This window comes from Elephas maximus, chromosome 3 (assembly GCF_024166365.1).
Source record: "Elephas maximus indicus isolate mEleMax1 chromosome 3, mEleMax1 primary haplotype, whole genome shotgun sequence".
Taxonomy (NCBI): domain Eukaryota; kingdom Metazoa; phylum Chordata; class Mammalia; order Proboscidea; family Elephantidae; genus Elephas; species Elephas maximus.
Genome location: NC_064821.1, coordinates 32,626,128 through 32,686,949, shown reverse-complemented (window position 1 = coordinate 32,686,949; position 60,822 = coordinate 32,626,128). Strand labels below are relative to the sequence as shown.

The window sequence follows — 60,822 nt, the reverse complement described above, 5'->3', positions numbered from 1 at the left end:
CTGTTAACCTAAGACTGGAACCATTCCCAAAACCAACTTTTCAGACAGGGATTGGGCTGGACTATAAGACAGAAAATGATGCTGGTAAGGAGTGAGTTTCTTGGTTCAAATAGACACATGACACTATGTGGGCAGCTCCTGTCTGGAGGGGAGATGAGAAGGCAGAGGGCGACAGAAGCTGGCTCAATGGACACGGAAATACAGGGTGGAGAGAAGGAGTGTGCTATCTCATTAGGGGAAGAACTAGGAATACGTAGCAAGGTGTATATAAATTTTTGTTTGAGAGGCTGACTTGATTTGTAAACTTTCACTTAAAGCACAATAAAAAAAAAAAAAAACTCTCTTTATGCACCTTTGTCCTTTTTTTATAGTTGCATAGTGTTCCATTGTGTGGATACGCCATGGTTTATTTTGTTCCCAGAAGACAGGCATCTCAGCTGTTCTTTTGTTTGCTCTTAGGCTAACACTGAAGTGAAGAGTCTTATACAAATGTCATTTCATACATATGCAAGTATAACTGTAGCTATCAAAACCAAACCCATTGCCATGGAGTTGATTCCAACTCCTAGTGACCCTATAGGACAGAGTAGAACTGCCCCATAGGGTTTCCAAGGCTGAAATCTTTACAGAAGCAGACTGTCACATCTTTCTCCCATGGAGCAGCTGGTGGGTTCCAATGGCTGACCTTTCAGTCAGCAGCCGAGCACTTAACCACTGTGCCACCAGGGCTCCTTACCTATAGATAAAAGTAGTTCAAAGACTACGTGCATTTATAATTTTTACAGACATTGCCAAATTTCCCCCTGGGGATTAGGACAGCTCCCACTCCCTTCAGCAGGGCATAAGAGTCCCGTTTCCCATCAGCCTCCCAACAGAGTGCTATCAAACTGGATTTTTGCCGACAGGTGAAAAATGGTACCTCCAGGTAGAGATAGTTTGCATTTCCCTTACCACGAGCAAGGTGGACTATATTTCCATGTGTTTAAGAGATATTTATAGTTTTCTAATTACTCTCTGGTCACCTCCCTTGCCTGTTGTTCTTTGGGGTTGTTGATCTTTTTCTTCTTGATTTCTAGGAGTTCTTTATATATTAAGGAGATCTGCTTTGATTGCGAAATGAGTTGTAAATATTCCCTCCCCACCCCCCAGTTTGTCATTTCTTGAGACTTCTTTAATAATGACCAATAACATTTATTAAGGACTTAATACATGCCTGGTTCTGTGCTAAGTGCTTTATACATTTAAATCTCAATGACATGATTTTTCACATGAGGTACACTACAGCATACATCTCTGAAAAATAAAGACATTTTCCTACATAATCACAACAGTGTTGTTTGGTGTGAACACACCTAATAAAATATACAGTAATTTCTCAATATCATCTAATACCACGTGCACATTCAAATTTCCGAGTCTCCAAAATGTCTTTTTAGAGTTGCTCTAAAGCAGTGCTGTCCAGTAGAACTCTCCCATGTTGGCAACATCTACATCTGTGCTGTCTAATATGGTAGTCACCAGCCATGGCCTCCTTGGAAGAAAGGATGGCGAGGCAAGACTTCATCTCACTTACTTTGGACATGTTATCAGGAGGGACCAATCCTTGGAGACTAGTGAAGTAAAGGGTCAGCAAAAAACCCTCAACAAGATGGACCGACACAGTGGCTACAGCAACAGGCTGAGCATAGCAATGATTGTGAGGATGGCACAGGGCCAGGCAATATTTTGTTCTGTTGGACATGGGGTTGCTATGAATTGGAGCCAACTCTACAGCACCTAATAACAGCAACAAAGCCACAAGTGGCTGTTGAGCACTTGAAAGATGGCTAGTGCAACTGATGAACTGAATCGTTAATTTTTTTTTTTAATTTAATAGCCACATGCGGCTACCAGCTATCATATTGGACAGAGCAGGTATAGAACCTGGCTCCCTGACTTAAAGATCTCTTACCTGTCCTGTCTCCATTCCTCAACTCTCACCTGGCCCTCAGCCTAGTGCAATCTGACATCACCCCCCCAGGTGCCACAGTGGGAGGTCACCAAAAAGGAACCCAGGTCTCACCCAGCCCTGCCTCTCACCAAACTCTCATATCTTCATGGGTCCATGCAAAGCTTTCTCTGGTTTAATTCTACCCTACCTCCACCTCAGGTCCCCAACCTCTTGTCCTTCCCCAACCACAGCCAGCCACTTCAGTGTGTTTGCTACGTATTCTTAAACACATATTATTGACAAATAGTTTGTATCGTTTTGTACAAATCTGCTGTAATTGGCACAATGGCATCGAGTGCTTGTTGTTGTGTGCTGTCCTGTTGATTTTGACTCATAGCGACCCATAGGACAGAGTAGAACTGCCAGATGGGTTTTCTAGGCTGTAATCTTTACAGAAGCAAATTGCCAGTTTTCTTTTTTTTCTTTTTCTTTTTTTTCCTCACAGAGCAGCTGGTGGGTTTGAACTTTCAACCTTTTGGTTAGTAGCTGAGTACTCAACCATTGTACCATCAGGGCTCTTCATCAAGTACTGGATCTCCGTATTCTTTTAGCTCAGTGCTTTTTGTGTTGTTTGTTTTTGGTTTTTAAGAGCCGAAGCACTTATTAACTTATTTCGTTCCGCCTCCTCCCAACAAAAAGTTGTCTTTCCACTGGGGGAAAAAGTGGCTTGACACATGTGAATATACATGTGTCCCAAACGTTGTCTCTAAAACCCAAGTACCTAGAGGATCACCCATTAGTTTCTTGTTTTCATCTTTATTTTTAAATCTCAGCTTACCCTCCTCCCCCTTTTCCTTTCCAACTCTTTATTTAGGATGATGATGCAATTCCTCCAGGAATAGGTTTTCAAGATGGTCTTAACCCGTTCCAAGTCTGGTTGCAATACATTTCCAAAAACATGTTTGGGTGGGTGTCCCTGCCACTAGGCTCCATTTGATCTATGGACATCTCTGCAGAGTGTTTATACAGAAAACGTGTGTGTGTGTGTGTGTGTGTGTGTGTGTGTTTGAGCCTATCTTGTACATAGTTTGAAAAGTTTGTTTGAAGAACCAGCCTGGTAATAATTAACTACACCTCAGGTATAACAAGCAGAAATCAGGAAAATCACCAGCTTTTATGAGGACGTCCCAAGGTAACACAGGTGCATCTTGTTTGTATTTAAATGTATCAAGTGTCAGATTCTTATTTCTTTACTCATAGGCACATTAGTGGGTGGTTTTTAATTTCTCTCCCCTCCTCCCTCGCTAGCAAAGCTCTGTGGGGGGACCTCTTGCCCTTAGCACTTAAATCAGGAGGCTGCATTATTTTAAAATAGGATAGTGACTGGGTCTGACTCCATCCTGCTATGTTTTTAAGAGCTACTCTGTTGCTCTTACCATTTACTTAGTATCCTGTGACACATAGCCTTCTTACTCCACCAATTGAGCACCCTGAGAGATGGGCACCTAAGTTGCTTCCAAATTCCTGCCTCTCTGACCACCTCAGTGAACATCCTCATCTGGTGCAAAACCTTCAGTGGCATATAAAAATCTGGAGTGGGACTGCCAGGTCATAGGGTGTATTAGTTCACCTGATTTCACAGGGACCAAATAAAGTGGCTTAAACAAGAGGGGTTGTTGACTTCTCTCTGCTGGCAGACAGCTGAGGGGCCCAGGTTCCTTCCATCACTTGCTTCGCCTTCTTCTAAGGCAGAGGTTCTCAACCCAGGTGATTTTCCCCTCCCCTGGGACATTGGCGATGTCTGGAGATATTTTTCACTGTCATACTTGGGGAGGGGTGCTACTGGCATTTAATGGATACAGGTCAGAGATGCTGCTTAACACCCTACAATAACCAGACAGCCCCCATGGCAAGGAGTGATCCAACCCCAAATGTCAATGGTGCTGGGTTGAGGAAATCCTGCCTGCCCTAGAATAGTCCCCATTCCCCGCCCCCGTCCACTTTTTTTCCCATGACTAACTTGTTGAAGAGATGAACCCTGGTGGCGCAAATGGTTAAGTGCTCAGCTCGGCTGTTAACTAAAAGGTTGGTGGTTTGAACCACCCAGCAGCCCCTCAGGATAAAAGACCTGGCAATTGTAATAAAAGGCATTTATACAAAGCCAAGAGCCAACATCATCCTAAATGGAGAGAGTCTGAAAGCATTCCCCTTGAGAACGGGAACCAGACAAGGATGCCCTTTATCACCACTCTTATTCAACATTGTGCTGGAGGTCCTAGCCAGAGCAATTAGGCTAGATAGAGAAATAAAGGACATCCAAATTGATAAGGAAGAAGTAAAAGTACCTCTATTTGCAGATGACATGATCTTATACACAGAAAACCCTAAAGAACCCTCAAGAAAACTACTGAAATTAACAGAAGAGTTCAGCAGAGTACCAGCATACAAGATAAACATACAAAAATCAGTTGGACTCCTCTACACCAACGAAAAGAACGCTGAAGAAGAAATCAATACCATTTACAGTTGCCCCCAAGAAGACAAAATAGTTAGGAATAAATCTTACCAGAGATGTAAAAGACCTATACAAAGAAAACTACAAGACACTACTGCAAAAAACCAAAAGAGACCTACATAAGTGGAAAAACATACCTTGCTCATGGATAAGAAGTCTTAACATTGTAAAAATATCTATTCTATCAAAAGCAATCCGTAGATACAATGCAATTCCGATCCAAATTCCAACAACATTTTTTAATGAGATGGAGAAACAAATCACCAACTTCTTATGGAAGGGAAAGAGGCCCCGGATAAGTAAAGCATTACTGAAAAAGAAGAACAAAGTGGGAGGCCTCACACTACCTGATTTTAGAAACTATTATACTGCCACAGTAGTCAAAACAGCCTGGTACTGGTACAAAAAGATACCTAGACCAAAGGAACAAAATTGAGAATCCAGACATAAATCCAACCACAAATGAGCAGCTCATATTTGACAAAGGCCCAAAGTCATTTAAATGGGGAAAAGACAGTCTCTTTAACAAGTGGTGCTAGCATAACTGGACATCCATCTGCAAAAAAAATGAAACAAGACCCATACCTCACGCCATGCACAAAAACTAACTCAAAATGGATCAATGACTGAAATACAAAATCTAAAACGATAAAGGTCATGGAAGAAAAAATAGGGACAATGTTAGGAGCCCTAATACATGGCACAAACAGTATACAAAACATTACTAATGATGCAGAAGAGAAACTAGATAACTGGGAGCTCCTAAAAATCAAACGCCTATGCTCATCCAAAGACTTCACCAAAAGAGTAAAAAGATTACCTACAGGCTGGGAAAAAGTTTTCAGCTATGACATTTCTGATCAGCACCTGATCTCTAAAGTCTACATGATACTGCAAAAACTCAACAACAAAAAGACAAATAACCCAACTGAAAAATGGGCAAAGGATATGAACAAGCACTTCACTAAAGAAGACATTCAGGTAGCTAACATACACATGAGGAAATTCTCACGATCATTAGTCATTAGAGAAATGCAAATCAAAACTACAACGAGATTCCATCTCACTCCAAGAAGGCTGGCAATAATCCAAAAAACACAAAATAATAAATGTTGGAGAGGTTGTAGAGAGACTGGAACACGTATACACTGCTAGTGGGAATGTAAAATGGTACAACCACTTTGGGAATCGATTTGGGGCTTCCTTAAAAAGCTAGAAATAGAACTACCATACAATCCAGCAATTTCACTCCCTGGAATATATCCTAGAGAAATAAGAGCCTTTACACGAACAGATAATATGCATAGCCATGTTCATTGCAGCACTGTTTACAACAGCAAAAAGAGGGAAGCAATGAAAGTGCCCATCAATGGATGAATGGATAAATAAATTATGGTATATTCATTTTTTTTTTCACACAATGGAATACTACGCATCGATAAAAAACAATGATGAATCCGTGAAACATTTCACAACATGGAGGAATCTGGAAAGTATTATGCTGAGTGAAATTAGTCATTTGCAACAGGACAAATATTGTATGAGACCACTATTATAAGAACTCAAGAAATAGTTTAAACATAGAAGAAAATATTCTTTGACAGTTACCAGAGTGGGGAGGGAAGGAGGGAGAGGGGTATTCACTAGTTAGATAGTAAATAAGAACTATTTTAGGTGAAGGGAAAGACAACACACAAGAGAGGTCAGCACAAGTGAAATAAATCAAAAACAAAGAAGTTTTCTGAATAAACCGAATGCTTCAAAGGCCAGCGTAGCAGGGCGTGGGTTTGGAGACTATGGTCTCAGGGGACATCAAGGCCAACTGGCATAATAAAATCTGTTAAGAAAACATTCCGCATCCCACTTTGGAGGGTGGCTAGCAAGCGGCCATCTAAGATGCATCAATTGGTTTCAACCCACCTGGAGCAAAGGAGAATGAGGAACACCAAAGACACAAGGTAATTATGAGCCCAAGAGGCAGAAAGGCCCACATAAATCAGAGACTACATCAGCCTGAAACCAGAAGAACTAGATGGTGCCTGGCTATAACCGATGACTGTCCTGACAGGGAACACAACAGAGAACCCCTGAGGGACCAGGAGAGCAGTGGAATGCAGACCTCAAATTCTTGTAAAAAAGACCAGACTTAATGGTCTGAGACTAGAAGGACCCTGGAGGTCATGGTCCCCAGACCTTCTAGTTAGCCCAAGACTGGAACCATTCCCAAAGCCAAATCTTCAGACAGAGATTGGACTGGACTATAAGATAGAAAATGATACTGGTAAGGAGTGAGCTTCTTGGCTCATGTAGACACATGAGACTACATGGGCAGCTCCTGTCTGGAAAAGAGATGAGAAGGCAGAGGGGGATGGCAGCTGGCTGAATGGACACAGAAATACAGGGTGGAGAGAAGGAGTGTGCAATCTCATTAGGGGGAAAGCAACTAGGAGTATACAGCAAAATATATATAAATTTTTGTGTGAGAGACTGACTTGATTTGTAAACTTTCACTTAAAGCACAATAAAAATAATAATAATAATAAAAGACCTGGCAATTGGCTTCTATAAACATTAAAAAAAAAAAAAGAAAAACAAGAACAAAAACAAAAAACAACACCGCCATTGAATCGACTCCAACTCATAGTGACCATATAGAACAGGGCAGAACTGTTCCATAGGGTTTCCAAAGCTGTGGTCTTTATGGAAGCAGACTGCCATATCTTTCTCCTTCTAGGAAACCCTATGGGGCAGTTCTACTCTGTCCTATGGGGAATCAACTTGATGTCACCTAACAACTTGTTGATAAGACCAGGACAATTGTCCTGTAGTACATCCCACCTTCTGGATTTGTCTGTTGCTTCCTGATGGTGTCATTTTAACTTGTTAGATCTAGAGACTTGATTAGAGTCAGGTTTAGCATTTTGGCAAGATTGTATCCTGGGGAAGCTCTGAACTTCCTTTTGTATCACAGCAGCAGCCCACCACGCCCACTTGTCTCTCTGCTGTGATGCTGACCTTTATCACTGTTAACGCCTCCGTGGAAGTCTGAAATGAAGTCTGCTCCCTATGCCAAGTGAGCCCTCTGGGAGGTCACACTCTGGGTTCCCTGTCATCCTCTCACCTAATGGGTTTATAGCACCCATTGATGATCCTTGTCTAAATCAATTATTTCATTGGCTTTTGCAAAATGATGATTTTCTAATTCCTTCCTTCCGTATTTATCAGCTGGCATTCTTCTTGGGCCACTGGGTGACTGTGACACACAACTACCACTGGGAAGGCAAGACCACACTTAATTCCTTCTTTTAATTACCAGTGTTCCAAGGCAGGAGCTGGTTGAAAGCCACTTCCAACAGTATAATAAATGTGTATTTTTAACTTTTAAATTGAGGTATAACATACATAGAGCGGACAGATCTTGAGTGAATGGCTTAGTGAATTTTTACATCTGCAGATTCGGGTAACTACCACCCAGACCAAAATGTAAAACATTCCTAGCTCTCTTCTCCCTTTTCTGCCAGTAAGGTTTATAATGAATATGTTTGATTGAGGAAATGATCTCCAGGCTTGGCTGTGCCCATCTTGAGGTTCAGGGACTTCTGCGAGGTGGGGAAAAGGATGGGAGGTAGAAATACGGCTTCTAGGTTTGGCCCCCGACAATGAAGACCCCATTGCTGGCACTGGACAAAGCTTCAAGGACTGAACTGAGATCCATTTGTGGGAGCCACCTCCCCTGAGGGCTCATTACTTCTTGTGGGGGCTTTTCATGAGTTGGGGCTCAGCTGGCATTTCCAGGCAGACTGGCTATTGCTGCTTCCCCTCTCCCAGGCAGGGTCACACCCCAGGGCAGCAGAACACATGGGGAAGTCCCAGGAAGGGAGGCTTGCTGCCCAGGCTCTGCTGCTTCCAGCTGGGTGCTAATGGGCAGATACTTTCCCCCTGAGCCCCCCATTTGCTCACCTGTCAAATGGGAGGACTGTTCCCCCTTGCTGGGTTGTTGTGAGGATTTCTGTGGAATTACCTGGCTTCTGCTGCCTCTCCTCCTGACCAGTTTCCTTTCACTCATTCTGCCCCAAGCCTCTGCCCCTGTGGTTCCCTCCACTTCAGCTTTGTGGGGCTTGTTCCTCTCATCGCTTGGGGTCAGTTCGTTTGTCTCCTCAGATAAAGCATTCTAAAGCATCTCTCTCACTTCTCCCCACACCCTGTTATGTGCTCGCATAGCCCTTAGGAAACTCTTATTTATTAATTACCCTGTTTATTGTCTCCTCTACTGGAACACAAAGTCAAGAGACTTGTCTGCTTTCTTCACGTTTACAGCTTAGGGTTCAGAGAGATGGAGACTCTTTCTCAATGTCACACAGCAGAGTGGGATTAGAATCCGGGACTCTCAGCTGTTCCCTCTGCCTGGCAAACAGCAAAGGAGCCTTTGAGTTCTCTTTCCTCACTCCTCTGTTTGGGCCAGAACTAGGGTTCAAAATTTAAGGGGGCACCAAAACACTCAGCCATCAAGATATTTTACTGCAATATTTTTAAGAAAGCAAAATTAATACAAAATAAAAATACAAGATGAACAAAATATCAAAAAACTTAAAAGGCAAAATGCTAACCTGTACCTGTGCGACTCACCTCACTCGTCTGACCCTAACCCCAATCCTGGTGGATCCTGTCTTTATCTTAAAATTTGATATATTGTTCATTGCGGTTTTCTTTTTTTTTAAACTTTAACAAATATTATGTTGAAATATTACTTATATTGATGACTGAGTTTTTGCACCCGAGACTCACTTTCGTCCCAGCCTTGCTTCTGTCTCTTCTCCTCCTCCCGGCCCGGCAGTCACTCAGGAGAAACTGAGGCACGGAGAGGGGTACACGTTGGCAGTGGCGCGGAGGCCTGTCGGGCGGCCCAAACCCCTCCGGGAGGGGCCCGGCCCTGACCTTTGCTTATCGCTCGCAGTCGCAGCCGCTAATTAAGTCCCCCGCCCGCGAGAGACCTTTCCTAGGCAGCCTGTGCCGCCTGCGGGGCCAAGATAGCCTCGGTCGCCTGGGCAGCGGTGACCTTTCCCGGCCAGGTGAGGCTGGGAGGGCGGTGGGAGAGTGCGCGGTGGCCGTGCTTTTGGCCTGGGGTGGGGAGCTCGGCCTCTCGGGCTTGGACCAGGAATCGAACCCGCTTCAATTCCCCGCTGCCACCCAGCCATCTCCGTAGGGGTGTGGGGGCAGGGGAAGCACATCGGTGACGTCACCAAACCCCGAGCCCGGCCTCCACCGCTGACATCACAGACGAGGAGCGCTGCGTCACCGCATTCTTCCCGTGACGCCAGCGCGCGAGGCCAGGAACTGGCCCACCTGGGGAGGAAGACGTTTGGAGAGATTTTTCCTTTCTCGCCTTTTTTTTTTTTTGGTAAGGCTTTTAAAGTACACACGGACGAACTACCACTCCCGGCTGGTCTTGCGTGTCGCGCATGCGCACCAGTTCCAGCCAGAGCGCGGCAAAGCTTTGAGGTTGATTGACACCCCTTTAGTCCAACCAGAAGGCAGGTTTTTATCACCACACCCCAATCCCGACCTCTCAGATCCCACCCCTTTATTCTTAGCCCGCTGCTTCCTTGCAGGAGTGACGGGCTCCGCTGCCTTTGAGGGTTCAGTTTCCTTTGATAGACATCCATATCGATGCATCAGAGAGCCAGCAATTCGAGAGGGTGTTGAAAAGCGTGGCTACGGGCCAATAGCTTCGCGGCAGGGCCTGGAGCCGTCCAATCACCTCTCCCAGCGTCGCCAATCACCCAGAGCCCCGCCCCAGCGCGTGACGTAAGTAGGGTGGGTAGCAACAGTTGCCCCGGTGAGGGAAACGGAGGCGCCATAGCCACGGTAGTCGTGGCGACCAAGCAACCCGGCAACGCGAGTCAACAACAACAACCGCCCGGCCGACCCCCACCCCCACCCCCTCGGCCCGGTCCGGGGACCCCGGCACATTCCGTCCCCCTCCCAACATCGCCTCCGAGACCTCCGGAAAGCCCTGCCGCGAACAGAAGTGGGGAGAAGCTGAGGTAACCGGGCGGACCCGGGTTGGCGGGTCGGGCCGAGCCTTGGGGCCCGGGAGGCGGGTGTCGCTGTAATCACAGCCCGGGGGGAAGGGGCGGGCGGTCAAAATGGCGGCGGCGAGTGTCGGGGCCGTGGGGGAGGGGGCTGGGGCCCGGCTCGGCGACACCACCCTCCCCGGGGCCCCGCAGCCCGGCCCCCGCGAGGGGCGGGCATTCGCAGGCCGGCCACGAGTGGAGGTCTGGCGGCCAGGGCGGGGGGCTTTTATGTGTCGGGAGGTGCGAAGGGGCGGGCCTGGGAGGCTGGGCCAATCGGAGTGAGGGAGGGGCGAGGCGGGCCCAAGGTGGGTGGGCGGGACCAGGCGGGAAGGTGTGGGCAGGGCCGGACGGATCCCGGGGGAGTGGGGTGAGGCAGCCGCCTCCTGGTCTTCCCACAGCGGTTCGAGGCCGAAGCGGTCCGTGCGGTGTACACTTAAGGGCCCTCAGTCGTTCGTTCCCAGGACTCCAAGCTTAGACAAGTGCCTGCCACATCTGAGGCCTCGGTTTCCCAAACTGTAAAATGGGGAGAATTATTGCCATTCTTTGCACTTTCTGCATTTCAGGGACTCTCAACTCTTTCCAGAACTTTCTGTAGGGCCCATCTTTGAACCTTTTACCTCATATCAACTGTTTCTGGACGTGGTTTGATTTCAATACTGCTGTCCACTGCTAAACCTTCCTTTCTCTCTGAAGGGGAGACAGTTTCATGGAGAAGCTGTGGGCCAGGACACAGACTCGGCTTTAGCTTTGAGAATTTGGTTTGCGGAAGGTGAAGCCCGTGGTAGGGAGGAGTGCTTTTTAGTGACTGAGTTAGAGGAACAGAAACTTGGTTGCTTCCCTATGGGCTGCTCTCAGACCTGGTGTCTTCTGGTGCAGAGAAGTTGATTCCTACAATTCTGCCTATCAAGATCCCTTCTGCTGGGGATGGGGAGCGAATGTGGTCTGAGAAAGTTTCTTAGATTCGTTAAGCCGCTTCTCTTGGCAAGAGACATGTTTTTGTGTCAACCAAGTCAGCGCCAGCTGGGTCACATGTCATCGAGGAGGTACCAGCCTCCAGGGCCACGTGGGCAGGAGCGGACACCGAGGTCAGAGGGAAGGGGAAGAGCTCCACGTTGGTTAGAGGAGAATCTGATCCACAGCTTTGCAGGGCGACAAGATCTGCCAGCTCGGGGAAGAATTTTTTTTTCTGAAGTCCCCAGACGGGCCAAGTGTCCTTTGCTTTTTCTCCGTCTTGCTTTGGAGCTTGGCAAACTGTACAAACTACAGCCGTTTTCTTTTTAAATCAATCCATAAACTCAAAAAGGATCGTTCCAGGTTTCCCCAAGGCTGTCTCCCAAAAACTTGAGATTCGGCCAGGGGCCTCCCTTCTACAGGGACTTTTGCTAGGCCAGGCTCCTTCTGAGAGGAGTCAGGGCCCCTTGAGAGTTAGGAAAGTAGTGATTCATTTTCATAAACATCTAGAAATGCCAGAGTTACTAGAAAGGTCACCTGTACCTGTTAGAAAGGCTCACTTTGAGTACAAGGTGATGTTATTGACTAACTGGTTTTGTTGACTGTTCCCATGGCATTTACAGGTGAAGGGCCTGAGCCCAGAGGGGTCACTTGACCAGGGCAGGAAGCAATGGCTTGGTTCAGTTGCACCAGAAACGATCAACTACATCCTAGCTGTGTGTGCTTGGGCAAGTTTCTTAGCTTCTCTGGGCTTCTGTTCCCTCTTGTCTAAGATGTGGGCAGTAATCACTGGTAATCATTTTAATCTCATCATACGTGTTGAGCATCAAATACACGATAATTCTCAAACTGTGTTAGCTACTGCTGTTATTATGATGGTGCTTCCAGCTCAGCCCTTGGGATGATACTATTCATGCTTATTTTTATCATTTTGGATCTGATGAGAGCCTCATAGCTTTAAAGGTTGACTCTCTCGATGGCTGTGTGGGCTGATGACAGGGATCACAGGAAGCTGGATATGAGGACTCTGGTTTCTAGTGGGAAAGTGTCACTTCCCTTGCTCCTGGATAGCCTTTCTCTGGCTTTAGGAAAGTAGCCAGAAAGAAAAATTCTCCTTGGGCCTGGGCCCAGACTCAGTCCTAAATCTTCCAGGAGACAGCTGGATGAGCCGGGTGTGTGGGCATCATGGGAAGGGTGGGGGCCTGGGAAAGGTGTCTTTGGAGCTGAGGTCCTCACCCTCCACCCCTGCAACATGTCTGTGCACATCAGTGCCAGGGATGGTGTGGCCAGGCAGACCCTCCCAGGGACTCTGCCTTCAGATGCAGTACACAGTGCCTGGTCCTCCTGGGCAAAGGCCCTGACAGCAGAGCAGATGAGGGGCTTTTCGCTATGGGCTCCTGGCCATTTGAGACCAGGAAGTCTCGCTGTCCCTGCAGTCTAAGACTGCTGCTGCCAGGGGCAGGAGCTTCTTTACAAGACCTCACCAAGTGGTAGATTCAAACAGGCTTTTGACATTTGCCGCAGTATGGTCTTGGTGCTTCCACACCCATTTGACAGCAATAGTTGAGCCCCTACAGTGTGCCTATCAGTGTCGTAAGAGCAGGAGGTGGAGTGATGGGTATGGCAGGCCAGGTGTACACTCCTGGGGAGCTTACCTTTCCAGTTGTGGAGGGGAGAGGAGCTATAAGCAAATCAACACATAAACAGTAAATACAGTGCCAGGAAGAAAATAAAAGGGTATGTGTTAGAGGGTGCCTGGGGGGAGGAGAAGGTGACATCTGAGTGAAGAAGAGGAGCTGACAATGGAGGATGGGGCAGGGCAGTGGAGGAAAAGCATGCCAGGCAGGGGAAGGGCTTGTGCAAAGGCCCCGAGGCAGAAGGAAGCCTGACTGAAGACTGCAACATCCAGCTTGGGGAAGAGAAGGACAAGAGGAGCCAGATCCTGCAGGGCCCTATAGGTTATGGGAAGGGATCTGGATTTTTATTATTCTCTGTGATGGGCAGGCTTGGAGGCTTCTGAGCAGAGGAGTGATAAGATAGAACTGATGTTCTCAAAGGATCCTGTAGACTATAGGGGCAAGAGTGAAGCCAGGAGCCTGTGTGCAAGAGAGATGATAGCGGCTCAGACTAGGGCGGCATTGATAATGATGGAGAGAATGCCAGCTTTGGGATGTATTTTAGAGGAAAGATTGACAGGTCTTATAAACAGAAACCCTGATGGCATAGTGGTTAAGAGCTATGGCTGCTAACCAGAAGGTCGGTAGTTTGAATCCCCCAGGTGTTCCTTGGAAACCCTTTGGGGCAGTTCTACTGTGTTCCGTAGGGTTGCTATGAGTCAGAATTAACTCGACAGCAGTGGGTTTGGTTTTTGGGTTTTATAAACTAATTGTATGTAGAGAGTGAGGGAAACTCACATTGTTTCATTTAATTTCCCATATTCCCCTGTAAGTTCATTATTGAAAACATTTTACAGATGAGGAAAGCTAATTTTCTTTCCATTTTCTTGGGAGGGCCTTGCCCGAGATATGAACCATTTAGTTATAGAATCTGGTATCCAGAACAGGGGTTGGTAAACCAAATCTGGCCCACTGCCTCTCTTTTGTATGACCCGTGAGCTAAGAATGGTTTTCATGTTTTTTAATGGCTGGAAAAAGTTGAAAGAATAATAACCTATGGCACAAATAATATTTCATGACACATGAAAATTATATGAAATTAAAACTCAGTGTCTAGGCAATAAGTTTTATTGGGACACAGCCAGGTTCATTTGTTTACATATTGTCCATGGCTGCTTTTTTGTTTTTGGTGAAAATTTACACAGCAGATTAGGTTCCTGTTCAACACTTCCTACTCAAATTGTTCAGTGGCATCAGCTACATTCTTCACGGTGCATGAAGATTCTCATTATTTCCGTTCTGGTTGTTCCATTTCCAGTAATCTAGTTTCCCTGCCCCCTTACGTTCTCATCTTTGTTTTTAAAGTAACTGTGGACTGTTTCATATAGATGGTTTTATTAAGAAGCACAGTACTCATGAGTGATACTCTTTATTTTATAAGCCAATCTGTTATTTAGCTAAAAGGTAATCTCAGGAGTTAGTATTGTTCAAGGTTTAAAGAGTATCTCAGGGCAATAGTTTCAGACTCAACCCGTCCAGTAAGTCTGGATTTTTTTAAAGAATTTCAGGTTCTGTTCAACAGTTTTCTCCTATTCTATCAGGATCCATCTGTTGTGGCCCTGATCAGAATGTTCAACAGTGGTAGCCAAGCTCCTTAGTTCTTCTGGTCTCAGCGTAGAAGAGGCTGTGGTTTGTGTGTAGATTTTTAGGCCTATAGACTTCTCAGAATCTTGGGCTTCCTTCTTTCTCTTTTGCTCCAGATGAATAAAAAAAAAAAATTTTTTTTTTTTTTTTTATTCATAGAGACCAATAATTGTATCTTAGATGGCTGCTCACAAGCTTTTAAAACCTCAGACACTACTCGCCAAACTAAGATATAGAACCTAAGCTTTAGGAGCTGTTATGCCAATTGGCCAAGTTGTCCCATGAGACTGTGGTCCTAAGCCTTCAAATATAGAAAGCCAATCCTGCAAGATGTTTGGTTATGTCTAAGAAGTGTCTGTAACTGTGCCCCCTAATTGCTTTATTATGTATATGGTTTATGACTGCTTTTGCACCATAATGGCAGAGTTGAGGAAACCCTGGTGGCATAGTGGTTAAGTGCTACGGCTGCTAACCAAAATGTCGGCAGTTCGAATCTACCAGGTGCTCTTTGGAAACTCTATGAGCAGGAAGTTCTACTCTGTCCTGTAGGGCCACTGTGAGTCGGAATCGACTTGACGGCAACGGGTTTGGGTTTTGTTTTGTTTTTTGGGTTTGGCAGAGTTGAGTACTTGTGACAGAGACCATCTGGGCCACAAAGCCAAAAATATTACTATAGTAAATATTTACGAAAGAAGTTTGCTAATCCCTGATCTAAAGTCTATTCAAACATTCTGTAAAAAAAACTCTTGGCTTTGAAGATAGGTGCAGCACTAGAGCTTTTTGTGGGAAACTCATTGCTGAGGAACAGGTTTGTTCAGCGATTCCATGTTTCATGTGCTATGCTCCATAAAGAAAAGGGTCTAATGCTGGAATAACATGGGCAACTCCTCATGCTATCTAGATATATATGGTTTTTTCCTCTCTAGGGAACATGCCTGCATAGCTCTGTTTAACCTAGTATTCCACAAATGAAAAAAGGGGGTTCCTTGACCAAATAATTGTGGGAAACTTGGCATTCCATTATCTACTTTCCTGGATAGTGACAATGACAGTGCTGAGCAGGCCTCCAATAAAGAAGTCAGACTGTTTATCTAACTCTCACTTCCCCTTTTTGAGCTCAGCCCTTTTGCCTTCATCATCGCCTCCTCACATCCCCTGCCCCATGAGTGGAAGGGATCAGGCCTGCAGGCTTGCTCGCCATGAAGGAGAAATTACCAGTGAGCGTGGAGCTTTTAAAGCCCTTTCCTTGGTTTGAAAGTTAAAAGATAGCACCAGGGTTCCTGTCAGGTGGGTCTGGTCCCAGGCAGACAGATGCTGACTGGCCTATATATAGCGATGCGAAGCCAGAGCCCCCAGCAGGGCCAGCTCTCCTAGATTAAGAAAGTCTAGGCCAGGGTTTCTCAAAGAATGCTCCCAGGGCCACCTGTCTTGGGAATTACCTGGGGTGGTGGTGGTTGTTAGGTGCCATTGAGTCGGTTCCAACTCATAGCAACCCTATGCACAACAGAATGAAACACTGCCTGGTCCTGTGCCATCCTCACAGTCGTTGATTGTGGATCCAAGTAAAATGAAATCCTCGACAACTTCAGTCTTTTCTCTGTTTATCATGATGTTGCTTATTGGTCTGGTTGTTAGGATTTTTGTTTTATGTTGAGGTGTAATCCATACTGAAGGCTGTGGTCTTTGATATTCATCCGAAAGTGCTTCAAGTCCTCTTCACTTTCAGCAAGCGAGGTTGTATCGTCTGCATAACGCAGGTTGTTAATGAGTTTTCTTCCAATCCTGATGCCCTGTTCTTCTTCAGACAGTCCAGCTTCTCAGATTATTCGCTCCGCATACAGACTGAATAAGGAAACCCTGGTGGCATAGTGGTTAAAAGTTATGGCTGCTGACCAAGAGGTCAGCAATTTAAATCCACCAGGCACTCCTTGGAAACTCTATGGGCAGTTCTACTCTGTCCTATAGGGTCGTTATGAGTTGGAATCGACTTGACAGCAACAGGGTTTTGGAATTACCTGGGCTGGTAGCTAAAGAAGCAGATTCTGGGACCATCCCAGATTTTCTGGGCAGTGGGGGCCAGAAATCTATATTTTAACTAGCTCTCCAGGTGATACTAATCAGTGCAAAAGTTTTCAGGTGATCCCCACTCAGTGTGTCCTTCTAAGACTTTGAGGGGCATGTCTGTCCACTTCCACCTCGGTCCTCACCTGGCATGCGTATTTGTGGAATAGATAATAATAATAGCAACTTCCACTGTCAGTACTTTTTGGGTGCTGAGCTGGTCTGTGGGCATGATCTTATTGGATCTTTACAGCAGCTCTGTGACTCACGTATCTCATCATCCCCAGGTAACAGATGGGGAAACTGAGGCCCAGAGGAGGGTTGGTAATATCCCAGGTTTGAGAGTTAAAAGATAGCACCAGGGTTCCCATTGGGTGGGTCTGGCCCTAGGCAGATGGGTGCTGACTGGCTACAGTGACGTGAAGCACGAGCCCCTGGCAGGGAGGCACTGAGGCCAGCTGCCCTTCTGCCCTGCTGGGTGGGAAAGCCTGGACCATTGCCCAGCCTGCCTATCCGCCTCTGCCTCTAACGTCAGCATGGCGGCCTTGAGGGAGGCCACATCTGACCTCAGCCTGGCCTGTGAGTTGGCTCCGAGGCTCTGCCAGCTCTGCCTGCACCAGCCAGTGAAGTCCCTGCCCGCCACAAGCACAGCTGAGCACACCTAAATGACAGACAGAGCCCTGCTTCCATTTGTACTCAGCAGCCTGGGCTCTGGCTGCTTGGCAGGGAAGCAGGGAGGCAGGGCCAGGTGGCTTTGCCATCTTTCCTGGTGCCTTGTTAAAGGGCCCAGGGCAGCGAGGGGAGCCAGAGCCATTTACTAATCACTGTAATGTGCCAGGCACCCAGTCAGGCATTGCCCACACAGTCAGACTGAATTCCTCCACAAGCCTGCATTGTAGGGCCTGCTGGCTTCCATTTTACAGACAGAGCAGTAGAGGCCCAGGGAGGAGAATCCCTCGGCTGCAGCTGCACAGCTAGGAGGTAGCCAAGTTCAGTATGTGCCTTCAGCCCTGTTCAGGCCGTGTTTCTCCCCTGGCTTGCCCCCCACCCCCCGCCCCACAACTTGAGTTTGATGTTCAGGGGAGGGAGGGGAGGAGGCATGAAGAACACAGGAACCACTGCACTGCCCAGCCTTCCTCTGGCCAGCTCCCCACTCTGCTGCCCTGACCTGGGCCTTGGGCAGGTGGTGTAACCTCTCTGGGTGGGGCTCAGGTATCCCCATCTGAAAAATAGGGGAGATGCTGTGAGAAATAAACCAAGATTATGCCTCAGGTTGGGGGTCAGAACGCGTATCTGGGGGCGAGGGACCTGGATTCAAACGCCTCTCTTACCACTTGCTGTGTGGCTCTGGGCAGGTCACCCTGAGCCTCACTGTGCACGTCTGTACAGTGGGTGTGACGGTGCCTCCATCACAGGTCAGTGAGCCTTCTTCCTCTTGTCAGTCCCATTCTGGGTCACCTTGCAACTAGGGGGCTGCCTGCTGGCGTGCCATGGTGCTCAGGTGCTGGAGGTCTGTGTGGAAGAGCCCTAAGTTTCAGCTGCCAGCCAGGCCCTGAGCACTGCAGAGGTCACAGCTGGCTGCAGGCGGGGCTCTCAAACTCAAACTCCTCCAGGGACCAGGCAAGGGCCATGAAGGTGCGGGTGCTGGAACCTCTCTTACCCATTCCTCCATTTGTTCTGCCATTCCTCAACACCTGCAGGGGGTCCTAAAACCATCTGCCCACCCCTCCACAAGGCTAGGGCTCAGCAGGAGCAAGGTCATGTCAGCCCAGCACCTGGCAGAGGGACCACCACCCTTTAGCAGCCTCAGCTGCTAGCCAGGCTGGCCCCATGGTGAGGCTAGCAGAAGCTGTTCCCAGCCCAGTGGTTTCCTAGCCTCTCAGAAGGGCCCTCTCCTCCTGTGAGCTCTCATCTGGCATCACAATCCACACCTGCCCTGGGAAGAAGGCCAAGAAACACCTGAGGCCACAGCAGCTCAGGGGGACCTTCTGGACTCAAGTACCTTCTGTGTCTGACTGGGAATGACCTCAGCCCCTCCAAGCCCAGGTGGTGTAGTGTGTAAGGAGCTGGCCGAGGTGCGTGGGGAGACAGCTTTCCTGTGAATCAGCAATCCAGCACCTAGTCAAGTGCCCAGGGCTAACACCGAGGCAGCCATTTCCTGCAGTGTGGCCTGGGCCAAGCCCCTTACACTCTCTGAGCCTCCACTCCTCATCTGGCAGACTAAGCCCAGACAAGGGTTGGTGCGAGGTTTAAGATCAAAGAAAGTATGTAAAGCGCTTGGCTCAGTGCCCAGCTGGCTGGAGCTCTTAGGAGACACCAGCTCGCCCTGGAGAGAGGTCCTGGGCCCGGGGAATGAGTGAAGGGGCGGCCCTGGCATTCATGAGCATGTCCCAGTGAGAGCAGGACCAGTTGTCTCTGAGCAAAGGCACAGAGCCACTAGCTGGGCCCAGGATTCTGTGGCATAGGAGGAAAACTTGACCAGAGGTGGATATGGGGGTCCCCTAGGTCCAATGACTGGGCCTGGGGTGAGGTGGAGGAAGTGCAGTGTGGGCGTGCAGCCTCACCCACAGCCTCTTCCCTGCAGGAATGGGTTGTATTCAGCCACCAGCCTCGGATTTAATTAAGTTAGTGATGAACCCAAACCCGACCTCTCTCCAGGGAGCTGGGCGCTGTCCCTGCTCTCCTCTGCCTGTAGATTAATTCTTGTTTTCCCTGCTTTTGTTTTTTTTTTCTCTCCTCCCCTTCTTCTTCCCAAGGAAGAAAAAAAAAAGCCTTATTTATTATCATTTTCCCCACTGTTGGCATGGCAACACAGGCGTACGTTACTGAGCTACAGGCAGCCCCGCAACCATCCCAGCCACCACAGGCCCCATCACAGGCCCAGCCCCAGCCGCCACCACCACCACCAGTGGCGCCCCAGCCACCCACCGCCACTGCTGCCACCCCCCAGCCCCAGTATGTCACCGAGCTACAGAGCCCCCAGCCCCAGGCACAGCCACCAGGCAGCCAGAAGCAGTATGTGACGGAGCTCCCAGCTGCCCCCACGCCCTCGCAGCCGGCCGGGACATCCACTCCAACCCCAGCATCCCAGCAGTACATCGTGGTCACCGTCTCTGGTAAGTGGACATGTGCTTAGAGCCTGGGGACTCTTTGAGCAACTCTGAGAGGAACTTCTGGGAGCCAGTGTCCTGGATTTGGGGGCCTACTGTCCTTGTCACCAGAACGACAGCTTTCAAACTTGCTAGGGTTCCTCAGGTGCCTCCCCCTTTGACTAAGCTGTCACTTGAAGGCAGGGTTGGACAGTGGACGAAAGTTTGCAGACATCTGCCCAAGTGGGAGACAGAGCAGTGTGAGCACAGCTACCTCAGTTTCCTCCTCTGTTAAGGGAGTCACAGTGGCTTCTTGCCATCAGCCAGGCCCAGAGTGGGCATTCCAGAAAGGTCACGGGGCTTTCTCTCCCTGGAGGCACTGCCACTCCTCTCAGGAGGAGCCACCCTGTTGTTTCTGGCAGATTCCAGGGGCTGAGTGGGCTCTCAGTATGTGAGTGTGTGGCTGAGGCTCCACTCTCTCACACAGCCACCCCTGTAGGCTTTGGAGAAAATGACCAGAAAGCTTAGATCCTGGTGCCCTCAGGACTGCCTCCCTCTCCTAGTTCCTACCTTGAGCATCTTTCTGAGGCCTGGTTCCTTCCAGGGCTGGAACAGGCTGAGTGCCGGGGAGCAGGGTTGGGATGGTGGGGGAAGGGAGGCTCAGGACCTGAACCACAAATTTTCAGTGTCTCTAATGTGCTCAGTGGAGGAGGGAGGGCCCCTTGGAACCTTGCCTTAAAGCTGGCCATGGTCCTTCTGGTGTGGAAAGGGCAAGTGGTGGGAGGCTGTGGATGGAGGCAGGTCAGGATCGGACTGGGGGACCATGGGACAATGGTCAGGCAAAAGACCGGCACTGTTGACCAGAGCAATGAGACCCCTGGCAGTACCTGTATGGGAGGTCAAGGTCCCCAGAGAGGACCAGGTAGGGGGCCCCTTGACTGACCGATGTGAGAGCCACACCTGGTATGCATCCAGGGCCCTGCCCAGGATGAAGTCAGGCAGTGGACATGACCACAGTTGCCAGGCCACAAACCACTGGCCAGTTCTCAGCATCACCTGCAATGCTGTGAAGAATCCTTGTCAGCCTCCTGCCACACGCTCCAAGAAAACCCCTTCCCTCTTGCCCTTCGCAAACTTCACACTCCCAGCTCCTGACCCTGCTGCCAAGTGTATGGAGGGAAAGGCACCATCGGGGAGAAGGACCCCATCTCTCCACTAGCCAGTCTCCGAGCTCTTGGAGTCTGTCTGCACCCACCAGCCCTATTCCTGTCCAAAGTCACCCATGCACACACCCCTGCAGCACCTGCTCCTGCGATCACTGCACATGCCCCTTCACGTGGGCCTTTTCTTTCAGGTCTCTCCTATCAGCCCATAAAGGTGAAATCGCTCCTCAAAACATTCATCTACTCCTGTGTGCTTCCTGACCCTACACAGAGGGTCACCCGGCACCGCCATTACACCTGGTCTGCTGGTCACTCTCAGTCTTTTCCTCATCTTCCTGGGTCTCTGGGTGGCCCCTGGCGCCACACTGTCCTGGTCTCCTCCTGCCTCCCTGGCTGCCCTTTCTCAGTCCCCATTGCTGCTTCCTCCACATCTCCCTGGGCTCGGTCCCGGGCTCCTCTCAGCTCTACTAACTCTGCCTCACGGTCACCTTGTCCAGCGTCACAGCCTTCACTGCTCTCTTCATGCTGACAAGGCCCACAGCCCAGGCCTGGGCCCTGAGCCCCCAGCATGTGTCCACTCAGGGTCACATGAACTTCTCATACTCTGCAGGGCCAAAAGAACTTGATTCTACCCCTCTTCCACCCCGCCCTCCTTTGAGACTTCCTCATCCTAGAAAATTCCAGCCCATACCCAGGTTGTTAGGAGATGTCAAGTCAGTTCCGACTCATAGTGACCACATGTGACAGAGTAGAACTGCCTGCTCCAGAGGGTCTCCTAGGCTGTAATCTTTATGGGATTATAGATCACCAGTTCTTTTTTCTCTAGCTGCATCTGGTGGGTTCGAACCACCGACCTTTCATTAGCAGCCAAGGGCTTAACCATTGTGCCACCAAACCCATTGCTATCGAGTTGATTTTGACTCAAAGCAACCCTATAGGACAAAGTAGAACTGCCCCATAGCGTTTCCAAGGAGCAGCTGGTGGAGTCAAACTGCCAACCTTTTGGTTAGTAGCTATAGCTCTCAACCACTGCGCCACTAGAGCTCCATTGTGCAACCAGGGCCTTAAATTCCTGTCTTCTGTAATGCCTTAGCCCATCCTTTACCTCCACCTCTAAATCCTCCAGGATACGCCTCCCTCACCCTCCATACCCCTAACCCAGCTCCCAGTTCACCCTTCAGCTGCCCCCACAGTAGTGGGAGGGAGCCTGTTCAAACTAGTAAACTAGGTCAGTCACATCCTAGCTCCACCTACTCTGCCTGCCTCACCTGCCCCTCATTCCACCAAGCACAGTCCTGCCTCCCAGCCTTCAGCCTTCAGGATGCTCCTGTCCCAATCTTCCCAGTGGCTTGCTCCTTCATGCCCTTCAGGTCTGCTCAGGTGTCCCTTCCCAGGTACCCCTCCCCCTCAACTGCTCATTCTCTGTCTCCTTGGCTTACCACCTGAGGTAGTGATGGTGGTGATGCCTGTCGCATGACCCAGGAGGACAGGGCTCTGTCTTGTTCCCACTGTACCCTCAGTGGTTGGAATGATCTGCCCATGGGAGCTGCTGAGTTTTTCTTTTCCCAACCCTCAGCCCCTGGACCACCCAGAGCAGACCAGAGCCCTGGCCTGTCTCCGCTGGAGGGCTCTCCTCTGCCCCTTCTCGTTGGCCCTGGTCCTCCTGGGTGTGAAATTTTGCTGCCTTGGGGTCTAGGGTCCCCAGAGCAAGAGTCTAGAGTGGGCAGACGACTCTAGGCCCCAGATATCCCAAGTCCGTCCTCTCCTCTTCCCCTCAGCTTCCCCGGCTCTTCTGGGCCTCCACGGGGTCAAGGCCGACTGAGGTCTTTGGGTCCAACAGACCTGGGTTGGAATTATCCCCCAGCCTCTGTCTCCTTGGCCAAGTGGAGACGAGAGCCCCTTCAGCAGTGGCTGCTGCTCACAAATGGGCTGTGGATACAGTCCACACAGGGTCAGGGTGGCTTAGTCATTTTTTGTAGTAATCCTGGGGAATTTCGTGTCCCCTTTGCTCCCGGTCCTGGCAGGAGCCAGCCTGTCTTCAGAAGGGTTACTGGGCTATAGAAATTCCCATGGAGAAAGAGGAGGTTATTTGGCCCCTGTAGTCTGCACTTGCTGTTTCGGTGACCCCTCTCCCTCCCCTTGCAGTGATTCCCCAGGTTCCTCCTTGATCCCTCCCAGGTTGTATCCCTTTTCACCTAAGGGCTGCCTTTGGGCCATGTGAGCTGGTCTCTTGTGAGTGGGATTGGTAACTGACACCAGTGAAGGCTGTGCCTTAGCTTCTCCAGAGCCAGGAGCTGTCGGGCTGCTCAGGCGGGGAGGAAGGAGGGAGGAAAGAAGAGGAAGAGGAGCAGGCCTGGAGCTGCAGGGCAGGCGGAAGCCAGCTGAGAGCAGCCCCAGAAGGCAGCTCATCCGGCCCTGGCGCCAACCCTCTGCTGGAAGGTACTTTGAAGGTGATATGAAGAAGCTCAAGTTACCCACCAGGAGCAAGACTCTAGATTTATAAAACCCTGTCATCAGAGGCTGCCAGAGCCTCAGGTGGCCAGCCTGCAGGAGGATGAAGCCCCCCAAGGGGCTCGGACTGGCTGAAGAATGGGACCCAGACCAGCCTCCTTCCCTGCTTTCTGTTCATCTGGGGTTCTTGGGAATCCTTGTGTCCTAGAGAGGGAGATGAAAAGTGTTAGTCAGCATCCCCAAGTGCAGATGGGGAGACCAGCTGGGGCAGAGAAGGCCCAGAGGCCCCTTAGAGAGCCCCTGAGATAACTCGTCCCCAGGAGCAAAGGTGCAGGAGAAGGCACGGTCACCCTGGCCATCTGCAGGAGGTGCCTGGGGCCCCCCTGCCTGAGCCTCCCAGTCCTCCCTCCCTCCCTCTGAGGAGCTTGAGGCCTTTAAGGATGTGAGCAGATCTAGATGGGGAGGGGGGCAGGGCGGCAGGGACAGCCCACTCGGCAGAGATGCTTGTCAGATTCAGGGACAGGAAACCAGCTGCCTCTTCCTGACTCATGACTTCAGACAGCGGGGCCCTGTGCATGTCCCAAAGTGCAGAACCTCAGACAGATAGATGCAGCCGTTTGTAGACTCCATGCCCCGCCCCAGCCCCAGCCACATGCAGCCACACACGGGCAGGAAGCTCCACGAGCAAAGCGTTGATGGAGTCTTACCGGCCTTCTGTCCTTGTGGTGCACCCCACTGTGCCCTCCTGGCCTGGCAGGTGGGGTTTCTAGCCTTGAGGGCCACCCCAGAGGCAGGAGACTGGGACGAGACTGCTTCCCGCAGCCTCCTGTGCCTCAGACAGCTGATAGCAGGCAGTTTCCAGCCCCCACCTGCTGAGGGTCCCACTCCAGGACCAGCCTCAACATTTTAGTCATAGCTCTCTTGGCCCAGGAGGTGGCAGGAGCCAGCCCCCACCTTGCTGCCCATGTCAAACCAAAACACTCCATGGGGCCTTCTCTCTCAGGCATCACCCCCTGGGTTGGGCCTGGCTCCCTGTGCCTCATGGACATCCAGGTGTGCAGACCCTTCATGTGACACAGCTTTATTGGGCTTCTTCTGGAGGGGCCAACTCAGTGAGGGCCTCCTCCCTCGTGGCTCAGGGAAACCTAAAGGGAATGCAAGGGGAAGATTCCAGCAAAGTGGAGACTGCAGTGGCTGCCCAAATGACTGCCCACATGTGGCAATAGGGAGACTGCCCCCCATCTGCCTCCCCATGTACTCTGCACTGGGCTTGGCCCTTGAGTTCCTTGCACCCTCTGGGCTAGCCCTCCTGCCCTCGGCAGGCCCCTCTCCGTGTGCCCTGCTAATAGCTGAGGCCCCCTTTCCCCTGTCGATGCCTCTGGGCCTTGCACCGTCCCCATAGGCCCTGGGGCTCACTGTGCTTCTTGTGCCTGTGTACCTGTACCTGCCACACCACTGCCCTTGGGGCCTCAGCCTGGGCATGACCATTGACTCCCAAGTGCCACGTGGCCCTGTGTCCTGCCTGCCATTGCCCAGCTGGGTGGCCTTGGGCAGGTCACTTCTTCTCTCCTGGTTGCCTTATTTGAAACTGGGGAATGAAAGTTCTCACCCTCTGGCTGCCCAGAAAGACTGAAGCGTAGTGCCAGGTGCATTAGAAGCACTGTTTAGGGTCAGCTTCTGTGACTCTATGGCCTCGCCAATCCTGCTAGGAGTCATGTAGCCCCTCACTGAGCCCACAGGAAGGGTGGGTGGGGCGCCCTGGATGGGACAGGAGGAAGGGCAGGCACGGGGGCTCCCCCCACCCCTACTCTGGCCTGTGGCACTGCCAAAGAGCAGGCCAGGCCACATGGGACAGGGAGATGGGTGGCATCCCAGCTGGGGGAGTAGCTCCTGGCTGTATCCTGGGGACACTTGCCCCCCTACCAACATCCCCCCTCCCTGTTAATCACTCAGCACAATGTGCGTGAAACTCGACCTGTGCTGCCGATAGCATCACAGGGACCCAGCCTCGCTCCCAGCTCCGCAGGCTGCCCAAGCCTGGAATGCCCCACTCAGCCGTGCCACCGGGAGGGGGTGTTTATTCCAAGAGGGCAGGCAGGACCTCTGGATCCACCAGGGGGATTAGCTCCCCAAGGTTGTGGGTATAAAGCTGCCCACGCACCCTGCTGTTCTCTCAGAGCCAGGCGAGGAGCACTGGGCAGGCTCCCCTGGGCAGGGCAGTGGACGGGTGGACAGAGATAGGCGGGTGGGCTGGTGGGGCAGGTAGGTGGGCTAGTGGGCACCATGTTCTATGACTGCCTCTTCTCGGCCACCTGTCAGCGTGAGTACCTGCCTCCCTAGCGCCAAGTCCTCCCGAAGACGGGGAGTCTGGCAGAGGACAGGGTGGATGGCAGGACACTGGGTGAGGCCTTGGGAGAGACCACTCCTCTGACCAGGGGTCATCGCGGGGAAGGTGGCCCCAGACTTTGGTCCTCCCATGCTGCCCAGATCCCGGGTTGGACGGGTCCTTTGCACAAAGCCTGTCCGTTGGCAAAAAGGGTCCAACCCTCAGGCCTCCCCTGTGTCCAGCTCCTCAGTTACCCTTTCTGGTCAGGCTTCAGGACGAGGAGGGGGTAGGGGCTGCTTTTAGATGCTAAGGCTCCTGGGTCCTTCTGGCTCCCACCGCGCCCTGCCATATGACCCCTTGTTGGGCTGCCCAGGGAGCAGGGAAGACTCCTGGAGAGTCCTGGCCTCCTCATGGGATCCTGCTTCAGCATGTCATCCCCTCCAGATGGGCTCAGGGCAGGGGAGGGGCAGCATGCCAAGCTGACTGGTGACCCCCCTTGCCCCCAACAGAAGGCGCCATGAGGGCCAGTGAGACCGTGTCAGAGGCCAGCCCAGGCTCCACGGCCAGCCAGACTGGAGTCCCCACTCAGGTGGTTCAGCAGGTGCAGGGCACCCAGCAGGTAGGACATAACCCCTTTCCCCAGAGCGGGTGGGAAGGCATGTGCGGAGGCAGCCAGGGTGAGGGTGCCCCCCTCCCCTCCAACCTTCCTGCCAGAGCCATCTGCTCACCTGCTCTCATCAAGATGGTCAGCGCATCTGTCCTCCCACCCACCTGGGCTGGGCCCCTGAGAGGCTGACCTGGCCTGCTCCTTATGCCTTGCCCCCACAGCGGCTGCTGGTCCAGACAAGCGTGCAGGCCAAGCCAGGCCATGTTTCACCCCTCCAGCTCACCAACATCCAAGTGCCCCAGCAGGTAAGTCCACCTCACCTGCTCCTGCCCTGAACACTCTCCCCTAAGTCTTCCCTCTCCAGCATCAAGGACTTAGGGCCCATCCAGGGGCCTCCCCCAGCTCTGGCTGGCCACCTCCCTGGGTAAGAGTCAGGGCCAGTAGGGAAGAGAGGAACCACATGAGTTATTTTAACAGAAAATTAAGTGTTGGTAAGAACTGGTAGTAAGGAAGGTGGTTTGCAGGTCCAGCTCCAGCATTTGAAAGCAGAAAACTGAAGAGCCCATAGCCAGCGTGGGAGGGGATGGGGGTCTGTCCCCTAGAGGCTGCAGACAGGGTGCCGAGGTTCACACCTGCGTCCCAAATGGTGAGCACAGAATTGGATTCAGTTCTACTGGGTTTGAAGTCTAAGAGCACATTTCGTGTGGCCTCGGAGCGAGGCTCCCTGGACACAGGCCCAGTCTGGCCACTTACCAGCTCCAGGAGCCCAGGCAGGCATCTCCCCTCTCTGCACCTCAGGATCACTCTCTGTCACGTGGGGCTGATGATGGTACCACATCAGGGAGTTTAGTAAACCTGTTAGTAAACTGTCCTTCTCTGCTCCAGGCTCTCCCCACACAGCGTCTGGTGGTCCAGAGCCCAGCCCAGGGCAGCAAGGGCGGCCAGGTCTCCCTGACGGTCCATAACACCCAGCAGGTGCACTCGCCTCCTGAGGTATGTATTGTAGCCCTGCCGCTACCTCCACCCTTCCTCTCTCCCCAGTCATCCATGTGTTCCCAAAGGTACTTGGGGCTCCCTGCTCCTGAGCCCAGTTGTTCTCAGAGTCCTCCTGCTTCCCCCCACCCAATACTCCAGCAGACACCCTGATTTACCCTGGGCAGGAGTAATTTACCTTCCTGGCTCTGAACAGAGCGGCCCTGGGGCTGGGTGGAAATGGGCCTCGTGGCTTCAGTGGCATCTCAGGGAGCAAAGTGGGCTCCTCGTCCTTCCCCAGGGCAGGTGAAGCCTCCTCCAAGCACCCTCAGACCCCAAGGTGGTTTCTGGGGACCCACAGAGACAAACAAGAATGTCGGAGGCAGGCGGGCCATGGCAGCCAGGAACACAGGTGTTGGCATCGGGAGCTCAGGGTTGGATCCCCACTTATCCAGTCACTCCTGTGGGACTTTGGGCAGGCCCTTTGACCCTTCCGAGCACGGAGTTTGCTAACTGTAAAGGAGAGCTGATGATACCAACCAGCCCGCCGGGTGGCCGGGAGAGCTATAGACTGGGCACAGCAGGCCTGGAGGTTAAGGCAGGGCTCTGTCACGTGTCCAGCTGGGGCAGCACCAAGCCCCCCCGCAACATACCACCGAGTGGCCCTGGGCACAGCCCTTCCCTCTGTGCCTCACTCCTCATTTGGGAGGTGGGGGTGTTTTGAGGTTCCTTAGAGCAGGCCTGGTGGGAGTCAGCACGATACCACATCTGATGCTGCTGTGGTCAGTACTGCAACCTTTGAGAATCAGCCCCAGGAGAGCCTCAGGCTTGGGCAGCACCTCCCACCACTCAGAGCTGCCCTCAGGGGCATCTGGGCTTCCTTCTCCTGCCCTCCCTTCCTCATTTCAGGGCTTCAGGGCCTTGGCCTTGAGCACCAGCCCCTGTGACCATGGAGGCAACAGGTGGCCATGAGCCAAGGCTGGAGTCCTAGCCACCCTCACTCAACCCCCAGCCTTGCCTGGGGTGACCAAGGCTGAGGCAGGGAGTGGGTATGGGACGCATGCCCATTATCAGCCCCGTGGTTAGGACATGCCCCTGTTGGCTGCTGTCCTCACCAAACAGCTCTTGGGGACAGCCCTCCTGAGAAGGGTTGCGTCAGGGCTGGGTGCCCCGAGTGGTCCCGAGCCGGCCCAGACTGTGCTGTGTCTCCTTCCCTTTCAGCGATCACCAGCGCAGGCCAACAGCTCCTCCAGCAAGACGGCCAGCGCCCCCACGGGCACGGTGCCACAGCAGCTGCAGGTCCACGGTGTCCAGCCGAGTGTCCCTGCCACCCAAGAGGTGCCAGGCCAAGGCGGGCAGGGCTGGGGCGGGGGGTCCCAGGCAAGTGGCCTCTGGGCACTACTGGCCTATTAAAGCTGAGAGACAGGGCCCAGCCCAGCTTGCCACTCATGCCTTTGCCTGGCGCCTCCCCCTTTCCAAACTGAAAGTCCTTCTCTAAGTAAAGGCTTCAGCCTGCTAGGGCTCCATGAGGGCGAAACGCAGTCCTTATGGTAGGTGCTTCACACAGAGTAGGTGCAGGGAGCAGCTTCGAGAAACCACCATGGCCTCTTTGGGCCTTGAAAGGCAGCCTCTCATTTGCCCTGAGGCCAAGTCCTGGCTCACCCCTAGGGGCTCAGAGCGGCACCCCAGCATCCAAATCCACCCCCAGCCTACCCATAGCAACCTCTTAAGAGGCCCCGCTCTGAGGGTAAGAGGCAAGGGCTGTCTGCCATCTGGGTGTTACCCCTCAAGGTGTGGGGGTCCCGATCCCTGAAAAAACCAATTAAAGCCATAGACCTCTTTCCCCAGAGGAAAGCAGAAATGCCACCACCCTGGAAGGATTCACAGGCTAGTCAGTCTGCTGCCCTGCACCAAAGCCCCTCTGGAACTCCAGACCTGGGTTCACCACTCCAGCTGTGTGGCTCTGGGTGCTCCCCCCCCGCTCCGGCTATGTGGGCAAATAACATACTGCAGGTGGGCGACGAGATAACCCAGGGCTACAGCCTGTAGGCGCAAGCCCCTCAGTCAGCCCCGGTTCCACCTTAGCTCTGCCACGCCTTGTCATCCTCTCGTTGCTAACCTGTTTCCTCACCTGTAAATGGGCGTTCCGGGGTGCTGGGCCTGGCACAGCGTAGGGCTGCTCTCTTCACTCAGCCAGCAGAAAAGGCTGGCTTCTCACAGGGTTGCTGTGAAGATGACAAGAGCTGTGTACCCAGGGGCTTGCTGCATTGCCTCGTCCTCAGAGTCTGCCTTGCCTCTCCCTTCCCAGAGGTCTGTGGTCCAGGCCACTCCGCAGACGCCCAAAGCAGGGCCCGTGCAGCAGCTGACTGTGCAGGGGCTTCAACCCGTCCATGTGGCTCAAGAGGTGTGTGTCTCCCCCACCTACCTGGGGGAGAAACTGGGGCCGGGGAGGGTGTAGGTCTGAGGGACCATAGGGAGGGGATGGAGCCCCTCTCCCCATCCACCTCAGCCACAGACCCTGTCCTGGACCCTTTTCACCCCTGACACCTGGCAGTTCAAGGCCCAGGTTTTGCTCTGAGAGATCTGGATTCCAATCCCACCTCTTTGTTGTGTGGCCTGGGGACAGTTCCTTCCCCTCTCTGAACCTGGGCGGGAATTTTCGGTTGGGCAGCTGTGTGAGGTCAGCAGCCTGGTGGGCGGCGAGGCCTGGGCCCCGCCCGCCGCGCCCCGGTGACCCCTCAGTGTCTCTGTTTGTCCTCCAGAGCTCAGGCAGTCAGTTTCCCGCTAGGAAGGCAGAGCAGCAGGAGCCCCGGCCCACGCCGCCGCCGGAGCCGCCGCCTCGGAGGCCGGGCGCGCTGGCCCCAGAGCCGCCGCCGCTCCTGCTCGAGTGCAGCGGCGAGGCCCCGCAGCTAGGCAGCCCCGAGCCGCCGCGGCTCCATTACCTGCCCGCCGCCGCGGTGCCCGCGGCCGAGCCCGGCGCGGAGCAGTGGGTGGAGCTGGTACGCGTGCTGCCCCCGCACCTGCTCCTGCCGCAGCAGAAAGTGGTCATCGAGCCACTGCCCGGGCTCCCGGCCCGAGCCAGCCCCGACCAGAGGGTCAGGATCCAGAGAGTCCCCCAGGTGCTAGTGTTCGGCACGGCCGCCACGGCCCTCAAAGTAGGTGGGGACAGATGGGCGGGGGCGACGGGCGGGCGGGGGCGGGATCCGCGGCTCCGGCCCGCGCCCGGCCCAGGCTGCCCCCCAGGCCCCCCCACCCGCAGGGTAGGCCCCCACTCAACCAGCCCATCTCTTGAGTTTCAAAGCCCAGGTCCCAGGCTCCACGCCTACAGCCTGGGTGGGGGTAGGGTGGGGTACTCAGGCCCCGCCCCTAAAGCCCTGTCAGAAGTTCTTTTTCTGCCCCACAAACAGGGACTCCAGCCCTGGCCCCAGGCTCTACCCCTAGTATCCTGTCCAGTCTCCAGGTCCCGCCCTTACAGATGTCCCCGGATGCAAACTCCCTCCCCACCCCAAGGCCCTGTCCATGGTCCCAGAGTCCTGCTTTAGCAATGGGCCGGGGCCCAGTGCTCGGCTCTGCTCCTGGGTCCAGCCTTCATGCCACGTAGGATGCTGTCTGGCTCCTCCGCTCACCTCGCCTCAGCCTCTTGAGGCTGTTGCCCACAGCCGTAGCAGGAGAATCCTGGCCACTCTCCTGATGCAACTCTTCCTGGTTCCCAGCTCTCTTTGGGCTCAGTCTCCGCCCTGGCCAAGGCCACAGCCCCAGGGCCTCTGTCCCCAACCCTGTATCCAGAGAGCCGAGGAGTGTAGCCTCCCAGCTGGGGAGTGGGGGTCCACCCCTCAGAAGTGGAGGGGAGAGGCCGGTCCCTGACCCTCTACCCCCTTCCCCCTGTCCAGGTGCAGCAGCTCCAGCAGGTGCCTGTCCCGCACGTGTACTCCAGCCAGGTGCAGTATGTGGAGGGTGGCGACGCCAGCTACACGGCCAGTGCCATGTGAGTGGGTGGGACACCAGGTGGGAAGGGGGTCCAGGACTGCTCAGGACCCTGCTGGGCTGTCTGCCTCCAAGGTGCTAGGTGACAGATGGGCAGGTGCTCCCCAGGGGTAGCCAGTGGCCTCCGGGAGGCAGAGGGGCCCTGGCAGGTCACCGAGGCACCAGCACAGCCTGGGCTCTACCTCAGATGAGCCTTGTTGTTAGCTAAAAATATACGTATATTTCTTTTAAATGCTGACAAAGTCGAACATTTCTAAGTGTTAGGGAATGTTAGGGAAGAAGAAATCTCCTTCACTCCTGTCCCCAGCTCGACCCCGCGGGGACGTTGCACCCAGTGTGTTTCCCCCCAGGGATATCCACAGCATAGAAAGCACCCTTTCTGCCAAAGTAGAAGCAGAGGCTGCTGCCATTTCTTCCCTGGACATGCAACTCGCAGCTCTCCCTCATTGTCCTCCTGTGTAATAGACACTGCCCTGTGCAAAAGCATGGAGAGCCAATTGGCCAGTCCTCACTCTGGTCGCTGCCGGTGGCACGGTATGGCATTTGTCCCAGGTGGAGGTCTCGAGCCCACACACTGCACCAGGGCAATTGGTGGGATCCCCAATGCCACCTCCCCTGTCCACCTGCGTAGTAGTAACTCCAGGACTCTAGTCATTGCTGCTGTCATTTTAGCTTCTAGAAGTTTAGTTTGGTTTTCTTTGCACCTGTCTGTTTTCATCCCATCTGCCCACCTTGAGGATGGACTGGGAGTAGGTTAGCTCATGGTATGATGAAGCCCTTTAGGTGTGATGCTTTGGCCGGATCTGAGGGTGGGACAGGCTTATGGTGTCCAGCACCTCACAGTTCTGCCACTGTTCTCAGTGCCACCAGCCTCAGAGCCGGCAAGTGGTGAAACAACACATTCCCCAGAATGCCCGAGCTGCAGGGGCCATAGAGGGCATTCCAGAAGAGCATCCCGGATGGTAGAGGCAGAGCAGGGCACTCCGAGTCCTGAGCCCAGGCCTTGGCTGACCCTGCTCGAAGTCCTCCCCAGTCATATCTGTCCTTCCTTGAATTCCTTCCTTCATGATTGTGGCACACATAATCCATACAGTTCATGGTTTCCATCAGATTCTGTGTGTGAAGTGCCTGGCAGCAAATCCTGCTGTTGACTCTGTCTTTGTCTCTCCCTCACAGTGGAGTGTTAACTTTTGTCGGCCTGAGTCCTCCGCCCTGGCCAAAGGACATGTCCAGAAACGCACACATTCATTTATTCACTTGCTCAGCAAATACCTCCTGAAGCAACATTTTTTGAGCGGTCACTGCATGCCTGGTGCTGGGCTGGACCTCACCATGTAGGGGCAAGCCGGACTTGGTCCTGACCGTAGTGGGGGGTGGAGCCGGTGCTGGGCCTGCTCATGGTGTCAGTTGGTACGGTGGGTGTGGCCTGGGCACTGTGATAAGAGCCCAGGCCCTGGCACCACCACAGCTGACCATACCTCCTACCACACCCCTCCTCCTTGTTGCCCACCCCCAGATGCCTGCCAGCCCAATCCTGCATCCTTCCAGTCCACTCCATGGTGCCTGAGCCAGGCCCCTGACTGGTCTCCCTATCTCTCTGCATTTTTTAATTTGGTTTTGTGATTTTAATCAATAATATATTGTTGTTATTAGGTGCTGTTGAGTCAGTTCTGACTGACAGTGAACCTGTGTACAACAGAATGAAACACTGCCCAGTCCTGTGCCGTCCTCACAGTCATTGCTGTGTTTGAGCCCGTTGTTGCAGACACTGTGTCAATCCATCTCGTTGAAAATCTTCCTCTTTTTCACTGACCCTCTGCTTTACCAAGCATGATGTCTTTCTCCAGAGACTGATCCTCCCTGATAACACATCCAAAGTATGTGAGACGAAGTCTCAGCATCCTTGCTTCCAAAGGAGTATTCTGGCTGTACTTCTTCCAAGACAGATTTGTTCATTCTTCTTGCAGTCCGAGGTATATTCAGTATTCTTTGCCACAACCATAATTCAAAGGCATCAATTCTTTTTCTGTCTTCCTTATTCATTGTCTAGCTTTCACATGCATATGGGGCCATTGAAAATATCATGGCTTGGGTCAGGCACACCTTAGTCCTCAAAGTGACATCTTTGCTTTTTAACACTTTAAAGAGGTTTTTTGCAGCAGATTTATCCAATGCAATATGCATTTGATTTCTTGACTGCTGCTTCCATGGGCATTGGTTGTGGATCCAAGTAAAAATGAAGCCCTTGACAACTTCAGTCTTTCTGCCGTTTATCATGATGTTGTTTCTTGTCTATTTGTGAGGATTTGTGTTTTCTTTATGTTGAGGTGTAACCCATACTGAAGGTTGTGATCTTTGATTTTCATCAGTAAGTGCTTCACGTCCTCTTCATATTGGAGGTTGTTAACGAGTCTCCCACCAATCCCGATGCCCCGTTCTTCTTCATATAGTCCAGCTTCTGAGATTATTTGCTCAGCATACAGATGGAATAAGTATGGTGAAAGGACGCAACCCTAATGCACACCTTTCCTGACTTTAAAGCACGCAGTATCCCCTTGTTCTGTTCAAACGACTATCCCTTTGTCCACGTATAGGTTTTGCATGAACACAATTAAGTGTTCTGGAATTCCCATTCTTCTCATTCTTAGCCATAATTTGTTATGATCCACATAGTTGAATGCCTTTGCATAGTCAATAAAACACAGGTAAACATCTTTCTGGTATCCCCTGCTTTCAGCCAAGATCCATCTGGTGTCAGCAATGATACCCTTCGTTCCACATCCTCTTCTGAATCTGACTTGAGTTTCTGGCAGTCCCCTAACGATGTACTGCTGCAATGGTTTTTGAATTATCTGCAGCAAAATTTAACTTGTGTGTTATATTAACGATATTGTTTGATAATTTCCACATTCTGTTGGATCACCTTTCTTTGCAATGGGCACAAATATGGATCTCTTCTAGTTGGTTGGCCAGGTAGCTGTCTTCCAAATTTCTTGGCATAAATGAGTGAGTACTTCCAGTGTTTTATTCATTTGTTGAAACATCACAATTGGTATTCCATCAATTCCTCGAGGCTTGTATTTTGCCAGTGCCTTCAGTGCAGCTTGGAACTTCTTCCTTCGATACCATCGGTTTTTGATCATATGCAACCACCTGAAATGGTTGAAAATCGACCAGTTCTTTTTGGCACGATGACTGTGTATTTCTTCCATCTTCTTTGGATGCTCCCTGTGTCACTCAATATTTTGCCCATCGTTGTTGTTGTCGTTAGGATCCGTCGAGTTGCTTCTGATTCATAGTGACCCCGTGTACAACAGAATGAGATACTGCCCAGCCTTGCACCATCTTCACAATTATTGCTGTGTTTGAGCCCATTATTGCAGCCCCTGTGTTAATTCCTCTCCTCGAGGATCTTCCTCTTTTTGCCGACCCTCTACTTTACCAAGCATGATATCTTTCTCCAGGGACTGGTCCCTCCTGATAACATGTCCAGGGTACATGAGATGAAGCTTTTTTGCCCATAGAATCCTTCAGTATTACAACTTGAAACTTGAGTTTTTCTTCAGTTCTTTCAGCTTGAGAGATGCCCTTCGTGTTCCTCCCTTTTTTTTTTTTTTTAGGTTATTTGCATCTTTAACTTTATTCCTTAATGCCAAATTATTTTCCCAAGTGAATATACCAATTTATATCACCACCAGCACTGCATAAGTGTTTCAGCTGCTCCATACCCACACTTACAGCTTTATCATTGGACTCTTTTTTTGTTGTTGTTGTTCTTCAGGTGAAAATTTTTTGGTTTTCTAACTCCAGGTCCTTCATTGTAATACTTTGTCTTCTCGAGCTACCTTTTGAAATCTTCTGTTTAGCTCTCTTATTTCATCACTTCTTACATTGGCTTTAACTTCTCTGTGTACAAGAGCAAGTTTCAGGGTGTCTTCTGACATCCGTTTTGGTCTTTTCCTTCTTCCCTGTCTTTTTAACGACCTTTTGCTTTCTTCATACATGATGATTTTGATGTCATCCCACAACTCATCGGGTCTTTGGTGATAGGTGTTCAATGCGTGGAATCTATTCTTGAGGTGGTCTCTAAACTCAGATGGGATGTTTTCAAGGTCATGCTTTGACTCTCATGGACTTGTCCTAATTTCCTTCAGCTTCAACTTGAACTTGCATATGAGTAATTGATGGTCTCATCTGCAGTCGGCCCCTGGCCTTGTTCTGACTGATGATATTGAGCTCCTCCATCGATATTGAGCTCCTCCATCGTCTCTTCCACAGATGTAGTCGATTTGATTCCTGTGTATTCCATCTGGTGAGGTCCTCATGTAGAGTTGTTGAACAAAGGTATTTACAATGACTAAGTTGTTGGTCTTGCAAAATTATATCATGTGATCTCTGGCATTGTTTCTATCATCAAGGCCATATTTTCCAACTATTACTCCTTCTTTATGTTTTTTTTTAAAAAAATACTTAAAAAAAAAAAATGAAACCAAACCCACTGCCGTTGAGTTGATTCCTACTCATATAGGGTTGCAAAATCAAAGCTGAGTCCCATGATATCTAGTGAGACACTGAGCATGGTATCCCTGCCAGTCACCTCTCCCCTGTGCCCTCTACCCCATGGAGGACAGGCATGCGGGTCAAGCTGTTGACTCCCCCCCCCGCCACGCCATCCACACCGTCACCACCTTTTTTTTTTAATTTAACAACATGTTCTAGAGCAGGACAGTTGGGCCTTCCTCGTTTTCTTTTACACCTGTGCAGAACCCACCATCATTTCTGTAAAGCCACTAGAGAGGGACCTGGGGTGTCCTGGTACCAGGAGCAGGGAGGGCTGTAGTGTCAGCCTTCAGGAGCGGGGTGGGAGCCAGGTCCATGGAAAGTGCCTCAGCACACTTGTAGTCATTGCCAGATGGCCCCTCAGGGTGGCCCCATATTTAAAATCAGAATCCTCTTCTCCCTAGCACCCCCGTTCCTGCCTCTTTAACCCCTCAGCGTGCACCCCCTGTGTTGTACCCACTATTCCTGTTTTGTACAGTGTCCAGTCTGTCTCCCCCACTAGGATGTCAGCTCCCCGAGGGCAGGGACTTCTCTCTTGTCCACTGTTGTGTCTGCGGAATTGAAATGTGTGGCCTATTGCAGCCTACCAGTCCCATCCATCTCAGTTTCCTCATGTCTCTGTGGGGACAGTGACTCCTGTGTCAGGTGGCAGCTCTGAGGATTGGATGGAAACTTGCCATCGAGCACATGGGAGGGGGCTGGTCCACTGGAGGGAAGTGTTGATTCTCTTGTTCTGTGCCTTTCTCGGGGCTGGCTGTCCTAGGGCTAAGGCTGGGCAGAAGCCCAGGGTCCTTGCTGTCCTGGGGCTGTGGCTGGGCAGAAGCCAGGGTCCCGGCAGTCTCCCCACGCAGAAGCTGGGTCTGTCCTTAGCCCTCATCCGCTGACTCTCCCTATGCTTCTTCCTCAGCCGCTCCAGTACCTACCCTTACCCTGAAACGCCGCTGTACACGCAGACAGCCAGCACCAGCTACTATGAGGCTGCCGGCACGGCTGCCCAAGTCAGCACACCTGCTACTTCCCAGGCGGTGCCTAGCAGTGGCTCCGTGCCCATGTACGTGTCTGGCAGCCAGGTCGTTGCCAGCTCCACCAGCAGCGGGGGCAGCGGCAGCAACAGCAGCGGCGCTGGCAGCGGCGGTGGTGGCGGGGGAGGTGGCGGTGGCAGTGGTGGCAGTGGCAGCAGCAGCAGCGGAGCTGGCACCTACGTGATCCAAGGCGGGTACATGCTGGGCAGTGCCAGCCAGTCCTATTCCCACACCACCCGTGCCTCACCAGCCACCGTAAGTGCCTGGCCCAATCCCCTGATAAGGCAGGCCCAGGGAACCCTGGGTGGCAGGGTGGGCAGTGGGCACAAGAATTTATGGTCACTGGCATCAGCAGCAGGAGACTGTCACAGGCGCCAAAGTGCTCACATGCCAATGGCTTGGGATTGAACCCACACTGTGTCGCCTGGGACAAGTTACTCAGCCTCTCTGGGCCTGACACTCTTAGAGGGGTGCCCATGGACGTGTCATCTCCTCCAATTGTAAGTGATGATGGAGGATAGATAGCGAGAGGAGAATGAGGCAGGGACTATGGGGCAGAGAGAACAGCCCAGAGGATAGCTCTGCGTCTGTAAGGCAAGTGCCACAACCTCCCTCTCCCCAGAGGTGGCCACCCCCAATGGTCCCCTCACCAGCTGTGTGATGGTGGAGTAGGTCAGGGCCTGGTGGACCTGGGGTGGTCCCTGCCCCTGCGGAGCTCAAAGTTGGAGCAGTGGCATTTCTATGTTTATAACTACTGCCCTATTGCATTGCGACCCAAGCACACCCACTTGGATACCCAGGCGGAGCACAGAAGATGGGACTTCCCTTAATGCCCACAGTCTACCTTCTGTTGTTTTTTTTCTTTGGGATGCTGATCGGGACCCACCCAAGTGATTTCATGACCCCCTAGTGGATCTGCACCCATAGATTGAAGCTGGCTGCGCCAGCACAGTGCTGTCCAGCAGAACGTTCTGCAGTGATGGGATGGTTCTTTGTCTTTGCTGCCCACTATGGTAGCCACTGGCTGGCCACATGTGGCTCTTGAGTGCTGGAAATGTGGCTGGTTCAACTGAGGAACTGAAAAAAATTTTTAAACTATTTATTTTGAAATATGTATAGGCTCATCATTTCATACCGTGCCCGTTGCCATCAAGTCAATTCCTGTGCATGGATTCATAGGAAGCTACAGACATAGGACAGAGAGGACCTGTGTACCCTTCACCCAGCTTCCCCCGCTGGTTGCATTTTATATAACTAGGGTAACTGTAGCACAACATGGAAACCAGGAAGCTCACTTCAGTACAGTGTGTGTGGTTCTGGGTCATTTTATTACATGTGTGGATTTTTGAAACCACCACCTCAATCAGGATACAGAGCTGTTCCTTTACCACAAAGATCTCTTTCCTGTTACTCTTTCAAGGTCACGTCCACCTTCCTCCCTCCCAGCATCCCTAACCCCTGGCAACCACAAATCTGTTCTTCATCTCTATGATTTTATCATTTCAAGAATGTTGTGTAAGTGGCATCATAAGTATAGCATGTGACCTTTAGAGATTGGCTTTTGTCACTAATCATAAATTAATGTAAATTTACATTCAAATTGCTGCAAGTGGCTAGTGGTGACTGTATCGGACAGTGCAGTTCTAGATCCATGAGCTTCAGGTGCTGAGGATGATAAGGATGTGATGTGCCTTATAGCTTGGTTTTAAGAATCACAATCGGAAATTCAGAACACTTCACAGCAAGCAACTCTCATTACTCTCCCGGCCCCGGTCTGTCCCCAGGTCCAGTGGCTCCTGGACAACTATGAGACCGCTGAGGGCGTGAGCCTGCCCCGGAGCACCCTCTACTGTCACTACCTGCTACACTGCCAGGAGCAGAAGCTGGAGCCCGTCAATGCCGCCTCCTTTGGCAAGCTCATCCGCTCGGTCTTCATGGGCCTGCGCACACGACGCCTTGGCACCAGGTGGGCCCATGAGGCCGCCCCCACCTTGAGTTACTCATAGGCTTCAGCTGCCCGATCAACTCGCTGGCCCCACTGTAGCCCACTGACCCCTTGTGAGGGTCCTCTGACACACCAACCTGCTCCCACCCCAGGGCCTTGCAAGGCTGTGCCTTCTTCCTGGTCCCTGGTCCCTCCCCTTCCTGACACCCTGCCCTTCGCTGCTTTATTTTTCTCCATTGCACCATCCAGCACACCTTTCATTTTACTTATTGCCTTTGTTTATGATCTGTCTTCCAACACTGAAATGTACCCTACTTGAGGGCATGGCGGGGGGAGGGCGCTGCACACAGTCAACGCTTAAGCAGGGCCTTCGAGTGAGTTCATGCAGGAAGGAACGAGGCACTGCTGGGATCCCTGTCCTGCCGGCCCCTGCTCACCTCTCAGCTCCAGGCCCCAGCTTCGGAGTTGGCTCATTCATGCCTTCAGTTGTTTACCCATGCATGGATGTTAGAGGGTGGGATGAGGAAGAAATGGGTCATAGAGGCAAAGGGCTTAGAACAGCGCTGGCGTAAGTCCCCAGTTGTTATGACTAGCCATCAGGAAGTCTTTACCAAGTGCCCTGCCCCATGTGGGGGTCAGGGTTGAGGTGTGAACAGAGCCATTGGCCAGTGGGAGCCTCCCCCATCAAGCACTGGTGGCTCTCAGGGTAGGGCCCATGGTCTCCATTCAGCTCCCAAGCAGAGCTGAGGTAAACGTGGTGCGGGGCTCCCATGCCCTGCTCTGCCTAGCCCTCACCCTGTGCCTCCCTCCTAGGGGCAACTCCAAATACCATTACTACGGCCTGCGCATCAAGGCCAACTCACCCCTACTGCGCCTGATGGAGGACCAGCAGCACATGGCCATGCGGGGCCAGCCCTTCTCACAAAAGCAGAGGTAGGAGAGGGGCCAGGCCCCACAAGGCGGGCAGGGAGGGGTGGCCCCAGCCATCACCCACCTAGCCGCCCACCCACCTGCCCACCCGTCATCCTCCAGGCTCAAGCCCATCCAGAAGATGGAAGGCATGACCAACGGTGTGGCCGTAGGGCAGCAGCAGGCTGCCGGGCTGTCGGACATCAGCGCCCAGGTCCAGCAGTACCAGCAGTTCCTGGGTGAGGGCCTCCCTGGTTGGGGTGGGGCCCAGGGAGGAGTCTTTGGCTCCAGGAACGTGTCCCCGGGCCAGGAGAGGCAGTGATCCCCTCGCTGTTTTCCCAAAGCATAACAGGGGTCATCCCCTGGGGGTGGGGACTCGACAAGATCTGCCTTAAGGGCCCGTGAGTCTGGCAAGACCGTCGTCCCTGCCTTGTAAGGGGCGAAGGCTCCTTTCCAAGGTGAATTCCCATTAACACCAATGGGAGGCATTTCTCTGTGTTACTGAGCCCCCACATCAACCCATTTATGCAAAACATATTCCAAATCGCCTGTAAACAGACACGTTCACTTGAATGGTTCAGGTCAACTCCTACGTTGTGACATAACGGGGCAGCTCCTTTCTGTCGTGAAGCCTCGTGAGGGCTACCGCCTTCGCCGGTCCAGCCATCCACAGAGGGAGCCTCCATAGGTCAGAGGCTGCTCACCAAGAAGGTGTGCACGGGATACTCAGCATTTCTAGAGATGAATTTCTGAGAACAAAAAGACCCAGAAAGCAAAAACCAATCCATGAAATAAGCAAAGCCCAAGATGCAGCCACCAGACGTCTGCAGCGCTGCTCATACGGTGGTTCCTGTCCGGGCCCTCACCTGTTGGTCCTCATAGGTGCATCATCATCTGAGGGAGGGTGTGAAACCACACTCCTCAGCAAGTCAAGGCGCATCCTCGGGGTGACTGTCTTTGCTTGTCCCCCACTTCGGGCCCTCAGGCTTCAGGGCAGCTTTCCTGTGGTCCTGACTGGGACCTGGGGGCTGCTTCCTGGCCAAGTGGGTGGACACAGGGAGGCAGCTTGGACTCAAAGTCCCACGCCCCGGGGGCTAGCCCGGTGCTGCCACTTAGCAGCCAAGCTGTGGCCCGAACAAGCCACTCACGTTCTCTGTGCAGGAGGCGCACAGGCTCTAGAGCCTTCCCCAGCTCAGATCCCCACTTCCTGGAGCCTTCTGGGGGGAACCCTGAGTCAGGGGCATGCCCTCCCTGAGCCTCAATGTCCCCCACTGCACACAGGGGTCACCTACTTGGTGGGACAGCGGTGACTACTTAATAGGATCTTGGGGGAACTAGAGGGGGGATGGGCAGGGGATAAGGACCTCATGGTGCCTGGCTCGCCTGTTCACTCAGATGCCTCCCGGAGCCTCCCTGACTTTATGGAGCTGGACCTCCAGGGCAAAATGCTGCCGGAAGGCGTCGGGCCCGGGGACATCAAAGCCTTCCAGCTCCTGTACCGGGAACACTGTGAGGTAGGGCCATCTGGCCGGGCGGGGGGCAGAGGTGTAGCCATAGGCCGGGAGGACCATGCTGCCCCCCAAACTCCTTGAGTGCCCTAGTTTACTCAATAGGCCATCGTTGACGTCATGGTGAACCTGCAGTTCACCCTGGTGGAAACTCTGTGGAAAACTTTCTGGAGATACAATCTCAGCCAGCCCAGCGAGGCACCGCCGCTGGCCGTGTGAGTCCCGTGGGGCTTGCGGGAGAGGGCAGGGTGCAAGCAGACCCCTGGGCACCCTTAGGTGTGCAGGAGTCGGGGGATGCCTGCCTGACCCTGCAGTTGGTGGGGTACGCATGCCCTTCTGACTCCCAAGTGCACGTGTGCCTGTTTGACGCTCAGTGCATGGGATGAGCGGGCCTGGGCATGGGGGCCCCTTTGGTCCCAGTGTAAAGAGTGTAGGATCCCCATCTGACCCTTGGGGCATTGAGCATATTTCCGACTGACCTGGGGATCTGGGGAGGCATGAAGTGCCCACCTGACCCTAGGTGGGAGTATCCGTGCCTGCCTGACCGTAGAATGGGGGCACCTGTGCCATCTGACCCTGGGATGTGGATGCCCATGCTCACCTGACCCCAGTGGGTGTTGCCCACAGGCACGACGAGGCTGAGAAGCGGCTGCCCAAGGCCAGCCTGGTGGTCCTCTCCAAGTTCGAGCCCGTACTCCAGTGGACCAAGCACTGTGACAACGTGCTGTACCAGGGCCTGGTGGAGATCCTCATCCCCGATGTGCTGCGGCCCATTCCCAGTGAGTGTGCGGCCCTGGGCCCTTCCCTTGCACCACCCACCTAAGCCCTGACCAGCCCCCTCTGCTGCCCACAGGTGCCTTGACCCAAGCAATCCGGAACTTTGCCAAGAGCCTGGAGAGCTGGCTCACCCACGCCATGGTGAACATCCCTGAGGAGATGCTGCGGGTGAAGGTGAGGTGGGGGGCCCAGGAGGTGCCTGAGCAGCTGGCTGGGTGGCCTTGGGGCATGGGGCCCTGGGCCTCAGTCTCCTCTACTCTGTAAGAATTCTGCCCATAAGACTTGTCTCCTAGGTGTGTCCCAGGTGTGTGCACACAAGGGAGAGGGGAATTGTCTTTATAAACCCGCTTCCTCAGATGCCCACTTCTGGAACCCTTGTGTGGCATTCTGGTGCTTGACACAGCATCTCAAACAATAAAAGCTAAGTGCAAACTGGAAATAGTTCTTTTCAGACAGCCTCGCTAGGAAGTGCTTGCAGTATTCAGAAATATAAAATCTTAAAAAAAAAAAAGACATCTATAAGGAAACAGAATAATAGCCCAAGGCTGCACATTTGATAACCACCTAAAAAAAAAAAAAAAAAACTTTTTTTTTTTTTAAACAGAATAATAGCCCAAGGCTGCACATTTGATAACCACCTAGACAGGAGAAATTAAATGGGATGTGCTTGGGAAAAAAAAAAAGTTTTTTCTTTATTTTTACTTCCTTAAGATGCTAAAATATATGTTGTTGTTGTTTTGTGTTAAGATGCTAAAATATATAGATATATTTTTGCTGTTTAAAAGACAACCAGACAGATGTCTGAAGGTTCCTATCTGGTGGCATGGGGACACAGGGCAGGGGTGGGGGCTGAGGAGAGAGCAGATGCTGGATACAGGGGGATGCCCTTGGGAAAAAGAGGCCCTTAGTCATTCGCCTATTCAACATTTACTGAGCATCTCCTGTGTGCTTGGGGTGGCTCTCAGTGCTGGGAGCACAGCAGTAGGCACAATGGCCAAAATTCCTGCCTTGGAGCTGACATTTGAATGCGTAATTGAAAGAAAAAGTTTAGGGAAGCAGTGCTCGTTTTTTCTAGGCAGTACCCGCTAGTATTTTCCATCGTGTGCTTTCACTAAAAAACAATAATGCCGCTCAGAATACAGGAAATTAAGAAGGTTATTTTGTGATGCACACCAGTGGGTGAACACCTGAAGTCTGAAAAGCACTATTCTTTGGGTTCCCAATAAAAGCCGCGACGTAGAAAAAGAGGAAACGGAGGCCCGGAGAGGTTGCAGAGGTCACGCAGCCAGAAAAGGGCACCAGCTAGGCTTGGCCCCCACCTGCCTGTGCTCTCCACGCGGGTCAAGGCGCGCTGGGAGCCACGAGGGCCACAGCGTACGGGGCAGGGGGTGGTGGAGGAGTCAGTCCCGCGGAAGCCACAAGCCTCGCGGCCCCACAGGTGGCGGCTGCCGGCGCCTTCGCACAGACGCTGCGGCGCTACACGTCGCTCAACCACCTGGCGCAGGCGGCACGCGCAGTCCTGCAGAACACGGCGCAGATTAACCAGATGCTGAGCGACCTCAACCGCGTGGACTTCGCCAACGTGCAGGTGAGCGCGGGCGGGCAGGTGAGTCCAGAGCCGCAGGTTTGAGGCCGGGTTGGTGGCTGAGCCGTGGCTCCACCCGCTGTGCCCTAGGAGCAGGCCTCGTGGGTGTGCCGCTGCGAGGACCGCGTGGTGCAGCGGCTGGAGCAGGACTTCAAGGTGACGCTGCAGCAGCAGAACTCGCTGGAGCAGTGGGCCGCGTGGTTGGACGGCGTCGTGAGCCAGGTGCTCAAACCCTACCAGGGCAGCGCCGGCTTCCCCAAGGCCGCCAAACTCTTCCTTCTCAAGTGGTCCTTCTACAGGTGCGCGCCCAGTCGGCGGGAATAGCGAGGGGCAGAGTCAGGGAAGACCCCGCCTCTCGGAGTGGGTTAGAGGCGGGGTCACAGAAGGCCCCTCCTCCACTTGGGCGGGACCAGGGAGGGCCATTCCTCCCTGGGCCCCGCTGCACCCTTACGAAGGCGGGGTCGGTGGGCGGGGCCTTATGAGGGGCGGGACCGCCGCTCGCTCTGACGGAAGTCCTTAGGGAGAGCAGGGCGGGAGCGGAGCCTGAGGGTATTGGGGTCCCAACGGCGGGCGCGGCGGGTTTGACCGGCCTCGGCTCTTCCAGCTCCATGGTGATCCGGGACTTGACCCTGCGCAGCGCCGCCAGCTTTGGCTCTTTCCATCTCATCCGGCTGCTCTACGACGAATACATGTACTACCTGATCGAGCACCGCGTGGCCCAAGCCAAGGGCGAGACCCCCATCGCCGTCATGGGCGAGGTGGGCGGGCGGGGCGTGAGGGCGCGGGGCGGGGCGTCTGCGGCGGGCTCCTCATCTCCTCTTGTCTCCTGTCCTCCAGTTCGCTAACCTGGCCACCTCGCTGAACCCCCTGGATCCCGACAAAGGTAGGCGAGACATGACCCCACCCTGAGCCCAGGAGGCAGCTGGCGGGGGGCGGGGGTGGAAAAGGCTGAGGCCCGAGGGTGCCGCTGCCGCGCTCTGAGCCGAGCCTGGTCGGTGTGCCCCAGACGAGGAGGAGGAAGAGGAGGACGAGAGCGAGGACGAGCTGCCGCAGGACATCTCGCTGGCGGACGGCGGCGAGTCGCCCGCGCTGGGCGCCGAGGCCCTGGAGCCGCCTGCCAAGCTGGCGCGGCCTGACGCGCGCGGCCTGTTTGTGCAGGCGCTGCCCTCCAGCTAAGCCCGCGGCCGTTGGCCCGGGTCCCCACCCGCCCACCCCCGCCGTCCCCCATGCCAGGGTCCCTGACTGCTTCTGTGGCTTCGCTGTCACCGCTCCAGCCTCGGCCAGGGCAGGGAGGGGCCTCCGACACGCGGAAGGCAGGGGGCCCCACCCCCGGACAGGGTCGGCACAATTACAGGCCCCGCGGAGCCGCAGCTGCAAACTCTGACACAAAAGATGTGCCTTAAGGAACCTGCCGCCGTGCCCAGGTGCCCCGTGGGGCAGCCAGCTGGGCCCCCTTGGCCCCGAAGGCCGCAGCATCTCCCTCACCTCCCCCCACACCCCTCTCCCGCTACCCAAGGGGGCAGGCAGGCAGGCCCCCTACCCTGTGGAACCGTTAAGTTATTCAGCTCGCTGGCTTTGCACAGCCTGTCCTGGGCCTAACCTGAGCCCCAGGCAGGCGCACGTGGGTGTCACCTGGTTAACCCCCACTGTCGGCAGCAGTCCCGGGAGCCCTCCCCTAGCAGCCCCACTGCTCCCCCTCCCCTTTGGTATAAGTGCAATTAAAGCTGTGGGTGTCGCATCTTCTCCAGAGCCGGGCCCTCCCTTGCCCCTCAGCCCGAGCAGGGCACTGCCCGGCCTGGCTGGGGGAGGGCGGCCAGGGCCTGGCCTCCAGCTTCCAAAGAGCATCGGGCGGCTCAGCCCGGCCAGCCTGGGGGACCTGCTGTGGGCAGTGGGGCCGGACATGCCCGGTGCCTGCCTGGGCCCCCTCCCAGAGCCCACCTCCCTGCCGCTGGTTTGTAATGGAACCTTCTCCACGCTCCTACTCTTCCCGGAGACTGTGCTTTTCCTCCGTGACGTGACCCCCACCCTCTGAACCACATAACTATTGTGTGATTTGTGAGCGCCACCAAGCGGAGTCGGTAACTTGTTGGGTTTTTTTCCAACCATCATGGCCTTATCTGTTCTGGTTTTCTCAGTGTTTTCAATCTGTGCGATAGATGTTTATGGCAAAAAAGAAAAAAAAAAAATCTGACCTATTGTATAAAAATCACTATTTTGTGTGCTCCGCGTGCTACAGCTTTTGGGACTGGCCCTGCCCACCCCAATGCCCATGGGCCACCCTCTCCTGGCAGTGAAAGTGTCCACACGTGTGGTAGTCTAGTGTGCCGAGCTGTTTTCTACCTTTTTGTAGTCTTTCTTAAAACACAATAAATTCTGCTGTGTTATTTGGCTACTGCTGACTTGCTGGGACTTGGTGGGGCCTGGGGGCTTATGCTGAGCCCTGGGCAGCAGTGAGGGGACCTCAGCAAAATTCAGAAATAAAACATTTATTACATGAAGAGGAATCAAAAGGGGGATGGCCACGAGGTTTCTCACCCGCAGGTGAGGGAGGCTGGGTTGGGCAGGGCACCGGGGTTCTTCAGCCTCCCAGAGGGCAATGTCCACACCTCCTGTGGTGAGGAAAGGGGCAAATGCGCAAGGAACTGGCCATGCCCAACTAGGGTGGAGATGGGACACGTGGCTGGTGGGGCAGGGGCTCCCTCCCTCTGCCCCTTCCCAACTTAAATAGGCATAAATAAGAAGTGTCCAGACTCTTAGACCACTGGGCTGCCCCCGCCCAGCCACCTCCCCCCGCAGCCTAACACTAGTGCCGGTCGTCAGTCGGCTGGCCCTCGGCCGGGAAGAGGCCAGCCCGGGAAGCGGCCAGCTCCCAGGCTGCGGAGGTAGTTGGAGTCAGTGTCCATGGTGCCAGGGCCCTCACAGCACAATCCACGTGTATCGCTCACTGTCCGCCAGGACCTTCAAAGAGCACCCTGCAGGGAGGTGGGGGCATAGAGCCATGAGGCTGCTGTGGGCCACCCCTCCAACTGCCCACCACCCACCAGGCCCAGAAGGTTCTGGAAGGCAGGGACCAGAAGGCCGAGTGCACCTCTGAGTCCTACCCAAAGCCACCCCAATGTCTGTTGAATGAATCAACGATTGACTGGAGGAGTCCCGGTCCCACCTGAGCCAGGGCCTCTGAGCGGCCCCTCAGCTGAGTCTGGTAGGGGATACCGTTCCCTCGCCCCAGATTCCATGATATCCCCCGGCACGTCCAATGTACCTGTTCATTCAGCCAACACTTATGACTCAGGCCTGCTGCAGCATGGCCTGGCACTGGGGTAAGAACATGGCCCATGCCAATGAGGACCTCGTTCCTGACTGTCCTCAGTCCCCAGGCCCACCTTTGTGCAGTGCCTCATTGGTCATCCTGTTGACGTAGCGACCGCTGCTCTCAGGCACCAGCCACTTCATCACCATGTCTACGCAGCTCTTGCGGTATGAGCTCCAGACGCTGCCGCTGAAGGGTGAGGAGGTAAGAAGCTCTCCCAGCCTTGCCATCCCCACACCAGCCCCACCTGGCCCCATCTCACCTGGTCTGCCCTTTGACCTCAGTGAGGTCCCCCACGCTGACTGTCACAAAGATACCTGTGTTGAGGTCCCACGCCACCTTGAGGCTGGTATGATAGGTCTTTGGTCTGCAGGGGGTGCAAAGGAAGGGGGTGAGCACACCCGGTTTCTAGAGAAACCAGGCTTCTCTGCGGGGGGGCCTCGTCTCTGGAACAACAACAGAGTGGCAGATCCAGGTTTGAGGGGCCATCTTCTCCCATCCCCGCTGTCCCACACTGATGTGGCCCCTCCTAGGGGAAGGATCCCTGCCCACTCACCGGAGCTGGCCCTCCTCAGTCGGGGACGGGAATGCCAGGAGCAGCAGGCCAATGTTGATGAGAACCTGGTTAGTTTCCGGACATACCTGGCAGGGGTTTAGACGATGATAGCCATTGAGGGTGACACCAGAGCAGGAGGTCCTGGGCCCGCTCTGTCCCATTCCCGGGCCAACCTCCAGGATGACGATGTCATAGTCGCTAAAGGAGCAAAACTGGTGGCCCCAGGTGGCGTCATGGCGGATGACCTCATTGATGACGTACTCGAAGTCCAGTGTGAGCTGCTCCACTGTCAGGTACTGACCCTATGGGCAGGTGAGTAGGAGGCAAGAGAGGACTGTGCCAACTTCCACTCCAGCAGGCTCACTGAGGGCCACCCCTTGGCCTGTCCACCCAGCACCAACCTGGACAGCTGTCCGCTCCCTCATGGGTCGAAGGTTGCGGCCCCGGAGGTCAGTCACCACGAAGGGTAGGGAGATCTTGTCGTCCTCAAATTCTGGGGAGGCAGGAGGTCGGGGTAGGGGAGGCGGGAGGCCGGGAGGTCAGGAGGCACAATGGCTGGCCCCCCGCCCAGGGCCCTGCTCACTCACCATCCTCTGGTTCTGTCCCTTCCCCAGACTCCAGCACGTAATGCAGTTTGGTGTAGTTGACATAGCCAGGCTCTGAGGCAGGCACCTCCACTGCAGGGGGACTATCTCGGGGCACTGCCTCCCCACCTGGGGTTAGGGGCTCAGTGGGCAGGCGGCAGCGGCTGCCTGAGGGCCCTGGACAAGGGGGCGGCCGGGCTTCCTCAGAGGTCCCACCCTTGGCCTCTTTGGCCCTGCGGAAGATGTCGGCCACAAACTCCTTGGCTTTGGCAATGGCAGGCGAGGGCTCAGAGGCCCCAGAGGGCCGGACCGGGGCAGCCTCGGGGGAGAGGCTAGGAAGGGCTGGGGGCACATCCGGACTCTGGGGTGCAGGGGGGCTGGGAGGGACCAGGGGTGAGGCTGTGTGGTCATACAGGATTTGGCAGAAGCTGCTATCGCCTGGAATAAAAAAAGTAATGGAGAGGATCAGTATTCTAATTTAAGTCCAGGACACTCTCCTGACCTCCCCTCTCTACACACCCTCCTGAGGGGTTCCTAGAAATGCACCTTGAGGGAGACCCTTCTAGAAGACTTACCTGTAAGACCAGTTTGAAACGCCCACCACACACATCACACGCACACGTGACACACATTCGTTCAAACCTTATCTTGAGCACCTACTGTGAGCCAGGCACCAGAATACAACCCCTGCACTAGGGAGCTGCCAGGCTGCGGTGGAGACAGGTGAAAGCCATGTGACTAAGCCCAAAAGTACTGGCAAACACATCCATTGACACACAACCCTCTGACCTTCCCAACCAGCCAGGCCCGTGCCGGCACAGCCTGGAGCCTGAGTCTTCACCTCAGCCTCCCCGTCAGGTGCCAGATTCCCCTTTGGGGAGTGTGGTGGTCAGCGTTCTCTGAGCAGCACCACAGCCAGGTTCCAGGCAAGCCCCTGAAGGCAACCCCAGGAGGGAGGATCGTGTTCTCCCAGGTCAGAAAAGTGGGTAGAGGCCCAGAGGAGTCTATCCAAGGTCACGGGTGAGATGACGCAGGTCCAGGCTCCAGTTCCCCACAGTGGTTGAGTCTGGGTAATCTTACCCAGGTTCCCTCTGGGTAATCCCTGACGTGGTGATATAGCGTGCAAACGGCTATAACAGCGCCCTTTCCCTGGGTCAGGGCACACAGCAGAATCCCTTCTGATGGAATCCCAGTGCCTTTCCTAACAGGGCTGACAGCCATGAGGGCGAAGGGCATCAACCTGTCCTGGGCTCGTACCCTGGAGGCTCATGGCAAACCAACTAGGTAGCTGGGCCTCAGTGAGTGACAGGACCTCGCCCACAGAGGCTCAGCCCACCAGGAGCTGGGATGGCCCCTAGATGTGTCTGGGGACAAAGGTGCCCTGGCCGCTGACTTGTGGGCTAGTTTTATCCTCTTTTTGTTCCTGTTCCCTTCTCTCCCACGGGCAGCCATTTTAATATATTTAGTGAGTATCTTGTTATCTGATTGGATTCCTGAAAAGTTGCAACGCATTTTAATGTATACTTAAGTGGAGTCAGTTATAGATCTTATGCTTCTTTTTACATTTGCGTTACATCTTTAAGTCCGACCCAGGATGCTCTGGGGATGTGGACTCTGAGACTCTCTCTGGGTCTGCTCCCCTCAGAGCACCCACCTGTCTTACCTCCCTGCCCCTCGGGATGAACGGAGTTCAAGCTTCCAAACCATAGCCTTGGACATGCCCCTTAAGGCCCAGTGGGAATGCCCCGAGGGAGAGGCTCTGGGTACAAAGCTGCTGGGCACAGGTCACACTCCACTGTCACCCAGCCCCCAAGGACAGGGGCTGCCCTGTCCTTGTCTCCACCAGCCATGGCGGCGTCACTCAGGTTTCTGACACCTGTCAAGTGATCATTCCCGTTCTTTTCACCTGAGTTTCTTGATAACCAAAGACGTAAAATGCTGTTGTCCACAGATCACTCCAAAGTTCTTAAATACGGCTATTTAAATTCAAAATAACTAAAATTAAATAAAATGGAAAACTCGGTTCTGCAGTCATACAAGCCACATTTCAGGCACTCGACAGTCACAAGTGGCTATTGGTGGCCACAGGAAACAATGCAAATGCAGAGTACTCAGCCCTATATGGAGTTCCACCAGAGAGTGCTGGGCGAGGCTCAGGTCCCAGCACCTCCAGTTCCCCACTGTGTGACCCTGGATGAGTGACTTCACCACTCTGTGCCTCGGTCTCCCAGTTTGTAACAGGACCACAGGGTTGCTCGGCGGGGTAAACAGGTGATATACCCGAAACACTCACAACAGGGCCAGGGACACGTTGGCCTGGGGAGTGTCCACTCCCAATGGAGCCAATGGGCCTTCAGACCCGGGTGGGGGCCTACCTGCTGAGTGGACGGAGACAGCACAGGCCACCAGGGAGTAGCTGGTGTTGAGCAGCACCACCTGGTCCTTCTTGAGCTGAAAGGCGGGCTGGAAGGTGGGGAAGGGGTAGACCACCTGGTACTTGGTGTGCAGCATGAAGCCGTGCCGCAGGCACTGCGCACTTGGGTCGCCTGCAGCAACACACGCCACACCAGTCTCACCCTTGGCTATGGCCAGGGAAGTGAGGCAGCCCGTGCCCCTGGAGGCCCCAGCCCTCACCTGGGTGGGCCCGGCTGGCGTCTCGGCAGGCAGCACAGCGGCCTGGTGGTGGCACTGCCACGGTGCTGATGTAGATGTCACGGTGGTTCTCATCACTCATCATCATCATATTCATGAGCATCCCGTTGGCTGAGCGGGTGCTGGGGGCAGCACAGCCTCAGCTGCCGGGCCCCCGCTGCATCCCAGCCTATCCCCAGCCTCCCCATCCCTGTGTCTCACTTGAAGCCGAAGACGATGACCTTGGAGGCATCGCTGGGCCACTCACACACGGTGAGGTACAGGTCGCTGTAGATCTCCTCATCCTGGAAAAGCCGCACCTGCCGTACCTGAGGGGCATTTCCAGGCTCAGTGTGGGCTGGGACCTGGGGGCTGAGAAGGGGCCTGGCTGCCCAAGGCTAGTCAATGCTGAGCTGGAAGGCCAGAGCTGGCAGGGGCACCATCTTTGGTGGCATCTTGGTCTGGGGAGCCCCAAGCAGCCCCCAGCTCCATTTCTAGTGAGGCCTCAGGTAGCCTCGCCCAAGGGCAGGGGCTAGGGAGGCTCTACTTCTAAATGGGGGAAGTGGGGCTGGATCCGAGGTAGGCTGTGGCCGCTCCTACTCAGTGGAGGGACTCAGCCAGACAGTTCAAGCCTGACCCAGCCCTGCTGCCTGGAGGTTCAGCAAATGCCTTCACCTTCCTGAGCACATCTGTAAAATGGGATAACAGAATCCACCTTATAGGGGCCCAAGGGGTCAAGGGTCAGGGCTGAAAGCCAGTGTCGTAGCCTGTGTGGTCAAAATAAGCCAACGTGTTCCACAAGACCTGTGCCAGTGATGTTTCACGGGCTTTATATATATACTGAGTTGGAGCTGTGGTGGCACAGGGGTTAAAAGACTTGGCTGCTAACCACAGGGTCAGCAGTTCAAATCCACCAGCCACTCCTTGGAAACCCTGTGAGGCAGTTCTACTCTGTCTTATAGGGTCGCTATGAGTTGGAATCGACTCAGCAGCAATGGGTTTGGCTTTCATTTGGTATATGTTCAGTTACACCAAATAAAATTACAACTATTTCCTGTCTTTGACCTATAAAAACACCAATTTCATATGATTTTACCTAATACGTAATCTTGACAACAATCTCGTGAGTAAGTTATCACCACCTTACAGAGAAGTTGTCTAGGGGTCAGAGGCATGACATGACCTGCCAGGGTCACACTGTTTGTGGGATCATCAGGCCCCAAGCCCAGGTAGCCTGGCATAGGAGCCCATGGGAGCTGCGTTCTGTCATGTAGTGGAGCCCAGCCTGGCCCTACCAGCTTGAGCTTGCTGTGGACGTTGAACTCCCACCAGTACAGGTGGTAGATGTAGAAGGAGAAGTCGTCATCCCCACTGCTGCTGGTGTAGGACAGGACATAGCGGCCGCACTTGGAAAAGCCCAGGAAGATGTGTCTGTGGGGGAGGGGTACAGGCAGCCAGTTCAAGAAAAGCCCACCATCCCACCCAGTCCCCTACCGCAACCCGGCCCTAGCCTCACCCTGCATAGAGGAAATCCTCGTCCACAATATTCTTGAGGGAAACGCAGACCCTGGGCGGCAACTTCCGGAAGAGGCGCGGGGACAGCTGCCCACTGATCTGGGAAGAGGTAGCCAACACCCTTCAGGCACCACCCTCCTGCGGCCCTCCAGGCACCAGACTCCTCACCCAAAGCAGAGCAGCACCCATAGGGGCCAGTCAGTCCTGGCCATGCAAGCCCCCTCCCTGCCAGCCACACGGTCAAGGATGGTCCAAGTTCCAGAAGGGGGGAAGGTCTGGGGCAGATGGGCCATGGGTAAGAACACCGAAGCCAGTGAACCTGGTGCGAACCTCCACCTCCACCTGGGACACGCCCTGGCCTCCCAACCTCATACCTCTTCAGCCTGGGGTCCCTCTTGCCCAAGCCCCTGGGCTCTGAGGTCTAGCACTGGTGGCACCTCCAGGAAGGCTCCCAGCCTCCCCTGGCCCACACTGGGCTACCCAGCTCCCTTCCTGAAAGCTGGCTCACGGTGCAGTCAATGTTCTCAACTACCAAGAAGGCTGGGATGAGGACCTGATCTGCGTTCAGCTGTCCCAACCCACCAGCCCATATACAGGGTCAGGCCCGCAGAGCAGTCTGGCCTCATCTAGGGGCTCGTGGAGGCAGAGAGAAGGTTGGGCCTGATTCCTGCCCTATCCCACTTCTCAATTAGCTGCAGCCTTCCAACCCACTCCCTCATCCCGAAAATGCCACCAAGGAAGAATCTTGGGGAGCAGACAGACACAACCTAGTGCTGAGGGTCAGTGCACCCTCAGGCTTGTCACCGCGTCTGATGGGGAAGACACAGCCCTGCCTTCAAAAGATTCCAATCTGAGAAGAAACAAAGAGCCCAGTCTGTGGAGCTCCATGACTGAGAGGAGAGACAGTTCAGTCCTCGAGGAGGTCCCAGTCTGATAGAGGAAACAGACTTGCTCAGGGGCCACAGCCTCAGCCTGAGAGAGAAAACAGCTCTGTCAGGGAGGCCCAGGCTGATAGGGGAGACACAGTCCTGCCCAAGGAGCTTCCAAGCTAAGGGTGGAGCCACAGCCCTACCCGGGAGCTCCCAGGCTGAGGGCGGAGACAGCCTCTACCCAGGGAGCTTCCAGTCAAAAGGGGGAGACACAGCCCTATCCTCCTGGAGCTCCCAACTTAATGGGGAAGGCGCAGGCCCTGTCCAGAGACACAGTCCTGCCCTGGTTGCTCCTGATCTGACAAGAGAGTCACATCTCTGCCCTCTCAGAGCTCCCAAATTGATGAGGGTGACGTTGCTTTAGGGCGGGGGGTGTTGCAGGACTCAGGTAGCTCCCAGTCTGACGCGGGAGGCAGAGCCTTGCTCAGGTAGCTCCCAGTCTTGGGGGGAAAGATCTGGCCCTATCCAGGGAGCCTCCCCCCATCCAATGGAGGAGGCAGATCCAGGTACAGGCGCTGCCAGCTCCGGAGTGGTCAGAGAGAGGAACACCGGACTGAGGAAGCCCGAAGCTGGTCATGGGCGCTCTGTTCTGCAAAGGGGGCGGGAAGGCTCCAAAACAGAGGGGCCATGGGAGCGGTGCTTTGAAAAATGAGGCTAACCCTGGATCGACCCCCTTCTTCCTTATTACTCCAGCGGCCTTTAGGGCCCCCTAGCTCCAAGCCCCCTCCCCGCGGCCCCGCCCCATCCCCTGCATCCAAGCCCCCTCCCCGGGGCCCCGCCCCCTGCATCCAAGCCCCCTCCCCGGGGCCCCGCCCCCTGCATCCAAGCCCCCTCCCCGTGGCCCCACCCCACCGCTCTCTACCTAAGCCCTCTCCCCGGGGCCTCGCCCCAGCCCCTCCATCCAAACCCCTTCCCCGAGGCCCCGCCCCAGCCCCCTCCATCCAAACCCCCTCCCTCGGGGCCCCGCCCCCAACCCCTCACCCCGCGAACGCCCTCCCTCCGCCTCCCTCGTTCCTACTCTCCACCCTCCGGCGCGCTCCTCCAAGGCTCCAGGCCTCACCTTGACCCGCTCCAGCTGCTTGAGGACGTGCTCCCGCCGCCGACCCGCTGCCCGCTTCCCCCCGGCACCCCCAGTGCCGCCGCCGCCGCTCCCGGCCCCGCTGTTCCGCTCCGATTTCGAGCTGGGCGCCATTTTCACCCCCTCCCTCCACTTCCGGAGCAACCGGCCCCTTCGCCCCACCCCTGTCGCCTCCTCATTGGCCCTTCCTTGGGACTGTGGCCCGCCGGTTGGGTGAAAGCCCGCTCTCCGGGCCTCTTCCCGCTGAGCCTGTCCATCAGAGCCGTCTCCGCTCCTGATTGGTAGGGGCGGTACAGCCCTCGCTGTTTGTCGCCGTGTTCCCGCCTTCCCGCAAGGACGAGCCAATCAGAGGCCCCACTTGTTCGCCCCTCCCAGATGATATTGACCCAATAGGCGTAGACCTTGTCCGTCTTGATGGCGTCACGCCCTCCGTGGCTGGTGGGTTTCCATGGAGACCCCAGGCGGTCCAGGCCAGTGGGCGGGGCGATGGAAGTTTGTGGTCCAGAAGGGCCGGAATCCCAACCCAGAGCTGTCCCGGCCCAGGGAGGATGGGCCGGCGACCTGGCGAGCATTCCTGGACCGCCAGTCTGGACCAAAGAAAGGGATTTGCTAAGGATGAGATTCGATGAAAGCATCTTTCAGATGGGCTGTGAGGGCAACCTTGCCGGTGGCTACTAATCTTGATGATGATGATAACGGTGACGATAATAGCATCAAACACTTACATTGCGGTTACATATACTGGGCATGATTCTGGGTGCTGCTCAGTGTAAAGTCCACATATACCGTAATAACTGGTTTAATCCTTACAACAATTCTGTGTGGTAGGTCTGTATTATTACACCCATTTTACAAATGATGCTAATAAACAGAAGGAACAGATACTAATTGTTGAATGTTTACTGTGTGCATCATCTTCGCAACAGTCTTGGAGATAGGTCCTTTTATTATTTTCATTTTGTTGTTGTTAGCTGCCCTTGAGTCAGCCCCACCTCATGGTGACCCCAGGCACAACTGAACACAACGATGCCCCGTCCTGTGCCATCCCCTTGAATGGTTGCAGTTCTGACCATAGTGATCCATAGAGTTTTTATGGGCTGATTTTCGGAAGTAGATCGCCAGGCCTTTCTTTCTAGTCCATCTTAGTCTGGAAGCTCCACTGAAACCCGTTAAGCATCAGAGCAACATGAAAGCCTCCACTGACTGACAGGTGATAACTGGGTATGAGGAGCATTGGCCCAGAATCTTCATTTTACATGTGATGAGACTGAGCCTGAAAGTGTAGCTCTCCCGAGTACCTGATACACATATATACACCGTAGAAATGAGTTGCTGTCACAATAATCAGAGGAAACGAATGGATCTCACTTTCTGTATTTTTCCATGCTCTCACATTCAGTCAACAAATATTTATCGAGCACCTACTATGTTCTGTGTATAACATTTCTGTTATACATAAACCCTGAAAAACCTGTTGCTGTTGGGTCGATTCTGACCCATAGCAACCCTAGAGAACAGAGTAGAACTGCCCCATAGGGCTTCCAAGGAGTGGCTGGTGGATTTGAACTGTTGGCCTTTTGGTTAGCAGCCATATCACTTAACCACCGTGCCACCAGGGCTCTTTCTGTCACACACAAACCATAAAAAACCAAACCCGTTGCCATTGAGTTGATTCCAGCTCTTAGCAACCCTATAGGACATGGTAGAACTGCCCCATAGAGTTTCCAAGGAGTGCCTGGTAGATTCAAACTGCTGAACTTTTGGTTAGCAGCTGTAGTTCTTAACCACTACAACCACCAGGGTTTCCATAGGGTTGCTATAAGTTGGAGCCGACTCAACAGCAAGGAGAAACAAAACTATGTTCTAAGCACTGGGGCTACAGCAATGAATAAAAAAGAAAATAAACAAGCAAACAAGTGTCTGTTATCTAATTCCGTGTAGGGCTAGAAACTGAGGGGAAGGAAGAAATTTGTTTAGATGGAACACTCTGTGAAGGAGAGGAGTAGGAATATTCCAGGCAAAGGCAAAGGTGGGGGTGGGGGGAGGGAAGAATGAGGACACATGTTTGAGAGACCGCAAGAAGGCCAGTTGGGCCACAGCAGGAATGAGCAGGGAAAAAAGTAAGGAAGGCCATGGTAAATAGGGCATTTGGATTTTATTCTTACGTGTAAAAGGAAGCCTCTGGAAAGTTTTCATCTGGAGATGATGGAATCCGATATGAGATTTTGAAAGATCTTTGTAATCCAATGAATTCAATAAATATCCATGAGTTCATAGAGATATAAATAAATGATGAAATAAATAAACTGGATGGGGCAAATATTCCTTGCAGAAGAATTCCAATAAATAAATGTAGAAGGAAAAAAAATGTAGATGGAATGAGGAAAATAGAATATCACCATTAGACAAACACCACAGTGATGATTGCTGCAGGCAAGATCCATCAATGGATGTTAAATTAGTGGGTGAAGTTTTAAGGAGAAATAGGACATTTGCATAGCTTCAAAGTATCTCTCCCAAAATATGTATTAATTATTGTAGGGGTTTTTACATATCTCCACACATTTTTTGATACTCCTCCCAGCTTAATTTCCCTTCTTGGTGTGGGCTGGATTTACCAACTCATTTCTAAGGAATTTAACCATAGAGAAACCTAGCAAAAAACCACCCTAATCACGTGGTCAAGGTCGACATCACCAGTGATAAGTCATGTTGATATCATGGACCCCAGATGTAATGCAATGAGGAAAGCATTTCATCTTTGTGGTAGAGATAGATAGCTACCTTTGAGTCGCCTCTGACTCATGGTAACCCCATTTACAACAGAACAAAATGTTACCCAGTCCTTCAACATCCTCATGATCACTGGCATATTCAAGTCCATTATTTCAGGTATTATGCCAAGCCATCTGACTGAGGGTCTCCCTTGCCCTCACTGACCCTCTACTTCACCAGGCATGATTGATCCCTCCTGATGAAGTGTCCAAAGCAAGCAAGTCAGACAACGTTCTGTTGTGATACACAAGGTTTTCATCAGCTAATTTTCAAAAGTAGATCTCCAGCCCTTTCTTCCTGGTTTGTCTTAGTCTGAAAAACTGTCCACCATGGGTGAGCCTGCTGGTATCTGAAATACTGGTAGCACAGCTTCAAGCATCATAGCAACATGAAAGTCACCACAGTACGACAAAGTATACCTTTGTGGTATCTTCCCCCAAACCCCTAACCTCAATCTAATCATGAGAAAACATCAGATGTTTGTCCCAAATTGAGGGACACTCTACCAAATACCTGAGCAGTACTCTTCAGAAGTGTCAAGGCATGAGAAGCAAGGAAAGACCAAGAAATTGTCACATATCAGAGGAGACACGATGACTAAATGAAATGTAGTGTCCTGGATGGGATCCTGGGCCAGAAAAGGACATTAGTGGGAAAACTGCAGTGTGAGTTGATTTCTTAGTTTAGACCACCGTACTGTGGTTATGCAAGGGTTTACATTAGGGGAAGCTGGGTGAAGGTTATGCAGGAACTCTCTGTACCACTTCTGCAACTCTTCTATAAACATTTAACTATTTCAAAATAAGAAATTTTGAAAAGATTGAAATTTAGCAAGGCCTCAATAAGTTAAACATAAATTGCTCTATGATTCAGCAATTCCACTCCTAGGTATATACCTAAAAAAATTGAAAACAGGTCTTCAAACAAAAACTTATACATGAGTGTTTATATTCACAATATCCAAAACATAGAAACACCCCAAATGTGCATCAGTGGATGAACGGATAAACAAAATGTGGTATATCCACTCATACAATGAAATATTACTCAGCCATAAAACAATGAAGTACTGATACATGCTACAACATGAAATGAACCTTGAAAACATGCTAAGTGAAAAGAAACCAGACACAAAAGACTACGTATTGCATGATTCTATTTCTATGAAATGTCCAGAATAGGGAAATTCAAAGACAGAAAGCACATCAATGGTTGCCAAGTAGGGCTGGTGTGACTGCTTAATGGGCATGAGCATTTTCTTTTGGGGTGCTGAAAAAATTCTGGAACTAGATAATGGTCAGCACCATTGTGCAATATTGTGAATGTCCTATACGCCATTGAATTGTACATTTTAAAAGTCATTTTTTGTTATGTGTATTTTACCCCACAATTTTTTTTAATAACTTTTATTAAACTTCAAGTGAACGTTTACAAATCCAATCAGTCTGTCACATATAAGTTTACATACATCTCACTCCCTACTCCCACTTACTCTCCCCCTCTTGAGTCAACCCTTTCAGTCTCTCCTTTCTTGACAATTTTGCTGATTCCCTCTCTCTCTATCCTCCCATCCCCCCTCCAGACGAGAGTTGCCAACACAATCTCAAGTGTCCACCTGATATAATTAGCTCACTCTTCATCAGCATCTCTCTCCCACCCGCTGACCAGTCCCTTTCATGTCTGATGAGTTGTCTTCGGGGATGGTTCCTGTCCTGTGTCAACAGAAGGTCTGGGGAGCATGGCCGCCGGGATTCCTCTAGTCTCAGTCAGACCATTAAGTTTGGTCTTTTTATGAGAATTTGGGGTCTGTATCCCACTGATCTCCTTCTCCCTCAGGGGTCCTCTGCTGAGCTCCCTGTCGGGGCAGTCATCGATTGTGGCCGGGCACCAACTAGTTCTTCTGGTCTCAGGATGATGTAGGTCTCTGGTTCATGTGGCCCTTTCTGTCTCTTGGGCTCTTAGTTGTCATGTGGGCTTGGTGTTCTTCATTTTCCTTTGCTCCAGGTGGGTTGAGACCAATTGCTGCATCTTAGATGGCCGCTTGTTAGCATTTAAGACCCCAGACACCACATTTCAAAGTGGGATGCAGAATGATTTCATAATAGAATTATTTTGCCAATTGACTTAGAAGTCCCCGCAAACCATGTTCCCCAGACCCCCGCGCTTGCTCCGCTGACCTTTGAAGCATTCATTTTATCCCGGAAACTTCTTTGCTTTTGGTCCAGTCCAATTGAGCTGACCTTCCACGTATTGAGTGTTGTCTTTCCCTTCACCTAAAGCAGCTCTTATCTACTGATTAATCAATAAAAAACCCTCTCCCACCCTCCCTCCCTCCCCCCCTCGTAACCACAAAAGTATGTGTTCTTCTCAGGTTTACTATTTCTCAAGATCTTATAATAGTGGTCTTATACAATATTTGTCCTTTTGCCTCTGACTCATTTCGCTCAGCATAATGCCTTCCAGGTTCCTCCATGTTATGAAATCTTTCAGAGATTCGTCACTGTTCTTTATCGATGCGTAGTATGCCATTGTGTGAATATACCACAATTTATTTACCCATTCATCCGTTGATGGACACCTTGGTTGCTTCCAACTTTTTGCTATTGTAAACAGAGCTGCAATAAACATGGGTGTGCATATATCTGTTTGTATGAAGGCTCTTGTATCTCTAGGGTATATTCCTAGGAGTGGGATTTCTGGGTTGTATGGTAGTTCTATTTCTAACTTTTTAAGAAAACGCCAGATAGATTTCCAAAGTGGTTGTACCATTTTACATTCCCACCAGCAGTGTATGAGAGTTCCAATCTCTCCGCAGCCTCTCCAACATTTATTATTTTGTGTTTTTTGGATTAATGCCAGCCTTGCTGGTGTGAGATGGAATCTCATCGTAGTTTTAATTTGCATTTCTCTAATGGCTAATGATCGAGAGCATTTTCTCATGTATCTGTTGGCTGCCTGAATATCTTCTTTAGTGAAATGTGTGTTCATATCCTTTGCCCACTTCTTGATTGGGTTGTTTGTCTTTTTGTGGTTGAGTTTTGACAGAATCATGTAGATTTTAGAGATCAGGCGCTGGTCGGAGATGTCATAGCTGAAAATTCTTTCCCAATCTGTAGGTGGTCTTTTTACTCTTTTGGTGAAGTCTTTAGATGAGCATAGGTGTTTGATTTTTAGGAGCTCCCAGTTATCGGGTTTCTCTTCATCATTTTTGGTAATGTTTTGTATTCTGTTTATACCTTGTATTAGGGCTCCTAGGGTTGTCCCAATTTTTTCTTCCATGATCTTTATCGTTTTAGTCTTTATGTTTAGGTCTTTGATCCACTTGGAGTTAGTTTTTGTGCATGGTGTGAGGTATGGGTCCTGTTTCATTTTTTTGCAAATGGATATCCAGTTATGCCAGCACCATTTGTTAAAAAGGCTATCTTTTCCCCAGTTAATTGACACTGGTCCTTTGTCAAATATCAGCTGCTCATACGTGGATGGATCTATGTCTGGGTTCTCAATTCTGTTCCATTGGTCTATGTGTCTGTTGTTGTACCAATACCAGGCTGTTTTGACTACTGTGGCTGTATAATAGGTTCTGAAGTCAGGTAAGGTGAGGCCTCCCACTTTCTTCTTCTTTTTCAGTAGTGCTTTGCTTATCCGGGGCTTGTTTCCCTTCCATATGAAATTGGTGATTTGTTTCTCTATCCCCTTAAAATATGACATTGGAATTTGGATCGGAAGTGCGTTAAATGTATAGATGGCTTTTGGTA

The 60,822-nt window shown here is 52.7% G+C and overlaps 2 protein-coding genes and 1 long non-coding RNA gene across 6 annotated transcripts; 1 reads left to right on the top strand and 2 right to left on the bottom strand.

The window, feature by feature from the left end:
* The first annotated feature begins 10,403 nt into the window (after window positions 1–10,403).
* RFX1 (regulatory factor X1) lies at window positions 10,404–44,908 on the top strand. Of its 3 annotated transcripts, none has more exons than XM_049877097.1 (22): window positions 10,404–10,489; window positions 19,548–19,907; window positions 26,330–26,439; window positions 26,649–26,732; window positions 27,313–27,420; window positions 28,621–28,737; window positions 29,708–29,803; window positions 30,162–30,554; window positions 31,290–31,384; window positions 36,851–37,220; window positions 38,750–38,931; window positions 39,724–39,843; window positions 39,943–40,058; window positions 41,215–41,333; window positions 41,433–41,542; window positions 41,955–42,106; window positions 42,181–42,278; window positions 43,543–43,692; window positions 43,780–43,988; window positions 44,294–44,447; window positions 44,527–44,572; window positions 44,696–44,908. In XM_049877097.1, the coding sequence occupies exons 2-22, from the start codon at window positions 19,595–19,597 to the stop codon at window positions 44,863–44,865; spliced, it is 3,312 nt and encodes a 1,103-aa protein (XP_049733054.1). In that variant the 5' UTR covers window positions 10,404–10,489; window positions 19,548–19,594; the 3' UTR covers window positions 44,866–44,908. The 3 variants fall into 3 exon arrangements, with proteins under 3 accessions (XP_049733054.1, XP_049733057.1, XP_049733056.1); XM_049877099.1 differs by having other exon boundaries at window positions 10,417–10,489; window positions 19,552–19,907; XM_049877100.1 differs by lacking the exon at window positions 30,162–30,554.
* LOC126072272 (uncharacterized) lies at window positions 27,414–29,727 on the bottom strand. Its single transcript, XR_007516482.1, has 3 exons — window positions 29,531–29,727; window positions 28,515–28,814; window positions 27,414–27,746 (listed from the first exon to the last, which is right to left on the bottom strand). It is a non-coding gene; the product is annotated as an uncharacterized LOC126072272 (long non-coding RNA).
* Window positions 44,909–46,150: 1,242 nt separating the features above from the next.
* On the bottom strand, window positions 46,151–54,406 carry DCAF15 (DDB1 and CUL4 associated factor 15). Of its 2 annotated transcripts, XM_049877122.1 has the most exons (13): window positions 54,275–54,406; window positions 52,287–52,384; window positions 52,066–52,201; window positions 50,993–51,099; window positions 50,774–50,913; window positions 50,515–50,685; window positions 48,143–48,577; window positions 47,957–48,048; window positions 47,729–47,857; window positions 47,556–47,641; window positions 47,262–47,366; window positions 47,073–47,188; window positions 46,154–46,661 (listed from the first exon to the last, which is right to left on the bottom strand). In XM_049877122.1, exons 1-13 carry the CDS (start codon window positions 54,404–54,406, stop codon window positions 46,606–46,608), a joined length of 1,803 nt encoding a protein of 600 aa, XP_049733079.1. In that variant the 3' UTR covers window positions 46,154–46,605. The 2 variants fall into 2 exon arrangements, with proteins under 2 accessions (XP_049733078.1, XP_049733079.1); XM_049877121.1 differs by having other exon boundaries at window positions 46,151–46,661; window positions 47,556–47,857.
* Between the last annotated feature and the right edge of the window lie 6,416 nt (window positions 54,407–60,822).

Bases quoted from the DNA above. Each gene is read 5' to 3' on its own strand.
- RFX1 (XM_049877097.1), top strand. From the start codon at position 19,595: ATGGCAACACAGGCGTACGTTACTGAGCTACAGGCAGCCCCGCAACCA. The intron at 39,844-39,942 runs GTAGGAGAGGGG...GTCATCCTCCAG, and splicing joins CCCTTCTCACAAAAGCAGAG to GCTCAAGCCCATCCAGAAGA. The intron at 42,107-42,180 runs GTGAGTGTGCGG...TGCTGCCCACAG, and splicing joins TGTGCTGCGGCCCATTCCCA to GTGCCTTGACCCAAGCAATC.
- DCAF15 (XM_049877121.1), bottom strand. From the start codon at position 54,406: ATGGCGCCCAGCTCGAAATCGGAGCGGAACAGCGGGGCCGGGAGCGGC. The intron at 47,858-47,956 runs GTTGGTGCTGGG...ACCTGCCCATAG, and splicing joins GGGAGCGGACAGCTGTCCAG to GGTCAGTACCTGACAGTGGA. The intron at 46,662-47,072 runs GTGGGCCTGGGG...ACCTCCCTGCAG, and splicing joins CAATGAGGCACTGCACAAAG to GGTGCTCTTTGAAGGTCCTG.